General features: G+C 28.1%; 3 long non-coding RNA genes across 7 annotated transcripts; all 3 read left to right on the top strand.

The window, feature by feature from the left end:
• Positions 1-15,915: 15,915 nt before the first annotated feature.
• Positions 15,916-17,264, top strand: LOC137819723 (uncharacterized). Its single transcript, XR_011082384.1, has 4 exons — positions 15,916-15,987; positions 16,126-16,253; positions 16,375-16,612; positions 17,214-17,264. It is a non-coding gene; the product is annotated as an uncharacterized lncRNA (long non-coding RNA).
• A 1,750-nt stretch (positions 17,265-19,014) lies between these two features.
• On the top strand, positions 19,015-20,067 carry LOC137819411 (uncharacterized). The gene is made up of 3 exons (XR_011082289.1): positions 19,015-19,150; positions 19,750-19,800; positions 19,939-20,067. It is a non-coding gene; the product is annotated as an uncharacterized lncRNA (long non-coding RNA).
• Positions 20,068-37,808: 17,741 nt separating this feature from the next.
• LOC137819012 (uncharacterized) lies at positions 37,809-42,840 on the top strand. 5 transcript variants are annotated; one of them, XR_011082215.1, is made up of 4 exons: positions 37,809-37,875; positions 38,875-39,224; positions 39,484-39,597; positions 42,686-42,840. It is a non-coding gene; the product is annotated as an uncharacterized lncRNA (long non-coding RNA). The 5 variants fall into 5 exon arrangements; XR_011082216.1 differs by having other exon boundaries at positions 37,816-37,875; positions 39,111-39,224; XR_011082217.1 differs by lacking the exon at positions 39,484-39,597.
• The last annotated feature ends 29,249 nt before the right edge of the window (positions 42,841-72,089 follow it).

The raw sequence follows: 72,089 nt of genomic DNA, 5'->3' as shown, positions 1-72,089 counted from the left end.
AAAATTATTAAATATTATTAATATTATTAAATATTATTAATATTATTAAATATTATTAATATTATTAAATATTATTAAATATTATTAATATTATTAAATATTATTAATATTATTAAATATTATTAATATTATTAAATATTATTAATATTATTAAATATTATTAATATTATTAAATATTATTAGTATTATTAATCATTATTAATATTATTAAATATTATTATTATTATTCATATTATTAACTATTATTTATATTATTAAATATTATTAAGATTATTAAATATTATTAATATTATTAAATATTATTAATATTATTTAAATATGATTAATATTATAAATATTTATTAATATTATTAAATATTTATTAATATTATAAATAATGTTAATATTATTAATATTATAAAAAAATGTTAATTTTATATATATTTTTATTAACACTATTTATATTATTAATGTTATTATTACTGATATTATTAATTTTATTATATTACTAATATCATTAATATTATTATTATTAATATAATATTATTTATATTATTTAAATTATTATATTAATATTAATAATATGTATAATAGTTGGTAGGTAACAGAGATCCGTAGGTAAAAGTTGGTAGGTAATAAGATCCGTAGGTAATAGTTGGTAGGTATTGCTGAATTTACCTACGGACTCAGATCCGTGGGTAAAAATCCGTAGATAATACTGATTTTTTTTGTAGTGTTAGAATACTTCTTTTAATTTTATTATTATTATTTTTAGATACAAAGATTTAATTTTGAAGGAGAATGTTTAAGAAAATTGATGTGAAAAATTCACAGGTTATACATTATCACCTATTTCAACATGCACTTACTTAACACTGTTTTTTTAATGTCTTCTTCTGACATAACAAAATTGGCATACAAAGTACATTGCTGTCAAAGATGCATTTGCCTTCTTCTGAAAATAATTATAAGAAAATTTGTCTTACTACTTTTAAAAAAAATTGCTTTGCAAATTACTTCAATTCCAACTGTGATGCACTAAAATATTCCTCAAAACAAGAAAAAGAAAACTTATACCAGAGAAGAAGAAAAGAAATTTGTTATTTAAAATAATAAATAAAATAATTAAATTTTTCTTAGAAGAGTAGAAACTATAGTAACATTATGTAATTATTATTGTTATTGATTTATACTCTTCTAAAGAAAAATCATTTATTTTATTTAGTATTTTCAAATAATAGAAAAAATATAAAGTGATAAACTCTCACTTATATTCTTTTCTTTTTCTTTCTATTGGAAGCTTTCTTTATTCTTTCTATTGGAAGCTTTCTTTATTCTGTTTTGAGGAATTTTTAAATGCATCACAGTTAGAACTGAAATTTCCTGCAAAACAATAATTTTTTAAAACTAGAAAAAAAAACTTTTTAATTATTTTCATAGGTAGGGAAATACATCTCTGACAATAATACTTTGAAACTTTTTAATGACAAAGAAAAGACAACGTTAAATATAGTGCAGATTGAAATATTTTTTTTATCAGAAAAAAAATAAATATAATTAAGCAAGATATTTAAAGAGTGTACAAACACTTTTTACAAAGAAAACCAATTCAAAGTGGACTTCAGTGTCAAATTCTTATCTAAGAAACAAAGTGAAAGATTTCAAGATTTTCTTTAAGAAAAAAAAAACAGTAAACCTGAAATCCTAAACATGAAGAATTAAAAATTTGTTAATTTGATATCTTTGATTATTTTACTTCATTTAACATATTTTTTTTATATTTATTAATATATGTATTGTGAAACTATTATGATTCATAGGTACATATGTATAAAATAAATGTCATGATTAATTAAACTAAACATGCAATATTTTATAACCAATTGAATCTTATGTGACTAATTACTTGTAGTTTGAATTTTATAAATCATATTAATTGTAAAAGGATTAACTTTTAAGTCTCTTTATTCTTATTTTTTTTAATAAATAACCATAATAATTAGACATGCATGCAAATTTAAGATTCAAATTTATTACTGATTTTTCCACACTTTTAACTTGTCAAATTGGATATATGAGATATAAAATAAATGCATGCATATATGTATTATCTCATTGCATAAAAAATATGAGTATTTGATCTTTCACACGAAAAAGTTACATAGTATAAAAAATCTCATTAGATTAGCATCCAAAAGCTAATGCAACATAATAAACAAGTTTCTTATTATGTTTAACTTTTTAATATTTCTCACAAAAATAATGTATTTATTTTACTTCATATTTATTATGTTGCGTATAGTTTTGGGATGCTAACCTAATAACATTCCTTATACTATGTAATGTTTTTCACTGATTTTTTATGCATTGAGATGGATGAATGCATCATTCATTTATATCTTACATTTACCTATAAAACTTTAGAAAAGTTAAAGTTTAGAAAGCATAATAATGAATTTGAATCCAAACCTTGCACATGAGTGTCATTCGTTTTGAAGTTTTTTTTTTTTTATAATAGATTTTCATCCTCTCACAATAGGATATTTCAAAAACTATTGGAATCAATTAATTATAATCCTCCATGACCAAATTTAATAAATAATAAATCTAAACCATGACTTAAAATATAATAACACAATGCATGAGATTAAAATCAAGAAAAAATTATTAAATTAATTAAAATGGTTATCAAATCTTACCAAGTAGTCACGAAGGATTGGTTGAAGAACAACAAAACATAAAATAAGATAAATTACACTCACAAATTAATTATGACATGCATGTAACTTAAAAATCTCACAAAACAATTAATTCAGTTCACAATAATGAACAAAATAACTTCCCCCTATACCAGTCAATTTTAGAAAATAATTTTTGGTGAATTAATATGATGATAATGTAATGTTTTCTTCTTCACAATGGTGTTTCTCTTCTTACCTGTCTGCAAAAATGGCATGGTTTAGAAGATAGAATAATAAAGAATATCATTTGTGAATAATAGGGAACAAAACATAAATATCTTTTGACTATAACACATAAATATAAATTAAGATTTTTTTTGTGTTTCATAAATTTATTAGATTGAACACAATGATATATATAAAATTCGTTGACAAAAATATCATTTCACATAAATAAATATATAAAAAAAAACATTAGTTAGAAGAAGAAATGACAATATAATTATCTAAATTTTTTTGACAGAATTAATTTAAAAATGAAAGATGAGAAAGATGACAGAACCTGTGGTATGAGTCTCACAACAGCAACAAATATGAGAAAGTGAAAGAAATGGAAGACGAAAGGAGGCGCCGTGTGAGTTTAGCCAAATACGAGGACCCACATTGGAAATAAATCTATCATTATTTAATTTTTTTATTAAATAATAATACTAAGTTAAATTATTGGAAGGTGCACATAGATTATGACGTAATATTGTTTTAAAACATGTATAAATATACCAACAATGTCTAACATTAGAATAAATATGTATACACCTATGAACAACTTTTTAAAATTATTAATATAAAATAAATAAAAAATTTCAACAAAAGATTATCAATTTAGTCAAATATTTCTTATTAAATTGAATGATAATGTGATTTTGGAAAGAATATATTCAATTATTTAAACCATTTGATTTGATGGAGAATATTAATATACACATTTGAGTTCTCTTAATCAACGTTCTTACACAAGGTTTTAGAAAGTAAAATTTGAACAAATAGAAAATATGAGGTGAAAATCTTTTGAATGAAATTCTTACATTTGCATTCAATAAATATATAACAGTGTGAAATATGTGAGTATCGATGAAGAGTGTGAAATTTTAGGCGTTTAGTTAAAAGTACTATAATAGTGTGAGAATTGAGGGAGGTGTGGAGAATGTAAGCTTTTATGTCTTTAGGTTAAAATTGTGTAAAATTTATACAAATATTTATCCTCTTTTAAAATAAGAATAAAGCAAGCAATTTTATTCAATAAAAAATTATTTCCTTGATTAAATAAAAGTTTCATTTTAAAATCTTTATATAGTTGACTTAATTTGTTTTTTATTGAAAACTTAATAAACAAAATTATATATATGGTATAAATAGACTAATTTTTTTAATCAAAGTTTTCAATGTTTACGTTGTTCTTAATAGGTTGAGACAGTCTTGTTATCTTCTTGTCTTTTTCAGTTTTATCTTATAATGTCGTCTTAGTTCTTGGACAATAGGGTCATGTTACTTGCAAATATATTTCGACGTTCAAGTTAACTTTGATTCAAGTAGAAACTCATAGAAAAATCAAATATATGTTAATAATCGCACAAATTCTACCTCAAATATCTTCTAATTATATTTTTTTGGCACTGTTTTAGATGTATTGTTAATTGTTTTTTGGTTAATCATTTTAAGATAACGTATTTTGTATATCGGGAGTTTGATGGACCTGTTTCGAAGTTGTACACAATTTATACTACGAAAACTATAAATGCGACTCAAAACATCTTGGATATAATATGAAATATCGGTATCGAGGTCTTATATATCAACATTCGGGAGGCTTCTCGGTTCCAATGATACATTGGCACCCCATACTCGAATTTGCTTTATGGACAGTCTTGAAAGAAAAGTTGAATTTTCATTACCAAGATCCTTTCAGTACCGTGTAGTATACTTGATTATCAAAAAACAAAACAAAAGAAGTATCGTGTAATATACTGGACCCCTAGATTGGAGTATGCGTAAAGTACGAATAATCTATAAAGGTTTGTATAGTCTTTGAGAGTCACACTTGTTAGAGATTGTCAAGCTTCATGAGATCGTAGCCATTAAATGTGAAAGGATATGATGGTTGAGGGGTCGCAACTGTACACCTTTGCTTGCTAGGATCACATGTGTTAGAGATGTGAGAGGTTGTGAGAAGTTCTTATCAAGAAGGAGAGTCGGTTCTACTTCTATGACAACAATGATCTTAGGTTTTTTCTGTACTTGACTAAGGACCTCGTGTTATATCGTGTATAGTTGAGGTCTTTAATAACTAGTGAGGACTTGGAGATTTTGTCTATGTTTTGGATCAACTCCCTCCTAAAATTTCTATTTACTCCTTGGCACATATTTATCGTCTTCTCATGATATTGACAATATGTTCATTCTTTTTAAGAAATGTTTGTGATTTTCACTTAGTCAATTTTTTTTAATGATGCATATATAATAACTTTTGTCATTGTTCAAGGTAGCAAAATACATTTCAAGGAGTTTTGTCTCAATAGACAAGATGAAGTTTTTGATAAGGGAAAAGTCACCCCGATCCCCTGACGAGGGTTATTAATCGACTCTAAGATTAAATTTTCTTGTATTGAATTATAATATTAAAAGTATTTTCTTGGTAATATTTTCTCTTGTACAATGTTTGATTCATTCCTAAACAATGTGAGACTATTGGATGTATAAAAGCAAGTTCCTTAATTGAGAGTTAATGAAAGGAGTATTCATCTTAGAAATATTTTTTTTTTCATTTTCATAAACAACGTCAATATTCTAACGTCAAATTCATTGACATAATAATATCATCATATTCAAATACCACATTTGAGATATTTTGACTTTTTTTTATGAGAATAATATGGAAATTGAAAGAAATTCCACAACTAACTATTGTTCATTTTATTTCCATATACACGTGAGAATTCGATTTTTGAGCAGTCAAGTTCTCACTTATATTTTTGTTTCCGCTAAGAAAATCCTCTTGGGATTAAGTTCTCGAAATACCCTCTTGGGATTAAGTTCCCGAAATACCGAAATTTTGGTGCAATTTTGAATTTTTATTTTTTACTTTTAATTTTCCTATTTTAAAATTAATAAATTACACTGCATATATATTTTTATTTAACATTTCAACCTACATTTTTTAAAATCATATTAAAAAATTTAATTTACCGATAACAAAATAATTCACAAAAATTTAACCAAATTATATATATATATATATATTATAAAAAAAATTCATATTAAATATCACTATACAATTATACATAATTTAATAATATTTCCTTTCATAAATCATTTAAAATAAATTCTATTTATTTTTAATCAAATTTTTCACAACATCTTTTTTACCTATTTTAAAACTTAATTTAATTTTTCCCCTTTCTTCATCCCCGACTTACTACCTATAATTTAATTTTTTCCAATTTTTTATGTACAAATTTTTTAATTTTTTTAATGTTCCACTCTCATCCACTATGAGTGAAATTTTAGATGCCAAAATTAGAAAATAGATGTTGAAAATATGATCACTTATATGTTCCACATTCATACACTAACTCCCCTCCAACATCGAAAATAATATTAAAATGGTTCCTACAAGTTGCTTCCAAAATCGAATTTTGGGAGTTTGTAACCAGAAATGCAAAAGATATGTGATAATTTGGTTAAAGACCAAATTCCCATCACTCAAAAAAAACCTACATCTTTTCTGCTTTATCACCAGAAATAAAATCGAATTTGAGGAGGATTTTTGTGTTGGAAACGAAAAATTAGGTGAGAATTCAACTTTCTAATAACCAAATTCTCACCTGTAAACAGAAAATAATTTTATATTGAGAAATAAAATAGTAGTAATGCTATTAAATTCATGGATACATAGTAATAATGTGTAGGTTGGTTGTTGTTATTTATTGAATAATTACTTATACATTAAATATGTAATTAATTTTTTTATGTTTCATTTTTTCAGATAATGACTTTTCAATTTATGATGGTTTTGGTTCACTATAACGGTCATATCATCATTGACGAACTCATATCATCACAATTCATCAGTGCAGTTACTAGATATCTAAAAGAAGTAAACAATTGTATGACACTGACAACTCTAAAACAAATTATTTTAAATTTGTTCATCCCTTTCAATGGCAAGTCATACACGGTTGATTTGTTTTATCGTTGTCCAATAATGAATGGACTATAGACTTCTTACATAAATAAGATGGTGGGTCCCATATTTGTGTATATATAAGTTTAACCTAGATTGTTAGAACCTCAGACTTGGGTCGATGCCTCCTTTGCTTTCCATTTCTTTCATAATATTTTCTCTGCCGAGAGTAAGTAAACATTTTTCATATTCTCTCAAATTTAGATTATTTATACAAAAATCTTATGCAAATTGATGTCGGTCTAATATTTTCTATTCATTTATTTTTTTTTAATAAGCAACTGTTTTTTATTTGTACCAAAACCTTTGGCATATTAAATTTCAATGTTATTATTTTTAGTGTTATATAATATAGTTGTCGTATTAGTATTATTATGAGTAATAATATTATTAATTAAATATATATAAATCTCCGGAGTAGCAATATTATTAATCAACTCTATTATTTTCTTAGGTATATTTCTATTATAGTTAATAATTTGTAGTATTTATAATACAAAACAATATTATACATTATTTAAAAAAATGGGATACTAAACAAGCACAAATCCTCATTTACTTTACTTATTGCTAACTTTCATTAATTTTTGATAAGTTTGAATACTGATTTTAATGGATTCACTATTAGATTCGTTGGGAGATAATTTAGAGTCATTTGACCACAATTATATTATCATCTCTCTAACATTAGACTATTTATCACTGTATTAGACGATCTGTGCTGGAATTATTTTAATTTAATTGCTAAATGACAACTATCACGTATTCATCGTCTCTATTCTCTACTTATAGTAACGTCAACACATATATTGGCTAGAGAAAAACAAATATAGAAAAATGAATGAAGATATATCTTTATGTTACACTTAATTATAATGTCTCGTATGATTTAACACAAACTCTCTCAATTGACTCAAATATTCTAATGTATTAGTATTTACTAGTATTTTTATCTCTAAATGTGTTTAGTATAATAACATAAAACACAAACATATGAAGTACACTATATGAGAACATGAACAAAATCATACTAAAAGAAGACCCTCATAATCCATTCTCAAATAGAACAAAATATATCAAGCTCTAATTGGGTAAGCATAAAATTAATCATGATTCCTCATCTCACTCGTATACAAGAGATTCCTACTATAAAATCCTTTAGGCTAAGTTAGAATATCATAGAGATCCTCCTATATAAACTTGCATACTCCTCGAAAAATACGAATGAATGGATGAATCATGTTATTATGTTAGCATCCCAAAACTATATGCAACATAATAATATAAGAAGTAAAAGAAATATATAAACGTTGTTTTTGTAAGAAATATTAATGTAGTATTGATTGGTACAACGTTGAAGGCATCTACATATGTGAAACAATTCATGTATGGAAGTCATACTGCATCTTAAAATGTATGCAACATAATACTATAAGAAGTAAAAGAAATATATAAACATTGTTTTTGTGAGAAATATTAAAAAGTTAAACATAATAATAAATCATGTTTATTATGTTGCATTAACTTTTGGATGCTAATCTAATGAGATTTTTTATACTAAGTCACTTTTTTAGTGTGAAAGATCAAATACTCATATTTGTATACATTTGAGATAAGATACACTAATGCATGCATTTGTTTTATATCTCACCTATCCAATTTGAAATTTACATATAGAAGGTTAGAAGTGTGGAAAACACATTGATAAATTTGACTGTACATTTATGCATTTAAAATACATTTACACATTCAAAATACATTTATGCATAATTTTAAAATTATTATTTTATAATTTATTTGTTTCTTTCAAATATTGATTTACACTTATTTTTTTAATATAAATAATTAATTAACTACAATTTTTTTCAACCACATAAATCAGATGGTGGGTCCCATATTTTGTGTATATAAGTTTAACCTAATCGGCCAAAACTTCACACTCTCTTCAACGCCTCCTTTCTTTTTCTTTTTGTCTTCTTTTCTTTCACAGTCTTGTTAAGTTCGGATGCTGCAAATAAAATAATATTGTTTGAGTAAGTAAACTTTGTTCACATTCTCAACATTGTTCATTTGTTTCAAACTCTCAATATTGTGTATAAAAAGTTTAAACTATACCAAAATCTTTTGTAATTTTTTTTATTTAATTAATACATTTGTTTCAATTTTTTCTTTTTTTAATAAGCCACTACTGTAAGGTAGTGACCCCTTCAAAGACTTTTCCTATAACCACCATTCGAGGAGTGAATTTGTCCTCTACAAGTAACTCACATTGGCTTATTTGACCAATGTCATTCCTGATGTTGTAGGAGTTGCACAATAACCCTTTGTGCTCCTAATACATTGATACATTTATGCATTTAATTTTAGAAATTGAAGAGAATATCTCTACAGAAAATTTGCTTCCAAATCTATTTACGAGATATTGCAAATTTAATGCTCTAATTCTTTAACTCATATTGGTTTTCCCATTTTGATTTAGAGAAATAACTTGAACTTATGCATGATTCAGCATGGACACTTCATTAAGACCATTTAGTTAAACGTTTTTATTAAATCGGCTAGTCAGACCATTTGCTTTGAGATTTTCATGTGATTAAAAACAAAATATTAATAAAAATAACAATTACGAATAAAATAAATCTAATTAGATGAATCTTAATTAAAATAGTAAATTTCTTCATAAATATAATCCAAACATTTATTATTAAATGAAATTATGCTCATGATGGACAAAATTTTAAAGGGAGTTGATATCATAAAAGAATTACTATATTTTATATTAATATTTTCTATTTTATAAATATTTTTTAAGGATAACTAGTTGTATTTTTAACAATTATTTATTTCCTTTTATATGAAGTTGATTTTAAACATTGTAAAAATTTCTGTAGAAGTGTTAAATAAGATTTAGCTTCTTAATATAGAATTTCATTTTGTATACATTCAGAATTTGTTTTTAATGTCTAATAAATATTTTTTTTTTAAATTAGGTATCTAATAAATTATAAAATTTGGTTTAAGTTTATAAGAAATATTTATTTTATATTTGTTCTTTAGTATTATGTTAATTATTTTAATTATCTTTGAAATAATTTTGGATATTTTTCAACTTCTATTTTTTTTATCATTAATACATTTCCAAACTATGATAAGGTATTTTATTAGGTATCTAAAATGAAAATAAAAATATTTATAAAGTGTTTAAAATAAAAAACAGATAAATATAGAGAACTTAAACTTATTTAAACCTTATAGTTTTCTTTAACTTACCTATCATTCAGAATGTACTTTTACAATAGTTATCTCTTTGATTTAATCACATCTAACATTTATAAAAGAATTAAATTAATTACATTGAATGATATTTACTGTACAATTTATAATGAATTATAATGTTTTTTTCCAAGCCAACTAACTCAATTCCTTTAAATAAAACTTAGCATTTGAAACAACATTCCGGATGAATCAGTTTTTTTTTTTTATCAAAATACAAAAATAGGAAGTACAAGTACTCGTATACACATTTAGTTATTAATAAATATAATATTTTATCTCGATTTATTGTAAATAATATTGTTTTGTCTTATAAATACTACAAATTATTAACTATAATAGAAATATACCTAAGAAAGTAATAATTGATTAATAATATTTCTACTCCGGGGATTATATATATATATATAATAATAATAATAATATTATTATTATTATTACTTATAATGATACTAATACGACAACTATATTATATAATACTAAAAATAATAACTTTGAAATTTAATATGCCAAATGTTTATTGATTATTCCTAATTAAATTATTAATACTGATAATAAATAAAGATTGCAACTTATTGGACAGAGCTGATAAAAAAAACTTATTGGACAGAGAAAAGTAATGTGTGGTGGAAAAAAGAAAAGGAAACTTTCTTAAAATCATAATTTTAACAGTTACTGTGTCTCATTCTTATGTTTGATGCATATGAAAATAAATTTATTTATTTTTATTCCTTTTTAGAATTACAGTTGGATACTCTGAAAGTATACTTTTTATTTAATTTATTTATTGTTAATAAAAAAATGAAAATAAAAAATTTGTGAGTTTGATTGGTACAACATTACAAGTGGCAGACATGCATGGTTGGATTCAGATTTATGACCATACGTGGCAACTTCTTAGGTTTTGTGCATAAATGTGAAATTTGACTGTGAGATTCAAGTGTGCATCAAAAATTAATCATAATTTTTCTTATAAAATGTGTAGCATTGATAGATGAAGTTGACTTGCTTTGAGATGCTGAATCAGGTTACAAACACAAGCTATTCTGCAAAACAGTAGCAGGTGCTGTTTACTGCACCCTCAGAATTTCATTGGTTTTATATCTGTACTGCATCCCACAACATTAAAGTTCTTGTTTTCTTCCTTTGAATACTTACCAAGAAATAATTATTGTATATATAGAAGAAGACACCTTGACGATAAATCCAATGTAATTCTGATAACTGTGAAACTAAAGGTCATTTTAATTATTATGAAATTTTATTTAACTTTTGTTTTTTCCCACATCATTATTTTGAGACTTTGTTATAACTTGATAAGGGGAGGAGACATGGTAAATCTGTAATGGAAATTGATAAATAGGATTAAGAGAGAGAATATGAATGTGTAAGTTTGTAAGATAGCTGGCTCAACCAAATTTGTTCAGAAATCAGATAAATTTTCTGAAAATAAAAGAAGGAAAAGAATGAGCACTGGGTACACTTTTTATTGAAAGTTTGATGTGGTTTGCAATAATACTTCTGTGACTGATGTTTGGATTAACGTTTGATCTCACAGTGATGATGGTTGTGTCACATAATAATAAATGTTTTGGTGGCAGCAACCCTGAGCATGCAGAGTATGGCTTACATGCATGGGCTGTTTCACTGCAAATGGATCACTATCTCTAAGCATCACTGCAAATGGATGAGGCTGCACCACAAGCGCCACACATGCATGCTTACATTCAAATTTTCCACCATGCGTTGCAACTTCTTAGCTAATCTGCATAATTGAATGTGCAAGTTTGTAAGATAGCTGGCTCAACCAAATTAGTTCAGAAATGAGAGAAATTTTCTGAAAATAAAAGAAGGAAGAGAAAAATGAGTGGGCACACTTTTCATTGAAAGATGAGCATCTCTATGCGCAAATGGATGAGTTGCAGCAGTTCACCAGTTATTGCCTTGCAGCAGTCTTGGCATCTCAATAACCTGTTCAGCATCTCAATGCTATATAATGCTTCCATCTTAGTTTCTTTATTCATTGATATATCAGATCATATACTTGTTGGTATTTCTTTTATACTTGTTGGTGTTGTATCGTGTGTAATAAACACAGAAGAAAGGTGTTACATGTTGGTATTTCTTTTATAGTGATGGATTCAATAACAAAGTTATTTAGAAGCCCACAATATATGAATGAAGTTGTTAGTTATTCTTTTCTTAATTATGCTTAACACTATCATATTGTATCATACTTTTTTTTTAGAATGGTAACTTAAATACATTTTTATGTTTAATTTTTTAAAGTATTTTTTAAAAATAAAATTGTAAAGGAAACAAAAAAAATATTTAATTTTTTTCATAAATAATACGGAAATAACTGAACCACTACTATTTTATTTCTCAATATAAAATTATTTACTGTTTACATGTGAGAATTTGGTTTTTAGAAAGTTGAATTCTCACCTAATTTTTCGTTTCCAACACGAAAATCCTTTGATTTTATTTCCTGTGCTAAAGCAGAAAAGATGTAGGTTTTTTTTTAGTGATGGGAATTTGGTCTTTAGGAACCAAATTATCACATATCTTTTGCATTTCTGGCTACAAACTCCCGAAATTCGATTTTGGAAGCAACTTGTAGGAACCTTTTTTGTTTCATAGTGGATGAGAGTGGAACATTAGAAAAAATTAAAAAAAAATAGTGCATAAAAAATTGGAGAGAAGGTTTTCATTTTTTTGCATTGTAGGTAGAGTGAGTCGGGGATGAAGAAAGGGGAAAAATTAAATAGTTAGCTGGGGAATTTGTTTCAATTTCCATACTATTCACATAAAAAAAAGTCAAATATCTTAAATGTGGTATTTGAATCTAATGATATTATCTCAAGAGTTTAGAATATTGACATTATTGATGAAAATGAAAAAAATTGGTTCCAAAAATGAATACTCCTTCCATTAACTCTCTGTTAAGGAATTTGTTCTTGTACATCTAATAATCTCACATCATTTAGGAAGGAATCAAACATTGTACAAACGAAAATATTTCCAAGTGCATCCAAGAAGCAAGTTCCCAAGTCACAACTACTTTTAATATTATAATTCACGTTAGGGGTCGAGGTGGACATTTCCCTTTTCAGAAACTTCACCTTGTCTATTGAGACAAAACTCCTTGAAATATATTTTACTATCCTGAAGGATGACAAAAGTTATTATATATATATATGTATATTTATGCATCATTAAAAAGGAATTAGCTGAGTGAAAATAAAAAACACTTCTTAAAAACAATGAATATATTGTCAATATCATGAGAAGGCGATAAATATGTGTCGAGGAGTTTTCAAACTAAAATTTTAGGAGGGAGTTGACCCAAAACACAGACAAAATCTCCAAGTTCTCACTAGTTATTAAAGACCTCAACCATACACGATATCTTACGAGGTCCTTAGTCAAGTATAGAAAAAACCTAAAAGCATCGTTGTTATAGAAGTAGGACCGACTCTCCTTATTGATAAGAACTTCTCACAACCTCTCACATCTCTAACACATGTGATCTTAGCAAGCGAAGGTGTACAGTTGCGACACCTCAACCATCAGATCCTTCAAAATTCAATGGCTACGATCTCATGAAGCTTGATAATCTCTAACAAGTGTGGCTCTCAAGGACTATACAAACCTTTATAAACTATTCGTACACTTACGCATACTCCAGTGTAGGGGTCCAGTATACTACACGATACTTTTTTTTGTTTTTTTTTTATCAGGAAGTATATTACACGGTACTGAAAGGATCTTGGTAAAGAAAATTAAACTTTTCTTTAAAGACTGTCCACAAAGCAAATTTGAGTATGGGGTGCCAATGTATCATTGGAATCGAGAAGCCTTCAGAATGTCGAGAAGACTTTGATACCGATGTTTCATATTATATCCAAGATGTTTTGAGTCTCATTTATAGTTTTCGTAATATAAATTGTGTACAACCTCGAAACAGTCCATCAAACTCCCGATATACAAAATACTTATCTGAAGATGATTAACCAAAAAACAATTAGCAATACATCTAAAACAGTGCCAAAAAATATAATTAAAAGATATCTGAGCCTATCCTATTGACCAGTACAGATATAAACTCATATAGAATAATATAAATAAAAGAATACCCCCAAGATAATGATAGGTAGAATTTATGCTATTATTAACATAGGTTTGATTTTTCTCTGAATTTCTACTTGAATCAAAGTTAACTTGAGCCTTGAGCCATCAAAATATATTCACAGGTACCATAAACTAAGAAGAGACTAAGGTAAAACTAAAAAAAGACAAGAAGAGAGTAAGGTAAAACTAAAAAAAGACAAAAAGATAAGCAGAACTTCTCAACATATTAAGAACAACATAAATATTGAAAGCTTTGAAAAATATTTGATCTATTTATACCATATATATAACTTTATTAATTAATTTTTTTAATAAAAAACAAATTAAGTCAACTACATAAAATTTAAAATGAAACTTTTATTTAACAATGGAAATAATCTTTTATTGAATATAATTGTTTGTTTTATTCTTATTTTAAAGATGATAAATATTTATGCAAATTTTAAAAATATTGTTTCATAATTTATTATTGTAAGAATTTCATTCAAAAAGATTTTCACCTCATATTTTCTAGTTGTTTAAATTTTACTTTTTAAAATATTAGGACGTTGATTAAAAGAACTCAAATGTGTATATTAACCTTCTCTATTAAATGGTTTAAATAATTGAATATATTCTTTTCAAAATCGCATTATCATTCAATTTAATAAGAAATATTTATTTGACTAAATTGATAATCTTTTGTTGAAATTTTTTATTTATTTTATATTAATAATTTTAAAAAGTTGTCCGTAGATGTATACAGATTTATTCAAATGTTAGACATTGTTTGTATATTTATACATATTTTAAAACAATATTACGTCATAATCTATCTGCACCTTCCAATAATTTAACTTAGTATTATTATTTAATAAAAATAATTAAATAATGATAGATTTATTTTCAATGTGGGTCATCATATTTGGCTATATAAGTTTGACCTAAATGGCTAAACTCACTCGGCGCCTCCTTTCGTCTTCCACTTCTTTCACTTTCCAATATTTGCTTGCTGAAGGGAAACTGGTGCCGTGAGACTCATAGCACAGGTTCTCATCTTTCATGCTTAAATTAATTCTGTCAAACAAGTTTAGATAATTATATTGCCATTTCTTCTTCTAATTAATGTTTTTTTTTTATATTTATTTATGTCAAATGATATTTTCAAGCTACTTTTCATTTAATATTAAGCATTATGTTTATTTTTAACCATTTCCTTCAAGATTATATACTTACCTACATTAATACAAGACTTTATTTTTTTCATCTCCTAAAACCATGCAATTTTTGCAGAAAGGTAAAAAGAGAAGCACCATTGTGAAAGAGATAGCCACATTAGTCGCATTATCAGCATATTATTCACTAAAATTATTTTCTAACATCTACTTTTATATTACAAACTCATATAGTATTGTTCGTGTGAAAATTGTTTTTGTGTAATTAGTACTTTTAAGTTAGATTAATCTGTTTTTAATTTGAAAGTGGACTTTTTATTTATTTCACATGTCTTATTGTTTCAGTCTATTCTATGTTTTTTTTATCAGCACCTATTCTATTCTAAGTTATGGCTAAAAGTCTTGGTGGATTTGACACCCATTTTAATTAATTTAACATTTTTTCAGGACATTGATTCATGTATTGTGTTGTTAGGTATTGTGATGCAATGATGATGATAAAAGGTGGTGAGCTTGCAGGTTGTAGGTGAGTCCAGTTTGATCTTACATAATTTTGTGATTTTGATTTTCATTAAGACAACTCAAACATCTACAATATCATTTGCTAAAGTGTTTTAATATATTAATCTTTTAATGAGTAACACTATTTTCTGTCTTCTTTCAGATCTGACATAACAAAAGGCATGCAAAGTACCAAAGTATTGTTGTTCGAGATGCACCAAACAATTCCTCAAGACAAAACAAAGAAAGCTTCTATGATAGAGTAAAGAAAGAGAATATCATTTACACAAGGTTAATCATACTCTCACTTGCATCTTTGTTTCCAACTAAACAAAATGTTAGAATTTGTTATTATACTCTCATTTGAAACTTACATACTTTGTTTCCAATTGTTGGAATTTTTGGAAGGAAGGCATCTTCAAATTAGAAGAAGCAATTGGCTTCGTGCGAAGTGGTTGGAATTCTCTTAACAAGTATGTTAGGTACCTAGCCTAACATATGTGAAAATATATAGTTTTGTACCTAGCCTAATATATAAGTTTGACCTAAAAGGTTAAACTCACTCGGCGCCTCCTTTCGTCTTCCATTTCTTTCACTTTCCAATATTTGCTTGCTGAAGGGAAACTGGTGCCGTGAGACTCATAGCACAGGTTCTCATCTTTCATGCTTAAATTAATTCTGTCAAACAAGTTTAGATAATTATATTGCCATTTCTTCTTCTAATTAATGTTTTTTTTTTACATTTATTTCTGTCAAATGATATTTTAAAGGTACTTTTCATTTAATATTAAGCATTATGTTTAATTTTAACCATTTCCTTCAAGATTATATAATTACCTACATTAATACAAGACTTTATTTTTTTCATCTCCTAAAACCATGCAATTTTTGCAGACAGGTGAAAAGAGAAGCACCATTGTGGAAGAGATAGCCACATTAGTCGCATTATCAGCATATTATTCACTAAAATTATTTTCTAACATCTACTTTTATATTACAAACTCATATAGTATTGTTCGTGTGAAAATTGTTTTTGTGTAATTAGTACTTTTAAGTTAGATTAATCTGTTTTTAATTTGAAAGTGGACTTTTTATTTATTTCACATGTCTTATTGTTTCAGTCTATTCTAAGTTTTTTTTATCAGCACCTATTCTATTCTAAGTTATGGTTAAAAGTCTTGGTGGATTTGACACCCATTTTAATTAATTTAACATTGTTTCTGGACATTGATTCATGTATTGTGTTGTTAGGTATTGTGATGCAATGATGATGATAAAAGGTGGTGAGCTTGCAGGTTGTAGGTGAGTCCAATTTGATCTTACATAATTTTGGGATTTTGATTTTCATTAAGACAACTCAAATATCTACAATATCCTTTGCTAAAGTGTTTTAATATATTAATCTTTTAATGAGTAACACTATTTTCTGTCTTCTTTCAGATCTGACATAACAAAAGACATGCAAAGTACCAAAGTATTGTTGTTCGAGATGCACCAAACAATTCCTCAAGAAAAAACAAAGAAAGCTTCTATGATAGAGTAAAGAAAGAGAATATCATTTACACAAGGTTAATCATACTCTCACTTGCATCTTTGTTTCCAACTAAACAAAATGTTAGAATTTGTTATTATACTCTCATTTGAAACTTACATACTTTGTTTCCAATTGTTGGAATTTTTGGAAGGAAGGCGTCTTCAAATTAGAAGAAGCAATTGGCTTCGTGCGAAGTGGTTGGAATTCTCTTAACAAGTATGTTACGTACCTAGCCTAACATATGTGAAAATATATAGTTTTGTACCTAGCCTAATATATAAGTTTGACCTAAAAGGTTAAACTCACTCGGCGCCTCCTTTCGTCTTCCATTTCTTTCACTTTCCAATATTTGCTTGCTGAAGGGAAACTGGTGCCGTGAGACTCATAGCACAAGTTCTCATCTTTCATGCTTAAATTAATTCTGTCAAACAAGTTTAGATAATTATATTGCCATTTCTTCTTCTAATTAATGTTTTTTTTTTGTATTTATCTCTGTCAAATGATATTTTAAAGCTACTTTTCATTTAATATTAAGCATTATGTTTATTTTTAACCATTTCCTTCAAGATCATAAACTTACCTACATTAATACAAGACTTTATTTTTTTCATCTCCTAAAACCATGCAATTTTTGCAGACAGGTAAAAAGAGAAGCACCATTGTGGAAGAGATAGCCACATTAGTCGCATTATCAGCATATTATTCACTAAAATTATTTTCTAACATCTACTTTTATAGTATTGTTCGTGTGAAAATTGTTTTTGTGTAATCAGTACTTTTAAGTTAGATTAATCTGTTTTTAATTTGAAAGTGGACTTTTTATTTATTTCACATGTCTTATTGTTTCAGTCTATTCTATGTTTTTTTTATCAGCACCTATTCTATTCTAAGTTATGGCTAAAAGTCTTGGTGGATTTGACACCCATTTTAATTAATTTAACATTTTTTCTGGACATTGATTCATGTATTGTTTTGTTAGGTATTGTGATGCAATGATGATGATAAAAGGTGGTGAGCTTGCAGGTTGTAGGTGAGTCCAGTTTGATCTTACATAATTTTGTGATTTTGATTTTCATTAAGACAACTCAAACATCTACAATATCATTTGCTAAAGTGTTTTAATATATTAATCTTTTAATGAGTAACACTATTTTCTGTCTTCTTTCAGATCTGACATAACAAAAGGCATGCAAAGTACCAAAGTATTGTTGTTCGAGATGCACCAAACAATTCCTCAAGACAAAACAAAGAAAACTTCTATGATAGAGTAAAGAAAGAGAATATCATTTACACAAGGTTAATCATACTCTCACTTGCATCTTTGTTTCCAACTAAACAAAATGTTAGAATTTGTTATTATACTCTCATTTGAAACTTACATACTTTGTTTCCAATTGTTGGAATTTTTGGAAGGAAGGCATCTTCAAATTAGAAGAAGCAATTGGCTTCGTGCGAAGTGGTTGGAATTCTCTTAACAAGTATGTTAGGTACCTAGCCTAACATATGTGAAAATATATAGTTTTGTACCTAGCCTAATATATAATTTGACCTAAAAGGTTAAACTCACTCGGCGCCTCCTTTCGTCTTCCATTTCTTTCACTTTCCAATATTTGCTTGCTGAAGGGAAACTGGTGCCGTGAGACTCATAGCACAGGTTCTCATCTTTCATGCTTAAATTAATTATGTCAAACAAGTTTAGATAATTATATTGCCATTTCTTCTTCTAATTAATGTTTTTTTTATATTTATTTCTGTCAAATGATATTTTAAAGCTACTTTTCATTTAATATTAAGCATTATGTTTATTTTTAACCATTTCCTTCAAGATTATATACTTACCTACATTAATACAAGACTTTATTTTTTTCATCTCCTAAAACCATGCAATTTTTGCAGACAGGTAAAAAGAGAAGCACCATTGTGGAAGAGATAGCCACATTAGTCGCATTATCAGCATATTATTCACTAAAATTATTTTCTAACATCTACTTCTATATTACAAACTCATATAGTATTGTTCGTATGAAAATTGTTTTTGTGTAATTAGAACTTTTAAGTTAGATTAATCTATTTTTAATTTGAAAATGGACTTTTTATTTATTTCACATGTCTTATTGTTTCAGTCTATTCTATGTTTTTTTTATCAGCACCTATTCTATTCTAAGTTATGGCTAAAAGTCTTGGTGGATTTGACACCGATTTTAATTAATTGAACATTTTTTCTGGACATTGATTCATGTATTGTTTTGTTAGGTATTGTGATGCAATGATGATGATAAAAGGTGGTGAGCTTGCAGGTTGTAGGTGAGTCCAGTTTGATCTTACATAATTTTGTGATTTTGATTTTCATTAAGACAACTCAAACATCTACAATATCATTTGCTAAAGTGTTTTAATATATTAATCTTTTAATGAGTAACACTATTTTCTGTCTTCTTTCAGATCTGACATAACAAAAGGCATGCAAAGTACCAAAGTATTGTTGCTCGAGTTGCACCAAACAATTCCTCAAGGCAAAACAAAGAAAGCTTCTATGATAGAGTAAAGAAAGAGAATATCATTTACACAAGGTTAATCATACTCTCACTTGCATCTTTATTTCCAACTAAACAAAATGTTAGAATTTGTTATTATACTCTCATTTGAAACTTACGTACTTTGTTTCCAATTGTTGGAATTTTTGGAAGGAAGGCATCTTCAAATTAGAAGAAGCAATTGGCTTCGTGAGAAATGGTTGGAATTCTCCTAACAAGTATGTTAGGTACCTAGCCTAACATATGTGAAAATATATAGTTTTGTACCTAGCCTAATATATAAGTTTGACCTAAAAGGTTAAACTCACTCGGCGCCTCCTTTCGTCTTCCATTTCTTTCACTTTCCAATATTTGCTTGTTGAAGGGAAACTAGTGTCGTGACACTCACAGCACAGGTTCTCATTTTTCATGCTTAAATTAATTCTGTCAAACAAGTTTAGATAATTATATTGCAATTTCTTCTTCTAATTAATGTTTTTTTTTTATATTTATTTCTGTCAAATGATATTTTAAAGCTACTTTTCATTTAATATTAAGCATTATGTTTATTTTTAACCATTTCCTTCAAGATTATATACTTACCTACATTAATACAAGACTTTATTTTTTTCATCTCCTAAAACCATGCAATTTTTGCAGACAGGTAAAAAGAGAAGCACCATTGTGGAAGAGATAGCCACATTAGTCGCATTATCAGCATATTATTCACTAAAATTATTTTCTAACATCTACTTTTATATTACAAACTCATATAGTATTGTTCGTGTGAAAATTGTTTTTGTGTAATTAGTTCTTTTAAGTTAGATTAATCTGTTTTTAATTTGAAAGTGGACTTTTTATTTATTTCACATGTCTTATTGTTTCAGTCTATTCTAAGTTTTTTTATCAGCACCTATTCTATTCTAAGTTATGGCTAAATGTCTTGGTGGATTTGACACCCATTTTAATTAATTTAACATTTTTTCTGGACATTGATTCATGTATTGTGTTGTTAGGTATTGTGATGCAATGATGATGATAAAAGGTGGTGAGCTTGCAGGTTGTAGGTGAGTCCAGTTTGATCTTACATAATTTTGTGATTTTGATTTTCATTAAGACAACTCAAACATCTACAATATCATTTGCTAAAGTGTTTTAATATATTAATCTTTTAATGAGTAACACTATTTTCTGTCTTCTTTCAGATCTGACATAACAAAAGGCATGCAAAGTACCAAAGTATTGTTGCTCGAGATGCACCAAACAATTCCTCAAGGCAAAACAAAGAAAGCTTCTATGATAGAGTAAAGAAAGAGAATATCATTTACACAAGGTTAATCATACTCTCACTTGCATCTTTATTTCCAACTAAACAAAATGTTAGAATTTGTTATTATACTCTCATTTGAAACTTACGTACTTTGTTTCCAATTGTTGGAATTTTTGGAAGGAAGGCATCTTCAAATTAGAAGAAGCAATTGGCTTCGTGAGAAATGGTTGGAATTCTCCTAACAAGTATGTTAGGTACCTAGCCTAACATATGTGAAAATATATAGTTTTGTACCTAGCCTAATATATAAGTTTGACCTAAAAGGTTAAACTCACTCGGCGCCTCCTTTCGTCTTCCATTTCTTTCACTTTCCAATATTTGCTTGTTGAAGGGAAACTAGTGTCGTGACACTCACAGCACAGGTTCTCATTTTTCATGCTTAAATTAATTCTGTCAAACAAGTTTAGATAATTATATTGCAATTTCTTCTTCTAATTAATGTTTTTTTTTATATTTATTTCTGTCAAATGATATTTTAAAGCTACTTTTCATTTAATATTAAGCATTATGTTTATTTTTAACCATTTCCTTCAAGATTATATACTTACCTACATTAATACAAGACTTTATTTTTTTCATCTCCTAAAACCATGCAATTTTTGCAGACAGGTAAAAAGAGAAGCACCATTGTGGAAGAGATAGCCACATTAGTCGCATTATCAGCATATTATTCACTAAAATTGTTTTCTAACATCTACTTTTATAATACAAACTCATATAGTATTGTTCGTGTGAAAATTGTTTTTGTGTAATTAGTACTTTTAAGTTAGATTAATCTGTTTTTAATTTGAAAGTGGACTTTTTATTTATTTCACATGTCTTATTGTTTCAGTCTATTCTAAGTTTTTTTATCAGCACCTATTCTATTCTAAGTTATGGCTAAAAGTCTTGGTGGATTGGACACCCATTTTAATTAATTTAACATTTTTTCTGGACATTGATTCATGTATTGTGTTGTTAGGTATTGTGATGCAATGATGATGATAAAAGGTGGTGAGCTTGCAGGTTGTAGGTGAGTCCAGTTTGATCTTACATAATTTTGTGATTTTGATTTTCATTAAGACAACTCAAACATCTACAATATCATTTGCTAAAGTGTTTTAATATATTAATCTTTTAATGAGTAACACTATTTTCTATCTTCTTTCAGATCTGACATAACAAAAGGCATGCAAAGTACCAAAGTATTGTTGTTCGAGATGCACCAAACAATTCCTCAAGACAAAACAAAGAAAACTTCTATGATAGAGTAAAGAAAGAGAATATCATTTACACAAGGTTAATCATACTCTCACTTGCATCTTTGTTTCCAACTAAACAAAATGTTAGAATTTGTTATTATACTCTCATTTGAAACTTACATACTTTGTTTCCAATTGTTGGAATTTTTGGAAGGAAGGCATCTTCAAATTAGAAGAAGCAATTGGCTTCGTGCGAAGTGGTTGGAATTCTCTTAACAAGTATGTTAGGTACCTAGCCTAACATATGTGAAAATATATAGTTTTGTACCTAGCCTAATATATAAGTTTGACTGAAAAGGTTAAACTCACTCGGCGCCTCCTTTCGTCTTCCATTTCTTTCACTTTCCAATATTTGCTTGCTGAAGGGAAACTGGTGCCGTGAGACTCATAGCACAGGTTCTCATCTTTCATGCTTAAATTAATTCTGTCAAACAAGTTTAGATAATTATATTGCCATTTCTTCTTCTAATTAATGTTTTTTTTTATATTTATTTCTGTCAAATGATATTTTAAAGCTACTTTTCATTTAATATTAAGCATTATGTTTATTTTTAACCATTTCCTTCAAGATTATATACTTACCTACATTAATACAAGACTTTATTTTTTTCATCTCCTAAAACCATGCAATTTTTGCAGACAGGTAAAAAGAGAAGCACCATTGTGGAAGAGATAGCCACATTAGTCGCATTATCAGCATATTATTCACTAAAATTATTTTCTAACATCTACTTTTATATTACAAACTCATATAGTATTGTTCGTGTGAAAATTGTTTTTGTGTAATTAGTACTTTTAAGTTAGATTAATCTGTTTTTAATTTGAAAGTGGACTTTTTATTTATTTCACATGTCTTATTGTTTCAGTCTATTCTAAGTTTTTTTATCAGCACCTATTCTATTCTAAGTTATGGCTAAAAGTCTTGGTGGATTTGACACCCATTTTAATTAATTTAACATTTTTTCTGGACATTGATTCATGTATTGTGTTGTTAGGTATTGTGATGCAATGATGATGATAAAAGGTGGTGAGCTTGCAGGTTGTAGGTGAGTCCAGTTTGATCTTACATAATTTTGTGATTTTGATTTTCATTAAGACAACTCAAACATCTACAATATCATTTGCTAAAGTGTATTAATATATTAATCTTTTAATGAGTAACACTATTTTCTGTCTTCTTTCAGATCTGACATAACAAAAGGCATGCAAAGTACCAAAGTATTGTTGTTCGAGATGCACAAAACAATTCCTCAAGACAAAACAAAGAAAGCTTCTATGATAGAGTAAAGAAAGAGAATATCATTTACATAAGGTTAATCATACTCTCACTTGCATCTTTGTTTCCAACTAAACAAAATGTTAGAATTTGTTATTATACTCTCATTTGAAACTTACATACTTTGTTTCCAATTGTTGGAATTTTTGGAAGGAAGGCATCTTCAAATTAGAAGAAGCAATTGGCTTCGTGCGAAGTGGTTGGAATTCTCTTAACAAGTATGTTAGGTACCTAGCCTAACATATGTGAAAATATATAGTTTTGTACCTAGCCTAATATATAAGTTTGACTGAAAAGGTTAAACTCACTCGGCGCCTCCTTTCGTCTTCCATTTCTTTCACTTTCCAATATTTGCTTGCTGAAGGGAAACTGGTGCCGTGAGACTCATAGCACAGGTTCTCATCTTTCATGCTTAAATTAATTCTGTCAAACAAGTTTAGATAATTATATTGCCATTTCTTCTTCTAATTAATGTTTTTTTTATATTTATTTCTGTCAAATGATATTTTAAAGCTACTTTTCATTAAATATTAAGCATTATGTTTATTTTTAACCATTTCCTTCAAGATTATATACTTACCTACATTAATACAAGACTTTATTTTTTTCATCTCCTAAAACCATGCAATTTTTGCAGACAGGTAAAAAGAGAAGCACCATTGTGGAAGAGATAGCCACATTAGTCGCATTATCAGCATATTATTCACTAAAATTATTTTCTAACATCTACTTCTATATTACAAACTCATATAGTATTGTTCGTATGAAAATTGTTTTTGTGTAATTAGAACTTTTAAGTTAGATTAATCTATTTTTAATTTGAAAATGGACTTTTTATTTATTTTACATGTCTTATTGTTTCAGTCTATTCTATGTTTTTTTTATCAGCACCTATTCTATTCTAAGTTATGGCTAAAAGTCTTGGTGGATTTGACACCCATTTTAATTAATTTAACATTTTTTCTGGACATTGATTCATGTATTGTGTTGTTAGGTATTGTGATGCAATGATGATGATAAAAGGTGGTGAGCTTGCAGGTTGTAGGTGAGTCCAGTTTGATCTTACATAATTTTGTGATTTTGATTTTCATTAAGACAACTCAAACATCTACAATATCATTTGCTAAAGTGTTTTAATATATTAATCTTTTAATGAGTAACACTATTTTCTGTCTTCTTTCAGATCTGACATAACAAAAGGCATGCAAAGTACCAAAGTATTGTTGTTCGAGATGCACCAAACAATTCCTCAAGACAAAACAGAGAAAGCTTCTATGATAGAGTAAAGAAAGAGAATATCATTTACACAAGGTTAATCATACTCTCACTTGCATCTTTGTTTCCAACTAAACAAAATGTTAGGATTTGTTATTATACTCTTATTTGAAACTTACATACTTTGTTTCCAATTGTTGGAATTTTTGGAAGGAAGGCATCTTCAAATTAGAAGAAGCAATTGGCTTCGTGCGAAGTGGTTGGAATTCTCTTAACAAGTATGTTAGGTACCTAGCCTAACATATGTGAAAATATATAGTTTTGTACCTAGCCTAATATATAAGTTTGACCTAAAAGGTTAAACTCACTCGACGCCTCCTTTCGTCTTCCATTTCTTTCACTTTCTCATATTTGCTGCTGCTGTGAGACTCATAGCAAGGTTACTTTTCATTTAATATTAAGCATTTCATAAACCATTTACTTTTCATAGCAAGGTTATTTTTAACCATTTCCTTCAAGATTATATACTTACCTACATTAATACAAGACTTTATTTTTTTCATCTCCTAAACCATGCAATTTTTGCAAACAGGTAAAAAGAGAAGCACCATTGATGGAAGAGCTTTTCATCTTCAATTTCAAATTTAAATTATTGTGTAAAAAGTTTAGATAATTATATATATTTCAAATTCTTCATCTAAATGTTATCTATTTGTTATAATTTTTTGTGTTTCAGTCAAATCAGTATGTTGTAGCTGAAAAACTTCTTTAACATGAATGGATATTGTTCATATAGTTGTACTTTCTATTATGAAAAATTATTTTATATATATTATAGCTACTTAAAAGATTATTTTCATAGATAGCCACATTAGTGGCATTATCAGTTTATTATTCACCTGCAAAGTTATTTTTCTAACAGTCTTATAAGAAAAACTCATGTTGTTCATATGAAAATTGTTTTGTGTAATTAGTATTTTGATATGTTTTTAATTTAAAAGTAATTTGATTTTATTTCTTGTGCTAAAGCAGAAAAGATGTAGATTTTTTTTGAGTGATGGGAATTTGGTCTTTAGGAACCAAATTATCACATATCTTTTGCATTTCTGGCTACAAACTCCCGAAATTCGATTTTGGAAGCAACTTGTAGGAACCTTTTTTGTTTCATAGTGGATGAGAGTGGAACATTAGAAAAAATTAAAAAAAATTAGTGCATAAAAAATTGGAGAGAAGGTTTTCATTTTTTTGCATTGTAGGTAGAGTGAGTCGAGGATGAAGAAAGGGGAAAAATTAAATAGTTAGCTGGGGAATTTGTTTCAATTTCCATACTATTCACATAAAAAAAAGTCAAATATCTTAAATGTGGTATTTGAATCTAATGATATTATCTCAAGAGTTTAGAATATTGACGTTATTTATGAAAATGAAAAAAATTGGTTCCAAAAATGAATACTCCTTCCATTAACTCTCTGTTAAGGAATTTGTTCTTGTACATCTAATAATCTCACATAATTTAGGAAGGAGTCAAACATTGTACAAACGAAAATATTTCCAAGTGCATCCAAGAAGCAAGTTCCCAAGTCACAACTACTTTTAATATTATAATTCACGTTAGGGGTCGAGGTGGACATTTCCCTTTTCAGAAACTTCACCTTGTCTATTGAGACAAAACTCCTTGAAATATATTTTACTATCCTGAAGGATGACAAAAGTTATTATATATATATATATGTATATATATGTATATATATGCATCATTAAAAAGGAATTAGCTGAGTGAAAATCAAAAACACTTCTTAAAAACAATGAATATATTGTCAATATCATGAGAAGGCGATAAATATGTGTCGAGGAGTTTTCAAACTGAAATTTTAGGAGGGAGTTGACCCAAAACACAAACAAAATCTCCAAGTTCTCACTAGTCATTAAAGACCTCAACCATGCACGATATCTTACGAGGTCCTTAGTCAAGTATAGAAAAAACCTAAGAACATCGTTGTTATAGAAGTAGGACCGACTCTCCTTCTTGATAAGAACTTCTCACAACCTCTCACATCTCTAACACATGTGATCCTAACAAGCGAAGGTGTACAGTTGCGACCCCTCAACCATCATATCCTTTCACATTCAATGGCTATGATCTCATGAAGCTTGATAATCTCTAACAAGTGTGGCTCTCAAGGACTATACAAACCTTTATAGACTATTCGTACACTTATGCATACTCCAGTCTAGGGGTCCAGTATACTACACGATACTTTTTTTGTTTTGTTTTTTTTATCAGCAAGTATATGAAATAATCCATCAAACTTTCAATATACAGAATACTTATCTCAAGATGATTAACCAAAAAACAATTAGCAATACATCTAAAACAGTGCCAAAAAATATAATTAAAAGATATTTGAGTCTATCCTATTTGTCAGTATCCAGATATAAACTCACATAGAGTAATATAAATAAAAGATACCCGGAAGATAATGATAGCTAGAATTTATGTGATTATTAACATATATTTGATTTTTGTCTGAGTTTCTACTTGAATCAAAGTTAACTTGAGCGTCGAAATATATTTACAGGTACCATGACCCTGTTATCCAAGAACTAAGAAGAGAATAAGGTAAAACTAAAAAAGACAAGAAGATAACCAGACCGTCTCAACATATTAAGAACAACATAAATATTGAAAGCTTTGAAAAAAAAATTGATCTATTTATACCATATATATAACTTTATTTATTAATTTTTTTTAATAAAAATCAAATTAAGTCAACTACATAAATTTTAAAATGAAACTTTTATTTAACAACGGAGATAATCTTTTATTGAATATAATTGTTTGTTTTATTCTTATTTTAAAGATAATAAATATTTATACAAATTTTAAAAATATTATTTCCGAATTTATTATTAAAAAAATTTCATTCAAAAAATTTCACCTCATATTTTCTAGTTCTAGTTATTTAAATTTTACTTTTTAAAATATAAGGACGTTGATTAAGAGAACTCAAATGTGTATATTAACTTTCTCTTTTAAATAATTGAATATATTCTTTTGAAAATCGCATTATTATTATTACAAAGTGGACTTTAAGCCTAACTCAACCCCATAAAACTGACTCATGGGATTGGGGATTACACCCACTTATACACAATGAAATGTCCTCATCTCTAGTCGATGTGGGATCTCCATCAATTATCATTCAATTTAATATAAAACATTTATTTGACTAAATAGATAATCTTTTGTTGAAATTTTTTATTTATTTTATATTAATAATTTTAAAAAGTTCTTCATAGATGTATACATATTTTTTTTTTTATCAGCAAATAGCAATGAAATTAAATAAGACCACTTCAGGGGTGGTCCAACCCTTATACAACAAAACAGATTTTCTCAAAGAGCCTTTCCATCTACATATCAACCAAAAGACCTCCTACTCTCTTTCCCATCTCAATCAATAATAAAAGAAACCCAAGAAACAACCTTTTACATAAAAACTAAACAGAATACATACATACCAAGGGTTCAAGACACCAATCAGAGAATGAGAAATTAGCTGACGGTATCTTTGATGAGATCCATGACCAGATGTATACATATTTATTCTAATGTTTGAAATTATTTGTATATTTATACATATTTTAAAACAATATTATGTCATCATCTATGTGCACCTTCCAATAATTTAACTAAGTATTATTATTTAATAAAAATAATTAAATAATGATAAATTTTATTTCCAATGTGGGTCCTCATATTTGGCTATATAAGTTTGACCTAAAAGGCTAAACTCATAGCACAGGTTCTCATCTTTCATGCTTAAATTAATTCTGTCAAAAAAGTTTACATAATTATATTGCCATTTTTTCTTCTAATTAATGTTTTTTTTTATTATTTATTTCTGTCAAATGATATTTTTGTCACCTATTTGTTATAATTTTTTGTGTTTCAGTCAAATCAGTATCGTTGTAGCTAAAACACTTCTTTAACTTGAATGCATCTTGTTCATATAGCTGTACTTTCTATTATGAAAAATTATTTTATATATATTATAGCTACTTAAAAGATTATTTTCATAAATAGCCACATTAGTGACATTATCAGTTTATTATTCACCTCCAAAGTTATTTTTCTAACAGTCTTATAAGAAAAACTCATGTTGTTCATATGAAAATTGTTTTGTGTAATCAGTATTTTGATGTGTTTTTAATTTAAAAGTAATTTTTTTATCAGCTTTAATTTGAAAGTGTATTTTTATCTTTATTACATATATGTCTTGTTGTTGCAATCTATTCAAAGTTATGACTACTTAAGTATTGGTGGATTTGATACCCATTTTAATTAATTAACAGTTTTTCTTTGGATATTGATTAATGTATTATGTTGTTAGAAATTAAGTATGGTATATATATTCTCAGATGCAGTGGTTAAATTTTATGGTTTAAACCAGCAAAATTTGATAAATCACTACCATTAATTCAATTCATATATTATATTTTATTAAAGTAATAATACTATATAATTAATTCAATTCATACTTAATAAGGTTATTTAAGCTTAATGTTAGAATGTAAAGCTTATACTAATTTGACTTAAACAGGACATTCCTTTGAGTATAAGATCTGATGCAATGATAGTGGCAGAAGGTGGTGAGTTTGCTCGTGATTCCAGTTTCACCTTAACAAAAGGCTTGCAAAGTAGCAAAAGATTGTTGTTGGAGATGCATTTTCTGCTTCCAACTGTGATGCAACAAAAGAATTCCTCAAGACAAAACAAAGAAAATTTCTATGACAATGCACCCAAAGCCTTGATATTTATAGGTATGTTCTTGCACATAAGTTTTATAAAAGTTTATAGATGATTTCATAATTAATTGATTCCAATCATGTTACTATTGGATTGTGCTTGTCATTTTTAAAATATCCTATTGTGAGAGGATGAAAATCTATTATAAAGAAAAAAACTTCAAAATTTCATCCTTTTATATTTTGTTGAATAAAATTATGAGAAGAAGCCATTAGTCACATGTTCTGAACGAATTAATTATAAAATTTTATATGGTTAGATTTAATCTATATCTAATATATGTGATTGTGCATGTCGTCATGAATCAAAATACCTCACACAACATTTTCCATGAAGACACATCAAGAAAAATTATTGTTTCTTGTGTTTTACATGTTTCATGTCTTGTTCTGATATATAGCTTTGGAAGATGACAAAATGGCATGCAACAAATCATAAATGCATTGCTCTTCCATAGTTTTTTTTTTTCTGCAAACTGAGTCATGCAACAACTTCAATACAAATGAAACTCATGCAAGTTTCAGATTCAAAATTCATTATTATGTTTTTCACACTTCTAAAGTTTAATAGGTAAGTGTAAGATATAAATGCATGATGCATTTATCTTATCTCAATTTTCTTAAACATTCTCCTTCAAAATTAATCTTTGTATCTAAAATCTAATAATTTATTTTATAAAAAAAATAATTAAATTAGAGAAAGTACTTGAAGGATGTTTCAACTCCTATATAAAAAAAATTCTATTTGAAATAATCATAGATTTTTTATATTAGGGTTAGGATATCTTAAGTGCTTTTTTAATTTAAATAATTAAAGTGATGAATATTTGAATTAATTGAAATAGTTATTATTTTTAACAAATTTGACATGTAGAAGCATTAATATATCATAGGGAATCCAAGTAGATTACTTTACACCATTCATGTCTTCTTCTGATATACAGTTTTGGAAGATACAACAATCATAAATGCATTGTTCTTCCATAGGCCTTTTCTGCATGCTTCTTCAAATAACTCAGAAAAATGGTCCTTTTTTAGTTTTAGAAATATTTTTTTTCAAAAACGAAAGTAAAATGTTTCAAGTTTATGTAAAATGGAAATTAACTTCAGATTTTTACCAATATTATTTCTTGTTTTACACTGGCATCCATTTTTATTTATTTATTTATTTTGTTTTACTTTTTAAGTAATTTAATGAAATTATCCCAAATAACAAGAAGGAAGAGAAGCTTATCTGATAGCCCCAATCAATATTTTCTCTGAAGCAAAAATATTTGCAGATATTCATTTTCTTCACTTCATTCCTTTGAGAGGTATGCTTTTGTAAATGTTTTTCATTTTATTTTCAAAAATACTTGCTGTGCTGCTGCTTTCATGTTTGAAGATGAGGTTGGTGATTTTGTACAAGGGTTTGCAACGTCTTTAAAAAAAATTATTTTATTTTATTTTTTAATTGTTGATAAAAAAAAGCATATGTTTCTTTCATTTGATCTGATATATATGTTGGTTGCAAAATCTGTGATCGATTACAATATACATAAACTAGCTATATCAGTGGCTTCTTCTCTAAAAACCTTTCTTTTCTTTCTTTTAGATTTTTTTATCAATAAAAGAATTAAATAAATAAATTAAAAAAACACTTCAAAAATGTTACTTCGGTTCTTGTCTTCATCTAAATTACTGGATCTTACATCGATAACTTGACAAGGAAAAAACTTTCTGAATCATTGCAAATTCAATTATTTACTTCGGTTCTTAATAAGTACATTTTTTTTTGTTTGTAGCTGCTATTAAGTATTGTTTGTAATTTTATTATTAATATATGCTTTTTGTATAAAAAAAATTGTATTCGTGAGTGAAATTAGTTTTAAAGGAATCTTAGCTTGCACAATTAACAGGAATATGCATAGTAATAATGTGTAGGTTAGTCTGGTTGTTTTTCATGTCTAATTAATATATGTTTTGAACAATTACTTATGCAATAAATATGTAATTAATTTTTTTATATGTTTCATTTTCAGATAATGGCTTTTTAATCTATGATGACTTTGGTTTACTATAACGGTCAAATTATGACGGATGAACTCATGTCATCACAATTCATGAGTGAAGTTACTAGCTATGTAGAAGTAAATAACTGTATGACACTGACAACTCTAAAACAAATTATTTTAAATTTGTTCATCCCTTTCAACGGTAAATCATACACGGTTGATTTGTTTTATTGCTGTCCAATAACAATGAATGGACTATGGACTTCGTATCGTTGCTTGACCATTCAAGATGACGATGATCTACAATATGTGGTAGCGTATGCAAAAAATTACGAACCTCTCATACAGTTTGAGCTCATGGCCTTCATTCGCGAATATAAGACAACAAGTTATATCGCTTGGGAGTACTTAGAACAGCAACTAAATGATTCCCTAGATATAGAGTAACTCTGCCACTTTTATGTATATTTTTCTTAAATTTGTACTATATTTTTTGTTCAATTTCAAGATATGTTTGTTATAATAAATTAATGATATTTTATTTTTATTTTACAAATTTATTGCTTATCATAATTGACTTAAACAAACACAACTTTGATGATGACTAATATCATATGCATATAACATACTACATCGATATGAAAAAATGACAAATATTAATGTAACATAGAAACATAAAAAAAAAAAACCTTTAATTACATAATCATAATAATTAAAAAAATTGAAGTGGAAACAAAAACATCATAATTTTCTATAATTTTCTCTAACATATCTTTCAAGTGAAGCATATAATTTCATATTTTTTATCAACAAATAATAAATTAAATAAATGATCGTATCTAGGGATAATAAAACCTAAATAAAAAAATGCAGTATACTTATCACACCAAATCTATCTTCCAACTAATCATCTATGATACATACATCACATTATATTAATGAAATCAAATGTATATGATAATTTGGTATAAACCATTTAGGTAAAATTGTCCTAACATAATTCCTTTTTAACATCGTGTCTCTAACTTTCATATTCGTTACAGCAACATTCTTCCTGTAGCAGCTTACTAGACACTATTAGGTAGTTAAAACCATTTCAATTTTATTTGATGGTAGCAAAACAGTTTATTAATTCATTATAAAATATAGAATGAAACTTGCAACCCTAACTTTTATTACGTCTTCCTCATCAACAATAAAAATAATAACTGTTTGGTTACCTTGATTTGTGGTTAATACTATACACGTATAGTTGATGGTTTTTTATAAGGGTTTAGACATTTTTGGATTTTTGGAGTCTCTCTTAATTTAATCTTATTATTTTTTAATAACAAGATAACAATAATAAAATACATAAATAAAGTTTATTTCATCCCATATACAAAATATCTAATTTATGTATGAAGGAAAACTAAAAATGTGTCATAGCATACTCATCTCGCTAAAACAATAAGCTAAAGAGAGTTATACTTGAATTCACTAAAAAAAACTTACCCTCCTTTCTAATTGAATTTAAGAGAAAAAATTAACTTCCTTGCTTCAAGTTTTTCTTGAAATCCTCCTTAGAAGAATAATTGCATCTTAGAATTAATTTTGATAGTAAATACTTGATGCAAAATTAGAATAAGCTAAATTTTGAATTTTTCTTTGAATTTTATTCTCTGCATAATTTAACCAGTAAAAAGAAAAGAGAGAGAGTATGAATGTGTAAGTTTGTAAGATAGCTGGCTCAACCAAATTTGTTCAGAAATCAAAGAATGAGCACTGGGCACACTTTTCATTGAAAGTTTGATCTCACGGTATAAGGAATCCAGAGATGATGGTTGTGTCACATAATAATAAATGTTTTGGTGGCAGCAACCCTGAGCATGCAGAGTATGGCTTACATGCATGGGCTGTTTCACTGCAAATGGATCACCATCTCTATGCATCACTGCAAATGGATGAGGCTGCACCACAAGTGCCACACATGCATGCTTACATTCAAATTTTCCACCATGCGTTGCAACTTCTTAAGTTCTGTCCATAAATGTGAAATTTGACTCTCAGATTCAAGTGTGCATGAAAAATTGATGATAATTTGTCTTATAAGAAAACATTGAAATGTGTAGCATTTTGATCCAAAGAATTCAATAAGTTAGCCTTGAGACGCTGAATAACATTGAAATGCTGTTTACTGCACCCTGCTACTTTATCACTTCACAATTTCATTGCTTTTATATCTCTGCTGCACCTCCACAACATTAAAGTTCATCTTCTTTTCTTCATTTTTTATTGTATAATTTAATGAGTAAATTGAATTCCGTTGAATGAAAAGAGAGAGAGAGAATGCGTAACTTTCTAAGATAGCTGGCGCCACCAAAATTTCTTCAGAAAGCAGAGAAATTTTCTGAAAATAAAAGAAGGAAGAGAAAAAGCACTGGGCACACTTTTCATTGAAAGTTTAATGTCGTTTGCGTTGGAAATATGTGACTGTGATGTCGTTTAATGAATATGAATGCATGCCTTTGATCTGACAGTGCAAAAGGAATCCAGCGATGATGGTATTTCTGGCAACAACCCTCACCATGCAGACTATTGGCTTCCATGCATGGCTCTTCAATCTGAAACATTTTTCAAAGTTGATCATTAATTTCAATCTTACTTTTGCATCTTTTACATATGTAGACAGCTTAAAACGTTGTACCAATCAAATTTCATGCATGACTGCAAAAGAATGAGCATCTCTATGCATCACTGCAAATGGATGAGGATGCAGCAGTTCACCACTTATTGACTTGCAGCAGTGTTGGATTAATAACCTAGTTGAACATCTCAATTCTGTACGAGAATTTAATGAGAAAATTTTGATAATGTTCTACTTCTTCTACTTGCTGTTCTGTGTGGTAGTGGTGGGAGATTTTTCAAGAAACGGATTAATACTCCACTTATTGTTTTCCAACCTAGCTAGCTTATAATCTCAATGCTATTAATGCTTCCATTTTAATTTCTGTATTAATTAATATATTATTTACATGCAAATTTAAGTAAAAGTTGAAGGGCTGGTGCTGTATCGTGTCAAATAAACGTGTTGATCATTAACAAGATTACACGTCAGTATTAATTTTTTTGAAATGTTTTTTTTATGAATAAAATTGTTACAAAGTAGAAAATATTTTATATATGATGATTAACTCAACCAAATCAAGATTAGAATATTGACATTATTTTTAAAAATTTTATTATTTGTTTTAATACATCTAATAGTTAAATATTGCTTAAGAATGAGATTAAAAGTAATTTAATACATATTGTATTTTAGTTTTTTAAAACAACTTTTAAGGAAAAAAATATTTATTGTATGTGTGATTATAGTTTGTTGTTTATACAATTTTAAATCACTTGAATTGAAATGAAACTTTCATTTGAGTCAAGTAAGACTACAAGGTATTTTTCATTGGAAAAGAAAGTTCTAAAACTAAATTAAGAAAGGTAAAGTATTCTATATAGAAATCAATCCAACCACCAAAATTACTATTAATATTAAGATGATAGAAATGATTATATTACCGACAAAGGTCACATTACTAATAACAAATATTATCATCAATTTGAATTTCACAATCTAATTTGTCATTTATGTAACCACACTCTAAGGGAATTTTGGTCCAAATGGATATAGAGGTTTTTTTAACTAAATTGACCTACTTAGTCTTTTGTGTTTTTTAATAGGATTTAGATATTCTTTAAATATCCAAGTTATTTAATTCATTCTTTATCCATAAAAAAATTATTCAATCTTAGATGTTTGGAAAGTATAACCTTGCTATTTGTGGTACATGAAGACATTTTCAACATTATAAAAAAAACTTACTTTTCTTATATTTATCCACGAAATAAGTGACTAATTCACACTTTTAATATTATAATTCACTATAAGAAAACTTCAATCTTAGAGTTGGCTAATAAAAGTTTCAAATGTTAAAAAAATGACATGCTAATAAAAGTTTCAAATGTTAAAAAAATACACTAAATATGTATTTGTGTTGGGATTATATGTGCAAAAAATTGACACTATATACGTGAAAGTTTAAACAATTACGTCGGTAGGAATGATGTTAATAAAGTGGACTCAATTCTGCTAAATGGACATTTTTCTCTCACTAAATAGACACTAATAAAGTGGACTCAATCATAGCTAAAAAACGCTAATAAAGTCAGCTTAGTCATCGCTAGAAGGGATGCTAATAGCGTGGGTTGAGCCATGATGTGAACATACATGTCAATTTATTATATAGTTGTCAAGTTTGCTTTTGAATTTTTCAAGCATTTACAATTGTGTTCAGTAAAAATTGTTTAACTCACTCGTCTTTGCTTTGACCGACGCTATTTTTAGATAGCTAAATTCTATGCATTAAAAAGTTTAGCATTTTTCCATCCACACATTACTTTTCCCGGTCTTTGATAGTAATGTTTCACATTTAACAACTACGATGTCATGACGCTTTGGCAAGTGCGACTCGCAAGGATTATACAAACCCTTATAGACTCTTCGTACACTTTCGCATACTCGAGTTTAGGACTAGTATACCACATGCTACCGACAGGATCTCGGTAAAGAGAATTCATTTTTTTAAGAGAGTTCATAAAGCCAATTTAATATAGGGTCAGTGTACTATCAGAATCGAAAAGTCCCAAAAACATCGAGAAGACCAGAACACCGATATTCCATATTAAATCCAAGATGTTTCATGTCACTGAGAGAGTCTCAGTAGTAAAAATTATGTACTATCTCGAAACACGCATATCAAACTCCAAATAAAAAAAATGCATTATCTCATGATGATTAACCAAAACATAATTAGCAAGTGTTACACATCTATAATAATATAAATAAGAGGACACCCCAGGTAAGGACAAATAGAATTTATGCGATTATAAAGTATAGTTGGATTTTCTCTGAGTTCCTACTTGTACCAATACTAATTGAGTGTTAGAATATCTTCGCAGGTACCCCCGCCACCCAGACACACACCCGGTGAGAACTTTGACACGATGAGAATTTTGTATAAGGGTTAAAACACCCCCTAAAATGTCTCATTTTAATTTAATTTATTTATTCTTTACTGATAATATATATATATATATAACTTTATTTTATTAAATTTTAATGAAAAGTTTTATTTTATTAATTTTTTAATGACAAAAGTTAATTAAACTACATAAAAAATTCAAAATGAAACTTCTATTTAATTAAGGAGATAATTTTTCTATTGAATATTTTTTTGCTTTATTCTAATTTTAAAAATGCGGTAAATATTTATTTATATTTAAAAAATATTATTTTACAATTTATTATTTAATAAAAATAATTAATTAATCACACGTCATCCCATTTGTATATACAAGTTTAACCTAAAAAGCCTTCCATTCTCCACGCCTCTCTCTATTCTCACACTATTATAATCCTTTTAACCTAAACCCCTAAAATCTCTCACTCTTTGCAAATGTAATTATCATTAAAAAGGTTCTCACTGTTTTCATCCCATATTTTCATTTGTTTAAGTTTTAATTTCTGAAATATGATATTAAGAGAATTCAAATATGTTTATATTAATATTCTCTATCAAATGATTTAATCTATTACAAATAATTTGAATATATTTTTTTCACAATCACATTATCATTTAATTTAATATGGAATATATATTTGACTAAATTGATAATTTCTTATTGAATAAATTTTTATTTATTCTATACTAATATTAGAAATTGTTTGTATATTTATACATATTTTTAAAAAATACTATGCCATAATTTATTTGCACATCTAAAAAATTGACTTACTAATATCATTTAATAAAATAATTAAATAATAAAAGATATTTTAGAATGTGGGCCTTCATATTCGTGTATATATAAACGTTCACCTAAAACCTAAATCTCACTCGGCGCCCTCTTTTCTTCTTCTTTACTTTCACCACATTCTCATACTTTTCTATGCAGAGGCTGCTGAAAAGCTGTAAGTTTTTTTTGTAAAATATAGCTTCTCATCTTCCATGTATTTTGTAAAAAGTTTAGATAATTATATATATCACAAATTCTTCATCCAATCTTAATTTCTTTTAATTTCGTTTATTTCTGTTCTAGTCAAATCAGTCAAATAATATTCATATAATTGTGGAGTTGAAAAACTTGTTTAGATTGAAAGGATCTTGTTTATGTACCTGTATTGTATATTATGAAAAATTACTTTATATGTTTAAGCTTCTTTTCATTTAATATTAAGCATCATGTTTATTTTAAACCATTTTCTTCTAAGATATATACTTACCTACATTAATACAATACTTTATTTAATCCTCTCCTAAACCATACCATTTTTGCAGAGAGGTAAAAAGAGAAGCACTATTGTGCAAGAGATAGCCAATTATTGGTATTATATCAGCATATTATTTACCAAAATTATTTTCTAACATCTACTTTTTATCCTACAAACTCCTTTTGTTCATATGAAAATTGTTTTGTTTAATTAGTACTTTAAGTTAATTCATGTGTTTTTAATTTGAAAGTGTACTTTTATCTTTATTATCTTTATTTCATGCTTGTTTAGTTGTTTCAATCTATTCTAAGTTATGGCTACTATGTATTGAGGAATTTGATATTTATTTTAATTAATTTAACAGTTTTTCTGATATTAATTCATGTATTATGTTGTGAGACAATATGATTTATCATTTTGAAAATCATATGATAAAAGGATGAAATCTATTATAATAAGTTAAAGATTAATCCTTTCATAATATGATTTATAAAATTATAATTATAAGTTATTAGTCACATTTGATTATAAGTTTTAGGTTCTTTCTTGTTATCTTAAAACTAGAGCAAAAGGAACTAGATCTTTATGCTTGTTGTTTTGTAAGTTTTTTTTATAAGGATTGAAACATTCCTGAAGTATTCTCCTTTAATTCATTTGTCTATTGCTGATAAAAAAAATACCAATCTTTGACTTAAACAGGACATCTTACTTAATATAAGATGCAACGATGGTGGCAGGAGGAAGTGGTGGTTACTCCACTACCTTACATAGTTATGTATTTTAGATTTTCATTAAGAGAACTCAAACATATACAATGAGTAAAAGTATAATATTTGTAACTTTGCAACTTATACTTTTTTCATGTTTATTTTATATTATTTAAGTTATAACTTAACATTGTTTTATATCTTATTTCTAATCTCACGTAATAAAAGACATGCAAAAATTCAAAGCATGGTGGTTGGAGGTGCATTTTCAGCTTCCAACTGTGATGCATCAAAGAAATTCCTCAAGACAAAACAAAGACAAAAGTTATCCTTTCTTCACAGGTAAGTTTGACTACATACTCACTTGAAACTTACAAATTTTTGAACTACATCTTACTCAATATAAGCTATTAGTCACATCTTTTGAACGAAATAGTTATAAAATTTTATATGATTAGATTTAATCTCTATCTAATATATGTGATTGTGCATGTCGTCATGAATAAAAAATACCTTACACAACATTTTCCATGAAGACACATCAAGAAAAAATTATTGTTTCTTGTGTTTTACACGTTTCATGTCTTGTTCTGACATATAGCTTTGGAAGATGACAAAATGACATGCAACAAACAATAAATGCATTGCTCTTCCATAGACTTTTTCTGCAAACTGAGTCATGCAACAACTTCAATACAAATGGCACTCATGCAAGGTTCAGATTCAAATTCATTATTATGCTTTCCACACTTCTAAACTTTTCTAAAGTTTAATAGGTAAATGTAAGATATAAATGCATGATGCATTTATCTTATCTCAATGCATAAAAAATAAGTGAAAAACATTACATAATATAAGGAATGTTATTAGGTTAGCATCCCAAAACTATATGCAACATAATAATAACATTATTTTTGTGAGAAATATTAAAAAGTTAAACATAATAATAAACCATGTTTATTATGTTGCATTAGTTTTGGATGCTAATCTAATGAGATTTTTTATACTATGTGACTTTTTTGTGTGTGAAAGATTAAATACTCATATTTTTATGCATTTAGATAAGTTACACGAATGCATGCATTTGTTTTATATCTCACATATCCAATTTTACATTTACCTATACAACGTTAGAAGTGTGGAAAACTCACTCATAAATTTGCATGCATGTCTAAAACATAGATAGAACCTATGGTGTATTCTAATTATTATGACTATTTATTAAAAAAAATGAAGAATAAAGAGATTTAAAAGTTAATCCTTTCAATATGGTTTATAAAATTCTAACTACAACTAATTAGTCACATGGTTAGATTCAATTGGTTATAAAATATTAAATGTTTAAATTTACTTAATCATGACATTTATTTTATACATATGTACCTATGAATCATAATAGGTTCACAATACATATATTAATAAATATAAAAAAAAATGTTAAATGAAGTAAACTAATAATCAAAGATATCAAATTAAGAAATTTTTAATTGTTCATGTAGAGGGAATATTGTTATATTTCAATCTATTATGTTTCATATATCAATATTTTTAAATGATTATTTAGGATTTAAGATTTAAGATTTTGTTTTTTTAGTTTAAAGAAAATCTTGAAATCTTTTTTCTTTGTTTCTTATTTGTAAGAAGGCTTTGGACACTCTTTAAATATCTTATTTAATTATATTTATTTTCTTTATAAAAAAATATTTCAATCTGCACTATATTTAACATTGTTTTTTTTTTCTGATCTGACATAACATGCAAAGTATCAAAGTATTATTGTCAGAGATGTATTTTCTCCCTGTCTATGAAAATAATTACAAAGATTTTTTTTCTGGTTTTAAAGAATTATTGTTTTGCAGAGAATTCCAGTTCTAACTGTGATGCATTTAAAAATTCTTCAAAACAAAACAAAGAAAGCTTCCAATAGAAAAGAAAAGAATATAGGTGAGAGTTAATCACTTTATATTTTTTATGTTATTTGAAAATACTAAATAAAATAAATAATTTTTCTTTCGAAGAGTATAAATCAATAACAATAATAATTACAGATTGTTACTATAGTTTTCTACTCTTCTAAGAAAAAATTAATTATTTTATTTATTATTTTAAAAAAGTTTAAATAACAGATTTCTTTTCTTCTTGTATAAGTTTTATTTGTTTTGTCTTGAGGAATATTTGAGTGCATCACAGTTGGAATTGAAATAATTTGCAAAACAATTTTTTTTAAAGTAGTAGGACTGAAGAAGGCAGAAAATTATTTTTCACAGCAATGTACTTTCTATGCAAATTTTGTTATGTCAGAAGAAGACATTAAAAAAAGTGTTAAGGAAGTGCATGTTGAAATAGGTGATGGAATGTAAATTTTTCACATCAATTTTCTTAAACATTCTCCTTCAAAATTAATCTTTGTACCTAAAATCTAATAATTTATTTTATAAAAAAATAATTAAATTAGAGAAAGTATTTAGAAGGATGTTTCAACTCTTATATATAAACAAAATCTATTTGAAATAATCTTTATAGTAGAGAATATTTAGATTTTTTATATTAGGATTAGGATATCTTAAGTGCTTTTTTAATTTAAATGATTAAAGTGATGAATATTTGAATTAATTGAAATAGTTATTATTTTTAACAAATTTGACATGTAGAAGCATTAATATATCATAGGAAATCCAAGTAGATTAATTTACACGATTCATGTCTTCTTCTGAGTGTTGGAAAATGACAAAATCATAAATGCATTGTTTTTCCATAGACGTTTTCTGCATGCTTCTTCAAATAATTCAGAAAAATGGTCCTTTTTTAGTTTTAGCAATTTTTTTTTTCAAAAACGAAAGTAAAATGTTTCAAGTTTAGTAAAATGGAAATTAACTTCAGATTTTTACCAATATTATTTCTTGTTTTACACTGTCATCCATTTTCTTTATTTATTTTGTTTTACTATTTAACTATTTTAATGTAATTATCCCAAATAACAAGAAGGAAGAGAACCTTATCTGATAGCCCCAATGAAACCTTGCTGCATTATAAATAGATGGAACCTTTACTTAGCAAAATCAATATTTTCTCAGAAGCAAAAATATTTGCAGATATTCATTTTCTTCACTTCATTCCTTTGAGAGGTATGCTTCTCTAATGCTTCTGTAAATGCTCTTCCTTTTATTTTCAAAAATACTTGTTGTGCTTCTGCTTGCATGTTTGAAGGTGAGGTTTGTGAATTTGTATAAGGGTTCCAACATCTTTACAAAAAAATTATTTTTTTGTTATTTTTTTTTATTGTTTATAAAAAAATATGTTTGTTTCATTTGATCTGATATATGTTGGTTGCAAAATCTGTGATCGATTACAATATACATAAACTAGCTATATTGATGATGACGGTGGCTTCTTCTCTAAAAAGTTTTCTTTTCTTTGTTTTGGACTTTTTTACCAATAAAAGAATTAAAAAAAAAACTTCAAAAATGTTTCACCTTTATATCTAAAGTATCACAGCTATGAGAGTTCTTGTCTTCATCTAAATCACTGGATAAATATAAAATTATCATCTTACATTGATAAGGAAAAAACTTTCAGAATCATTGCAAATTGAATCGCTGATAAAAAATAATAATAATAATAATAATAAAAAATTGCAAATTGAATCATTTACTTCGGTTCCTAATAAGTACATTTTTTTTGTTTGTAACTGCTATTAAGTATTGTTTGTAATTTTATTATTAATAAATGTTTTTGTATAAAAAAAATTGTATACGTGAGTGAAATTAGTTTTGTAATTAATTTTTTATATATTTCATTTTCAGATAATGGCTTTTCAATCTATGATGACTTTGGTTCACTACAACGGTCAAATTATGACTGACGAACTCATGTCATCACAATTCATGAGTGAAGTTACTAGATATCTAGAAGTAAACAACTGTATGACACTGACAACTCTAAACCAAATTATTTTAAATTTGTTCATCCCTTTCAACGGCAAATCATATACGATTGATTTATTTTATCGCTGTCCAATAATAATGAACGGACTATGGACTTCGTATCGTTGCTTGACCATTCAAGATGACAATGATCTACAATATGTGGTAGCGTATGCAAAAAAGTATGAACCTCTCATACAGTTTGAGCTCATGGCCTTTATTCGCGAATACAAGACAACAAGTGATATCCCTTGGGAATACTTAGAAAAACAACTAAATGATTCCTTAGATATAGAGTAACTATGCCACTTTTATGTATTTTTTTCTTAAATTTATACTATGTTTGTTATAATAAGTTAATGATATTTTATTTTTATTTTACAAATTTATTGCTTATAATGGTTGAGTTAAACAAACACAACTTTGAAGATGACTAATATCATATGCATATAACATAGAAACATAATTGCATAGAAACATAATCACAAACATAAAACAAAAGTAACCTTTAATTACGTAACCATCATAATTAAAAAGGTTATTATTCCTAACCTATAACAAAACTATTTTAATCCATTCTATTAGCATGTTGAGGTGGACACAGAAACATCATAATTTCTTTTATCATATCAACAAATAATAAATTAAATAAATGAGCGTATCTAAGACAAAATCCAACCCTTATAAAAATTTAACATATCTTTTAAGTGAATTATACAATTTTATATTTTTTATCAATAAATAATAAATTGAATAAATGACGTAAATTGCAGTCATCTTGTGGAAGTGTTCGTTCTTAACATTGTGTCTCTAACTTTCATATTCGTTACAGCAACATTCTTCCTGTAGCAGCTTGCAAGACACTATTAGGTAGTTAAAACCATTTCAATTTTATTTCAATTTCAACCCATGCAACGTCCACACATTTTTAAAGTAGCGTGAGTTTAGCTAACGAAAATGCCACACAATCTTTAAACAAGCGTGGGCTAAGCCCTCTGTTGGCCACAAATAAGCGTAGGCTAAGCCTTCATGTTGGCCACAAATTAGCGTGGGCTTAGCCTTCATGTTGGCCACAAATTAACGTGGGCTTACCCTACAAGAGTTGAGGGAACTCAGGGAGAAATGTAATTCAATCACTACAAGGAGTGGAGTAGTTGTAGGAAACAGGATTGGTTATAATCTGCAAAGTAAGGAAAAAGACATAGAGAGTGAGGAAGAGAGAAAAGGTGAGGAAAGAAAAATTGATAGGGAAGAAAAAAAAGAAGAGGACAAAAAAACAAGAGTGAAGAGGGAGAAGAGAAAGAAAAAAATAAGAGGGTACATGAATAAAAGAAAAAAAAAGGAAAAAGAAAATTAAAAAAGAAGTGTTCCAATTGTAGATTTACCTTATCCACATGCTCTCTCCAAAAAGAATATAGAAGGACGGTTTGTCAGATTCTGTGAAATTTTGAAACAACTAGAGATAAGTATTATGTTCACTGAAGCTTTGGAACAGACGCCTACATATGCCAGATTTATGAAGGATTTTTTGACCAATAAGAGAAGGTTAAAAGAACAAGAAATTGTGGAGCTAGAAGTAGGATGTAGTGCCATTATTCAATAATCACTGCCACAAAAATCTAAAGATTCTGGGAATTTTACTTTGCCAGTCACAATAGGAAATTTTTCAGTGGCCAAAGCATTACTAGATCTTGGGGCAAGCATAGATCTGACGCCACTTTCTATGTTGAAGAAAATTGAGGAAGTTGAAATTTTGCCTACAAGGATGACATTGCAATTAGCTGACAGATCAATAAAACATCCACATGGGATAGTAGAAGATCTTTTGATGAAGGTAGACGAATTTTACTTCCCAGTTGATTTTGTGATCATGGACATAGAGGAAGACGTTGAAGTACCTCTCATTCTTGGACACCCATTTATGAAGATTGCAAAAAGTATGATTGATATGGATGAAGGAAAGTTAAAGGTTCGAGTGCATGATGAAGAAGTTAGCTTCGGTGTATTTGAAGCAATGAAACATCTGATTGATCAAAATGATTGTTTTAGGATGGATGCACTGAATGACCTGTATTTGGAAAATCACAGAGAAATATTTATAGATGATTCATTGATGAAAGTCGTCCTAAATGATAATGAAAATTGCGAGGACTGGGAGGATAAGGAAGTCAAGGAATGTTTGCTAGAGTTGGGAAAGGCAAAAGAAGTTCAACAAGGGATTTTTGATGAATTAGAACTGAACAAAGCCAACACCCCTTAAAAAATAGAGCTGAAACAGTTGCCAGATCATTTGAAATATGTTTTTCTTAAAGAAAATGGGGAGAAGCTAGTTATCATAAGCAACCATTTATCCAAAGCGGAAGAACAAAAGGTGATAAAAGTGCTGAAGGCAAATAAAGAAGCTATAGGATGGACATTTGCTTACGTGAGAGGTATAATCCCATCATATTGCATGCATAAAACTCACATGGAGCAACATTTCAAACCTGTGGCTCAACACCCAAGGCACTTAAATCCTTCCATGAAGGAGGTTGTTAGAAAGGAGGTACAAAAGCTCTTAGAAACTGGAATGATTTATCCCATTTCAAACAGTGTGTGGGTTAGTCCAGTACAAGTGGTAACTAAGAAAGGAGGTATGACAGTTATTCATAACGAAAAAATTGAATTGATTCCTACAAAAACTGTTACAGGAGGGAGGATGTGCATTGACTATAGGAAAATGAACCAAGCTACGCGGAAATATAATTGTCCATTACCTTTTATGGATAATACGTTGGAAATATTGGCAGGTAAAGCATAATATTGTTTTTTGGATGGTTATAAAGGATTTAATCAAATTGTGGTTAATCCAGAAGATCAAGAGAACACATCATTTACTTGCCCATTTGGCGTTTTTGTTTATCAAAAAAAGCCATTTGGGTTATGTAATGCTCCAACAACTTTCCAAAGGTGTATGTTTGCTATTTTCGTAGATATGATTGAGAAATGCATTGAAGTTTTTATGGATGATTTTTCTGTGTTTGGATCTTCTTTTTATTATTGTTTAACTAATCTTGATCTCGTACTGCGTGGAGACAAATCTTGTGCTAAATTTGGAGAAATGTCATTTCATGGTCACTGAAGGAATTGTCTTAGGCCATAAAATTTCTCATAAAGAGTTGGAGGTAGATAAAACAAAAGTTGAAGTCATTCAGAAGTTACCTCCACCAGTCAACATCAAAGGAATCAAAAGTTTTTTAGGGCATTTTGGATTTTACAAAAGATTTATTAAAGATTTCTCCAAGATTTCAAAGCCCCTATGCAACCTTCTCAATAAGGATACTCCTTTTAAATTTGATGATAATTGTTTAGCTGCTTTTAATATCTTGAAAGAAAAACTCATTTTTGCACCTATCATAACTGCTCCTGATTGGAAACTTAATTTTGAGATAATGTGTGATGCTTGTGATTATGCAGTAGGAGCAATTTTAGGACAAAGGAAAGAAATTTTTTTTCAAGTAATACACTATGCGAGTAAAGTTTTGAATGAAACACAAAGTAACTACACCACAATAGAAAAAGAATTACTAGCTATAGTGTATGCACATGAGAAATTTTGATCCTATTTGATAAGTTCTAAAGTTATTGTTTTTACTGATCATGCTGCAATTAAATATTTATTGAATAAAGCAGATTCTAAGCCAAGGCTTATACGATGGATACTTTTGTTGCAGGAATTTGATTTGGAGATCAAAGATAAGAAAGGATGTGAGAACAATGTAGCGGATCATTTATCAAGACTAGCAAATGATGAGGTAACCACATTGGAGCCTGAAGTTCTTGCCGAATTTCCTGATGAAAAGCTACTGTTAATCAAAGAGAGGTCATGGTTTGCAGACATGGACAATATTAAAGCTACTGGAACAATCCCGGAGAATTTGGACTAGCATTAAAAAGAAATTTTTTTAAGGATGCCAATCATTATGTGTGGGATGATCATCATTTGTTTAAAATTGGTGCAGATAATTTGCTGAGAAGATGTTTTTCTTCAGATGAAGCCCAAAAAATTATATATCAATGCCATAATTCAGCATATGGAGGACATTTTAATGGGGAAAAGACAACTGCAAAAATTCTTCAATCAGGTTTTTTCTAGCCCTCATTGTTTAAAGATACACATGCATTAGTACAAAGATGTGACAGGTGCTAAAGGACAAGAAGCATTTCTAGAAGACATGAGATGCCATTACAAAATATTCAAGAAATTGAAGTCTTTGATTGTTGGGGCATTGATTACTGGGAGGCAACCCAGTCCACATTTTAGTTTTATGTTGTTTTATTACCTTTGCTGATTTTATTTAAAAAAAATTAAATAATTAAATAATATAAAAAAATCATATATGTCTCCTAATCATTTTGCATGTTATTTTGACCAGGGGACATGTTCTATTATTCAGGGGGCAAATCCAGCAAATGAAGTAAGATTGTATATAAAGATTTTAACAAAAAGGCTGGATAACTTCTTAAGAAGAGAGAATTGAGCAAAAATATGGTTTTATCTTTCTAATTCAATTATTTGAATTTTTCTGATTTGAATTGTGAAAAAAGGAATTTGTACTTAAATATTAAATAGTGAGATGAATTAGACACAAATTAGAAAAAAAAAAACTTTGATTGAATCCCTATTCAAACGTAGTTGAAATTATTATACATGAAAATTTAACAGGAAGAATGATTAGGACAGAGAATGACAAGACAAAGGAATGAGGCCAATTAAACCAAGTGAGTATGTGAACCTTAAACAATTTTGAGAGTTTTGCTGATGAATTGACAATTGTGGTTGCTTAATTTTTATTTTTGTTACATCATAAAAGAACATGAAGATGATTTAGGCATTTGTTTGTGTTAATTAGGAACCCAGGGCCAGATAGTCAACCTTTATCTTATTAGAATTCCATTTTTTTATGTATCCCCTTTGGGCCAAGTTTTTTGTTATTATTGCACCTTAACCTTTGCTGATATATTTTTCTACCCTTTAGCATGTTTAAGGAAGGAGAACATAGATGCAATACATATAGAAAAGGGAATGGTTGGTTCTGATTGTGAAAGCTAAACAAAAAAGAGTTGGAAATAGGTAGAATCTTTTCCTATTAATGAAAAAAAAATGATAAAAAAAGAAATAGAAAAGAAAAAATTCATCATGAAAATCATGAAAAATTAGAAGAAAATGAGGAAAAAGGTGACATCAAAAGAAAATGGTGATTAGATAACATATAGGTTCTCTATAATTGAATTGTAGGTATGTTCTTCTTCTTTAAGATGTGCATTTTGTTATCTAAGAAAAACCAATATTTTTTGGAAGCCCAACCTCATTACAACCCTGGAAAAGACCTCAAGATTCATGTTTCTAATATGTTTGTTATTTGAGATGAAATGAAAAGACACTATGATTTATTATGATTCAGTGAAAATAGAGAGAAACAGTTACCTGTGAGCATATGAGAAGAAATTCCTTGATGAATTGTCATTTATTTGTTTTCTATATTTGAATTTGGAAGCATCATAACTTTTTAATTTGATATGTTGTTTAGTGAATTAAGTTGTTTGATATTTAAATTCAAATATATTTATTTACTTTGCTTGAGGACAAACAAGATTCTAAGAGTTGAGAAAAGTGATAAGTGTCTAATTTCAGTAATATTTGATATTAAAAAATAGGCACTTATGGGGATTTATTGCTAATTTACATATAAAATAATCCCTAATTTATGAATTTATACTTTTTTACATTTTTTATGACCTTTATTTGAATAAGAGCATTTTATTCCCAAATTTGATATTAATTACAGATTTTTGGGGAGGATTGAAGATTTGGAGTAAAGGAGAATAATTTGAGCTAAAGAGAGAAATCTGGAAGATCCCAGAATGGAAAAAGATGCAAAGAAAGATTGATTTTATTTTTTTTTATGTTTTATCACTTAGCTCATTAGCGCGACACAGGAAGCAACTTAACCTTAGAAAACTAGGATAAATAGGGGGCTAGAGGCTCAACCATAGTGTGCCAGATTGAGAGGAAAACATCATAGAGTGCATTGTAACCCAAGGGAGAATGGAAGGTGCTAGAAGTATGCGTGACTAATTTTACCCATTGGGATTGGGAGTAATCTGCTCAAACTCTTATGTATTGAGGGTGATATCTTATATATTAATATTCAATTCTTGATTGATTATTGGTATTGTTGTTTTACTTTTAGGGTTCAATTGTAACCATCAATACTTAACATATTTGAGTGCTAGGAATGTTAATAACTATTAAACGTCTGAGCAATTTGTTCTTATAATTATGCGAGGGATCAATAGTTAGGGGACATTCTTAAGGATTTTATATGCGAGGAATCGATATAAATGATTTTTATACGGACATACTTAATCCCCAATTTTCCAACTTGAAACAACCAATTCTTTGTCTGTGTTTCTTATTGATCATCGCCAACGCAACCACTTTCAACACACCTTTAATTGTGTTATACTTAATAATAATTCATTGTTTCTTGTGGGATCGATATCCGTCCTTATGGATAATTATTACTTCTAACAAAGCGGTGCATTTGCAGTAAAAAGTCATAAGTTTTTGGCGCGAAACAGGTTTGATTTGTTGAGTATAGTTTCCTAAATATTGTGAATATTTTAATTATTTAAATTTATTTTAATTTTGTGTTTTTATTTTAAACATATTTGTTTTTATTTTATTTGATTTTATTTTAATTTGCTGATTTGCTATTATTATTTTAATTCTTATTTTGATTTTATTTGTTTCTATTTATTTTCAGATTTATTTCGATTTTTCTTTTGATTTTGTTTTTATTTTATTATATTTTATTTTACTTCTTTTAAGTTTAGTTACGTAGTTTTATTTAGGTTTAGGAAGTTTTTATTTATTTGTTTTAATTATTTATCATTACTAGTTTTAGTTTTTATTTTTACGTTAGGTAGTATATTTTATGTAAGTTCGTTAGTCTTTTAGAATTATAATTATAATATTCTGTTTTATTTTGTTTTAGTTTATTTGGTTTTTATTTTATTTTTAGTATTTATTTGTTATTTTTAAGTACGTTATTTTTTATTGATTCATTTTCTTTTATCTTGTTTTTAGTTTTTATTTTATGTAAGTTTTTATTTTGTTTATATTTTTTTTCTGCATATTTTTGTTATTTTTCTCTTAGTGTCATTTTATATTAATTTTACAATATTGCTGTTTTTAAGTAAGTTTTTTTCGCCAAATTTAAGTAATTTATTTTTTTAAGATAAAATAAACTAAACTTTAAATAACAATTAATTATTTACATGAAATTAGTGAAGTATAAAATAAAATCACAGTTTGATTAAAATGTTAAAATTTTAAAATAAAATCAAAATAAAGTTCTGTTATATATATGATAAAAATAATTAATTTCTTTTAAAAGATAAAATAAATTGAACTTTAAATAATAGGTAGTTTTTTATACAAGAAAAAATTAAATAAAAAATAAAATGCTGTTTGGTTCATATATTAAATTTTTTAAAAAAGTGGTAAATTGTATTTCTGTTTCTAATTTTTTTCCTTATTTCATTAAATTTTTAAAGATTTACATATGTATGAAAAAGATTTCATTAGAATCTTTAAATTAAATAATTTATTATATTAACAACTTTTTCTATTATCTCTAATATATTTATCATCACCAACAAATAATATAATATTAGTTAGTATAATATAATCATAAACTTAAAATAAAAATAAGATTAAAAAATCTATATAATAAGTCCATGTATACCAATGAGACTCACTTGACTTTGAATTCGATTAAAGAATCATTTCCTTACCAGAGTTTCAGAGACGAGATATTCGATTAAAGAATCATTTCCTTACAAGAGTTTCAAAGACGAGATATTCGATTAAAGAGACGAGATATTCGATCAAAGAATCATTTCCAGAGACGAGATATTCGATTAAAGAATCATTTCCTTTCAAGAGTTTCAGAGACGAGATATTCGATCAAAGAATCATTTCCAGAGACGAGATATTCGATTAAAGAATCATTTCCTTACAAGAGTTTCAGAGACGAGATATTCGATCAAAGAATCATTTCCAGAGACGAGATATTCGATTAAAGAATCATTTCCTTATAAAAGTTCCAGAGACAAGATGGAGGTAGAAACTATGATCTTTCAAAAATCATCACCAACTACATGCCAGTATTGGATAAACGGTAATTGTCCAAGGGGTGATGAATGTCCAAATTTACATTGGTGGGTTAACACCAACAACAACTCTAATAATGTCAAGGTAGGTTACTCTTAATTTTTTTTATATCCTTTTGTATTAACACGCTAATACATATTGATTATATAAAAAATTGTTTAAAAAACATTAGCCAAACATTATTTTATTTAATTCTAACAAAGTAAACATATTCCTTCTTAGATTAAGAAAAGAGATAATAACATATTGTTGTTTAAAAGAAATTACATCATGTCTCATTTCTTTATATTCTCTTGTCATGTCTGATTTATATACATTCTTTTGTCATTGTTCTTCAATATAAAAGTTCTTTTATATTATTTTCATATTATAATTATTGACATTTAATGAGATATTAGAAGATTATCGTGCAATCCAATTTTTATATTTTTATTTCTTATAATTTATTCATATACTAATAAACAAAGTTTTTGTAGGACAATCCAAATCCCGTAAGATTAGTTTGTTGGATACCACCTCCCAAAGGATTTATTAAGATTAACTGTGATGGAGCTTTCACCCTTGATGGAAGAAAGGCTAGTGGAGGAGGTGTTTTTAGAGATTGTAATGGTGAATTTCTTTTTGGCTTCTCTACTACCTTAAGAGTTGGTTCAGCAGTAGAGGCTGAATTATTTGCAATCAAAATTGGAATGGAACTAGCCATATCAATGGGATATAAAAATTTGATTGTTGAGAGTGATTCTCAAACAGCTATCCAACTTATCAATTGGGGACTCATCGAACAGACTCATCCTTTCTATAATGTTGTGTCTTCCATAATTCATATGGGTGGCAAAGTTGATTACATCTCTTGGAACCATGTGTTTAGAGAGACTAACTCGGTAGCAGATGGCCTTGCAAAATATGGATTATCCTTATCTTTGAACTCACCTGTTATATTTTTTGAGTTTGCTCCCAATTTTCTCATTTTTAGTTTATGTGTTGATCAAAGTGGAAAGATGTACTCTCGTTAAATTATTAATGAAAAAAAGAAACATCTTGAAATTATTTATCCTTCTTTATTCATATTCTAGGATACAAGAATTAGTTATTTAAATTGTTACATTTTTATTATATCACATTTTATTTATTTTAGTAGAAAAATTTAGTTAAAAAATATATATTTTACATTGATTAGTTTAATAAGCATGTTTTACATTAGTTATCTAAAAATTTAATGTAAAGTGTAATAGTTTTTTTATAAAAAAATATCTATTATTAAATCCTAAAATACACAATTTAATATAATTTTTTAATTATATATTTCAGAATGTTTCCAAATAAATTAAACATACTTTATATTTATTACAAATTGTGTATTTTTACAATTTTAATTATATATTTCAGAATTAATATGAAATTGTGGGGATGTTTTCCTATTATAGACAAATTTTTTGTTCCATTAAATGAGGGCAAGTCATTACCAAAAGAAGTGTAAGACACAGAGAAGTTTTAATAATAGGAAAACATAACAAGGGGTATCATTGTAAGTAAAGTTACTTTTTTTATTATATTAATTTTACAATATTGTTGTTTTTAAGTAAGTTTTTCTCGCCAAATTGAAGTAACATATTTTTTTTAAGATAAAATAAACTAAACTTTAAATAACAATTAATTATTTTCATAAAATTAGTGAAGTATAAAATAAAATCAGTTTGATTAAAATATTAAACTTTTAAAATAAAATAAAATCAAAATAAAGTGGTGTTATATATATAATAAAAATAATTCATTTCTTTTAAAAGATAAAATAAATTGAACTTTAAATAATAGTTACATTTTTTATACAGAAAAAATAAAATAAAAAATTAAATGTTGTTTGATTCATACATTAAATTAAAAAAAAAATAAAAAAAGTGGTAAATTATTTAAACTAATTTTTAATATATAAAAATATATAAGAGACAATTAGGTTAGTAATTCCTTTCTTTTTCAATCAAACATAGAGATGCAAAATATATATATATATATATATATGTATCAACTACAATATTTTAATTTTATTCCAATACCAATATATAACAACCATATAGACCACATGGTTTTATACATCAAGGATATTCAATTAGTGAATTATCAACTAACGTCTTCTAAAAGACTTGCATTAAGTAACTCATACTAGATACTAACATCGGATCCAATACCCAAGACTTAGATTTACAGGCGAACCTAAGAAAAAATATAAGGGTAAGTTCAAGACATCCAACACCATGTATCTACACATGATCAGAGTGTGTAATGTACTCCCTTATCAACTTCTCACCACCTAATGCCTTATACTATGTGCATAAACCATTAGTGAAGTTAGAGGATCTTTATTACAACATAGGACTCAATACTTAATACACAAATCAAACAACAATTTATATATTATCTTAAACGTATAACCTCAATTTAATACCAATTTCAACCTTCTCAGACAATACACATCATTTACAAAATTCACAAATCAATTGAACATACAAATTAATACACTACAAGAAAATTTACTATTATCTATTCATAATTCCCAATGAATTTTGATCCCTAGATAAATTAAGACTTAACTGATAAAATAACTATAATATAACCCCTAATTTATGAATTTAAATCTCTTTACATATTTTGTGATTATAATTTGTATAAGAACAATTTATTCCCAAATTTGTATTAAGTTCAAGATTTTAGGAAATAATGAAGATGAAAGAACAAAAAGATTATATAGAAAGATAAAAAGGGAAGCCGAAAAGAACTAGCATTCACTCCAGCACTAGCTCATGCCAGTAGGTCCCAATGAAGTTCGCCCAAGCGAGTCCAATCTCGTTCAGGCGAGATTACTTCAGTAATGTTGGACCTGTTTTCGTGCCATGGTCGAGATAAGACCAAATGTAAGAAAACCGTTAAGGAGTGTTTGGATGGCGTGAGTGACTAAGATCATTGTTTGTTGTTTGGTATAGTAAATTTATGGTGAACAAAGTTTTATGTTTAACCACTTATTAAAGTAAAACCCTTTTTCTACTGTAATGAATTAAATCACCACTTTTTTTTTAATTTAGATTATCCACTACAAAAAAAAATGTTTATTAGAATGGGCTAAAACGGACCCTAACTATGAAAAACCTACGCAAAATGGTTTCTATCGTGGGCATAGCGTTAATATGAATTTCGAAGCTAATGTAGTCGACGTAAAGATATTGGCGGGTTCGGGCGACACATGGCGGGTGTTTTTTGCGTAGGTCAAGCGTGGGCTTAGCCTACAAGGAGTTGACAAATTTATTTCAAATCGTGGGTTTGACTTACGTTTCGCCCACGCAACGTCCACACATTTTTAAAGTAGCGTGAGTTTAGCCAACGAAAATGCCACACAATCTTTAAATAAGCGTGGGCTAATTTTTCATGTTGGCCAAAAATTTGCTTAGGCTTAACCTTCATGTTGGCCACAAATTAACGTGGGATTAGCCTACAAGAGTTGAGGGAACTCAGAGAGAAATCTAATTCAATCACTACAAGAAGTGGAGTAGTTGTACGAAAGGGGATTGGTTATAATCTGCAAAGTAAGGAAAGAGACATAGAGAGTGAGGAAGAGAGAAAAGGTGAGGAAAGAAAAATTGATAGGGAAGGAAAAAAAGAAGAGGACGAAAAAAACAAGAGTGTAGAGAGAGAAGAGAAAAAAAAAATGAGAGGGTACAGGAAGAAAAGAAAAAAAAGGAAAAAGAGAATGAAAAAAGAAGTGTTCCAATTGTAGATTTACCTTATCCACATGCTCTCTCCAAAAAGAATATAGAAGGACGGTTTGTCAGATATGTGTAATTCTTAAACAACTAGAGATAAGTATTCCGTTCACTGAAGCTTTGGAATAGATGCGTACATATGCCAGATTTATGAAGGATTTTTTGACCAAGAAGAGAAGATTAAAAGAACAATAAATTGTGGAGCTAGAAGTAGGATGTAGTGCCATTATTCAAAAATCACTGCCACAAAAATATAAAGATCCTGGGAATTTTACTTTACCAGTCATAATAGGAAATTTTTCAGTGGCCAAAACATTACTAGATCTTGGGGCAAGCATAAATCTGACACCACTATCTATGTTGAAGAAAATTGGGGATGTTGAAATTTTGGCTACAAGGACGACATTGCAATTAGCTGACAGATCAATAAAACATCCACATGGGATAGTAGAAGATCTTTTGGTGAAAGTAGACAAATTTTACTTCCCAGTTGATTTTGTGATCATGGACATAGAGGAAGATGTTGAAGTACCTCTCATTCTTGGACGCCCATTTATGAAGACTGCAAAAATTATGATTGATATGGATGAAGGAAAGTTAAAGGTTCGAGTGCGGGATGAAGAAGTTAGCTTTGGTGTATTTGAAGCAATGAAACATCCGATTGATCAGAATAATTGTTTTAGGATGGATGCACTGAATGACCTGTATTTGGAAAATCACAGAGAAATATTTATAGATGATTCATTGATGAAAGTCGTCCTAAATGATAATGAAAATTGCGAGGACTGGGAAGATAAGGAAGTCAAGGAATGTTTGCTAGAGTTGGGAAAGGCAAAAGAAGTTCAACAATGGATTTTTGATGAATTAGAACTGAACAAAGCCCACACCCCTCAGAAAATAGAGTTGAAACAATTGCCAGATCATTTGAAATATTTTTTTCTTGAAGAAAATGGGGAGAAGCCAGTATCATAAGCAACCATTTATCCAAAGAGGAAGAACAAAAGGTGATAAAAGTGCTGAAGGCAGATAAAGAAGCTATAGAATGGACATTTGCTTACTTGAAAGGTATAAGCCCATCATATTGCATGCTTAAAATTCACATGCAGCAACATTTCAAACCTGTGGCTCGACCACCAAGGCGCTTAAATCCTTCCATGAAATATATTGTTAGAAAGGAGGTACAAAAGCTCTTCGAAGCAGGAATGATTTATCCTATATAAAACAGTGTGTGGTTAGTCCAGTACAAGTGGTTCCTAAGAAAGGAGGTATGACAGTTATGTATAACGAAAAAATTGAATTGATTCCTACAAAAACTGTTACAGGATGGAGAATGTGCATTGACTATAGGAAACTGAACCAAGCTACACGGAAAGATCATTATCCATTACCTTTAATGGATCAAATGTTGAAAAGATTGGTAGGTAAAGCATATTATTGTTTTTTGGATGGTTATTCAGGATATAATCAAATTGTGGTTAATCCAGAAGATCAAGAGAAGACATCATTTACTTGCCCATTTGGCCTTTTTGCTTATCGAAAAATGCCATTTGGGTTATGTAATGCTCCAACAACTTTCCAAAGGTGTATGTTTGCTATTTTCGCAGATATGATTGAGAAATGCATTGAAGTTTTTATGGATGATTTTTCTGTGTTTGGATTTTCTTTTGATGATTGTTTAACTAATCTTGATCTCGTACTAAAGCGACGCGTGGAGACAAATCTTGTGCTAAATTTGGAGAAATGTCATTTCATGGTCACTGAAGGAATTGTGTTAGGCCATAAAATTTCTCATAAAGAGTTGGAGGTAGATAAAACAAAAGTTGAAGTCATTGAGAAGTTACCTCCACCAGTCAACATCAATGGAATCAAAAGTTTTTTAGGGCATTTTGGATTTTACAAAAGATTTATTAAAGATTTCTCCAAGATTTCAAAGCCCCTATGCAACCTTCTCAATAAGGATACTCCTTTTAAATTTGATGATAATTGTTTAGATGCTTTTAATATCTTGAAAGAAAAACTCATTTTTGCACCTATCATAACAGCTCCTGATTGGAAACTTAATTTTGAGATAATGTGCGATGCTAGTGATTATGCAGTAGGAGCAATTTTAGGACAAAGGAAAGAAATTTTTTTTCAAGTAATACACTATGCGAGTAAAGTTTTGAATGAAACACAAAGTAACTACACCACAATAGAAAAAGAATTACTAGCTATAGTGTATGCACATGAGAAATTTTGATCCTATTTGATAAGTTCTAAAGTTATTGTTTTTACTGATCATGCTGCAATTAAATATTTATTGAATAAAGCAAATTCTAAGCCAAGGCTTATACGATGGATACTTTTGTTGCAGGAATTTGATTTGGAGATCAAAGATAAGAAAGGATGTGAGAACAATGTAGCGGATCATTTATAAAGACTAGCAAATGATGAGGTAACCACATTGGAGCCTGAAGTTCTTGCCGAATTTCCTGATGAAAAGCTACTGTTAATCAAAGAGAGGTCATGGTTTGCAGACATGGACAATTTTAAAGCTACTGGAACAATCCCGGAGAATTTGGACTAGCATTAAAAAGAATTTTTTTTAAGGATGCCAATCATTATGTGTGGGATGATCATCATTTGTTTAAAATTGGTACAGATAATTTGCTGTGAAGATGTGTTTCTTCAGATGAAGCCAAGAAAATTATATATCAATGCCATAATTCAGCATATGGAGGACATTTTAATGGGGAAAAGACAACTGCAAAAATTCTTCAATCAGGTTTTTTCTAGCCCTCATTGTTTAAAGATACACATGCATTAGTACAAAGATGTGGCAGGTGCTAAAGGACAAGAAGCATTTCTAGAAGACATGAGATGCCATTACAAAATATTCAAGAAATTGAAGTCTTTGATTGTTGGGGCATTGATTACTGGGAGACAACCTAGTCCACATTTTAGTTTTATGTTGTTTTATTACCTTTGCTAATTTTATTTAAAAAAAAATAAAAAATAATATAATATAAAAAAATCCTATATGTCTCCTAATCATTTTGCATGTTATTTTGACCTGGGGACATGTTCTATTATTCAGGGGGCAAATCCAGCAAATGAAGTAAGATTGTATATAAAGATTTTAACAAAAAGGCTGGATAACTTCTTAAGAAGTGAGAATTGAGCAAATATATGGTTTTATCTTTCTAATTCAATTATTTGAATTGTGAAAAAAGGAATTTGTACTTAAATATTAAATAGTGAGATGAATTAGACCAAATTAGAAAAAAAAAAAACTTTGATTGAATCCCTATTCAAACGTAGTTGAAAATTTTATACATGAAAATTTAACAGGAAGAATGATTAGGACAGAGAATGACAAGACAAGGGAATGAGGCCAATTAAACCAAGTGAGTGTGTGAACCTTAAACAATTTTGAGAGTTTTGCTGATGAATTGACAATTGTGGTTGCTTAATTTTTATTTTTGTTACATCATAAAAGAACATGAAGATGATTTAGGCATTTGTTTGTGTTAATTAGGAACCCAGGGCCAAATAGTCAACCTTTATCTTATTAGAATTCCATTTTTTTATGTATCCCCTTTGGGCCAAGATTTTTGTTATTATTGCACCTTAACTTTTGCTGATATATTTTTCTACCCTTTAGCATGTTTAAGGAAGGAGAACACATATGCAATACATATAGAAAAGGGAATGGTTGGTTCTGATTGTGAAAGCTAAACAAAAAAGAGTTGGAAATAGGTAGAATCTTTTCCTATTAATGAAAAAAAAATGATAAAAAAAGAAATAGAAAAGAAAAAATTCATCATGAAAATCATGAAAAATTAGAAGAAAATGAGGAAAAAGGTGACATCAAAAGAAAATGGTGATTAGATAACATATAGGTTCTCTATAATTGAATTGTAGGCATGTTCTTCTTTAAGATGTGCATTTTGTTATCTAAGAAAAACCAATATTTTTTTGGAAGCCCAACCTCATTACAACCTTGGAAAAGACCTCAAGATTCATGTTTCTAATATGTTTGTTATTTGAGATGAAATGAAAAGACACTATGATTTATTATGATTCAGTGAAAATAGAGAGAAACAGTTACATGTGAGCATATGAGAAGAAATTCCTTGATGAATTGTCATTTATTTGTTTTCTATATTTGAATTTGGAAGCATCATAACTTTTTAATTTGATATGTGGTTTGGTGAATTAAGTTGTTTGATATTTAAATTCAAATATATTTATTTACTTTGCTTGAGGACAAACAAGATTCTAAGAGTTGGGAAAAGTTATAAGTGTCTAATTTCAGTAATATTTGATATTAGAAAATAGGCACTTATGGGGATTTATTGCTAATTTACATATAAAATAATCCCTAATTTATGAATTTATACCTTTTTACATTTTTTATGACCTTTATTTGAATAAGAGCATTTTATTCCCAAATTTGATATTAATTACAGATTTTTGGGGAGGATTGAAGATTTGGAGTAAAGGAGAATAATTTGAGCTAAAGAGAGAAAGCTGGAAGATCCCAGAATGGAAAAAAATGCAAAGAAAGATTGATTTTTTTTTTATGTTTTATCACTTAGCTCATTAGCGCGGCACAGGAAGCAACTTAACCTTAGAAAACTAGGATAAATAAGGGGCTAGAGGCTCAACCATAGTGTGCCAGATTGAGAGGAAAACACCATAGAGTGCATTGTAACCCAAGGGAGAATGGAAGGTGCTAGAAGTATGCGTGACTAATTTTACCCTTTGGGATTGGGAGTAATCTGCTCAAACTCTTATGTATTGAGGGTGATATCTTATATATTAATATTCAATTCTTGATTGATTATTGGTATTGTTGTTTTACTTTTAGGGTTCAATTGTAACCATCAATACTTAACATATTTGAGTGCTAGGAATGTTAATTGCTATTAAACGTCTGAGCAATTTGTTCTTATAATTATGCGAGGAATTAATAGTTAGGGGACATTCTTAAGGATTTTATATGCGAGGAATCGATATAAATGATTTTTATACGGACATCAATTTCAATCAAAGAACTTAATATTGACATGCTAATCAAAATACATGAGAGTTAGAGATGTAACTTAATCCCCATTTTTCCAACTTGAAACAACCAATTCTTTGTCTGTGTTTCTTATTGATCATCGCCAACGCAACCACTTTCAACACACTTTTAATTGTGTTGTTCTATATTTAGCAATTATTGTACTTAATAATAATTCTCTGTTTCTTGTGGGATCGATATTCATCCTTATGGATAATTATTACTTCTAACAAAGCGGTGACATCAATTTCAATCAAAGAACTTAATATTGACATGCTAATCAAAATACATGAGAGTTAGAGATGTAACTTAATCCCCATTTTTCCAACTTGAAACAACCAATTCTTTGTCTGTGTTTCTTATTGATCATCGCCAACGCAACCACTTTCAACACACTTTTAATTGTGTTGTTCTATATTTAGCAATTATTGTACTTAATAATAATTCTCTGTTTCTTGTGGGATCGATATTCATCCTTATGGATAATTATTACTTCTAACAAAGCGGTGCACTTGCCGTAAAAAGTCATAAGTTTTTGGCGCGAAACATGTTTGATTTGTTGAGTATAGTTTCCTAAATATTGTGAATATTTTAATTATTTAAATTTATTTTAATTTTGTGTTTTTATTTTAAACATATTTGTTTTTATTTTATTTGATTTTATTTTAATTTGCTGATTTGCTATTATTATTTTAATTCTTATTTTGATTTTATTTGTTTCTATTTATTTTCAGATTTATTTCGATTTTTCTTTTGATTTTGTTTTTATTTTATTATATTTTATTTTACTTCTTTTTAAGTTTAGTTACGTAGTTTTATTTAGGTTTAGGAAGTTTTTATTTATTTGTTTTAATTATTTATCATTACTAGTTTTAGTTTTTATTTTTACGTTAGGTAGTATATTTTATGTAAGTTCGTTAGTTTTTTAGAATTATAATTATAATATTCTGTTTTATTTTGTTTTAGTTTATTTCATTTTTATTTTATTTTTAGTATTTATTTTTTATTTTTAAGTACGTTATTTTTTATTGATTCATTTTCTTTTATCTTGTTTTTAGTTTTTATTTTGTTTATATTTTTTTTCTGCATATTTTTGTTATTTTTCTCTTAGTGTCATTTTATATTAATTTTACAATATTGCTGTTTTTAAGTAAGTTTTTCTCGCCAAATTTAAGTAATTTATTTTTTAAAGATAAAATAAACTAAACTTTAAATAACAATTAATTATTTACATGAAATTAGTGAAGTATAAAATAAAATCACAGTTTGATTAAAATGTTAAAATTTTAAAATAAAATCAAAATAAAGTGGTGTTATATTTATAATAAAAATAAATAATTTCTTTTAAAAGATAAAATAAATTGAACTTTAAATAATAGGTAATTTTTTATACAAGAAAAAATTAAATAAAAAATAAAATGTTGTTTGGTTCATATATTAAATTTTAAAAAAAATTGGTAAATTGTATTTCTGTTTCTAATTTTTTTCCTTATTTCATTAAATTTTTAAAGATTTACATATCTATTAAAAAGATTTCATTAGAATCTTTAAATTAAATAATTTATTATATTAACAACTTTTTCTATTATCTCTAATTTATTTATCATCACCAACAAATAATATAATGTTAGTTACTATAATATAATCATAAACTTAAAATAAAAATAAGATTACAAAAATCTATATAATAAGTCCATGTATACCAATGAGACTCACTTGACTTTGAATTCGATTAAAGAATCATTTCCTTACCAGAGTTTTAGAGACGAGATATTCGATTAAAGAATCATTTCCTTACAAGAGTTTCAAAGACGAGATATTCGATTAAAGAATCATTTCCTTACAAGAGTTTCAGAGACGAGATATTCGATCAAAGAATCATTTCCAAAGACGAGATATTCGATTAAAGAATCATTTTCTTACAAGAGTTTCAGAGACGAGATATTCGATCAAAGAATCATTTCCAGAGACGAGATATTCGATTAAAGAATCATTTCCTTACAAGAGTTTCAGAGACGAGATATTCGATCAAAGAATCATTTCCAGAGACGAGATATTCGATTAAAGAATCATTTCCTTATAAAAGTTCCAGAGACGAGATGGAGGTAGAAACTATGATCTTTCAAAAATCATCACCAACTACATGCCAGTATTGGATAAACGGTAATTGTCCAAGGGGTGATGAATGTCCAAATTTACATTGGTGGGTTAACACCAACAACAACTCTAATAATGTCAAGGTAGGTTACTCTTAATTTTTTGTATCCTTTTGTATTAACACGCTAATACATATTGATTATATAAAAAATTGTTTAAAAAACATTAGCCAAACATTATTTTATTTAATTCTAACAAAGTAAACATATTCCTTCTTAGATTAAGAAAAGAGATAATAACATATTGTTGTTTAAAAGAAATTACATCATGTCTCATTTCTTTATATTCTCTTGTCATGTCTGATTTATATACATTCTTTTGTCATTGTTCTTCAATATAAAAGTTCTTTTATATTATTTTCATATTATAATTATTGACATTTAATGAGATATTAGAAGATTATCGTGCAATCCAATTTTTATATTTTTATTTCTTATAATTTATTCATATACTAATAAACAAATTTTTTGTAGGACAATCCAAATCCCGTAAGATTAGTTTGTTGGATACCACCTCCCAAAGGATTTATTAAGATTAACTGTGATGGAGCTTTCACCCTTGATGGAAGAAAGGCTAGTGGAGGAGGTGTTTTTAGAGATTGTAATGGTGAATTTCTTTTTGGCTTTTCTACTACCTTAAGAGTTGGTTCAGCAGCAGAGGCTGAATTATTTGCAATCAAAATTGGAATGGAACTAGCCATATCAATGGGATATAAAAATTTGATTGTTGAGAGTGATTCTCAAACAGCTATCCAACTTATCAATTGGGGACTCATCGAACAGACTCATCCTTTCTATAATGTTGTGTCTTCCATAATTCATATGGGTGGCAAAGTTGATTACATCTCTTGGAACCATGTGTTTAGAGAGACTAACTCGGTAGCAGATGGCCTTGCAAAATATGGATTATCCTTATCTTTGAACTCACCTGTTATATTTTTTGAGTTTGCTCCCAATTTTCTCATTTTTAGTTTATGTGTTGATCAAAGTGGAAAGATGTACTCTCGTTAAATTATTAATGAAAAAAAGAAACATCTTGAAATTATTTATCCTTCTTTATTCATATTGTTGGATACAAGAATTAGTTATTTAAATTGTTACATTTTTATTATGTCACATTTTATTTATTTTAGTAGAAAAATTTAGTTAAAAAATATATATTTTACATTGATTAGTTTAATAAGCATGTTTTACATTAGTTATCTAAAAATTTAATGTAAAGTGTAATAGTTTTTTTATAAAAAAATATCTATTATTAAATCCTAAAATACACAATTTAATATAATTTTTTAATTATATATTTCAGAATGTTTCCAAATAAATTAAGCATACTTTATATTTATTACAAATTGTGTATTTTTACAATTTTAATTATATATTTCAGAATTAATATGAAATTGTGGGGATGTTTTCCTATTATAGACAAATTTTTTGTTCCATTAAATGAGGGCAAGTCATTACCAAAATAAGTGTAAGACACAGAGAAGTTTTAATAATAGGAAAACATAACAAGGGGTGTCATTGTAAGTAAAGTGAATTTTTTTATTATATTAATTTTACAATATTGCTGTTTTTAAGTAAGTTTTTCTCGCCAAATTTAAGTAACTTATTTTTTTTAAGATAAAATAAACTAAACTCTAAATAACAATTAATTATTTTCATAAAATTAGTGAAGTATAAAATAAAATCAGTTTGATTAAAATATTAAACTTTTAAAATAAAATCAAAATAAAGTGGTGTTATATATATAATAAAAATAATTCATTTCTTTTAAAAGATAAAATAAATTGAACTTTAAATAATAGTTACATATTTTATACAGAAAAAATAAAATAAAAAATTAAATGTTGTTTGATTCATATATTAAATTAAAAAAATAAAAAAAGTGGTAAATTATTTAAATTAATTTTTAATATATAAAAATATATAAGAGACAATTAGGTTAGTAATTCATAAATAAACTAGTTTCTTTTTCAATCAAACATAGAGATGCAAAATATATATATGTATCAACTACAATATTTTAATTTTATTCCAATACCAATATATAACAACCATATAGATCACATGGATTTATACATCAAGGATATTCAATTAGTGAATTATCAACTAACGTCTTCTAAAAGACTTGCATTAAGTAACTCATACTAGATACTAACATCTGATCCAATACCCAAGACTTAGATTTACAGGCAAACCTAAGAAAAAATATAAGGGTAAGTTCAAGACATCCAACACCATGTATCTACACATGATCAGAGTGTGTAATGTACTCCCTTATCAACTTCTCACCACCTAATGCCTTATACTATATGCATAAACCATTAGTGAAGTTAGAGGATCTTTATTACAACATAGGACTCAATACTTAATACACAAATCAAACAACAATTTATATATTATCTTAAACGTATAACCTCAATTTAATACCAATTTCAACCTTCTCAGACAATACACATCATTTACAAAATTCACAAATCAATTGAACATACAAATTAATACACTACAAGAAAATTTACTATTATCTATTCATAATTCCCAATGAATTTTGATCCCTAGATAAATTAAGACTTAACTGATAAAATAACTATAATATAACCCCTAATTTATGAATTTAAATCTCTTTACATATTTTGTGATTATAATTTGTATAAGAACAATTTATTCCCAAATTTGTATGAATTTCAAGATTTTAGGAAATAATGAAGATGAAAGAACAAAAAGATTATATACAAAGATAATGCTAGAAGGTCCCAAAGAAGTTCGCCCAAGCGAGTCCAATCTCGCTCAGGCGAGATTACTTCAGTAATGTTGGACCTGTTTTCGTGCCATGGTCGAGATAAGGCCAAATGTAAGAAAACCGTTAAGGAGTGTTTGGATGGCGTGAGTGACTAAGATCATTGTTTGTTGTTTGGTATAGTAAATTTATGGTGAACAAAGTTTTATGTTTAACCACTTATTAAAGTGAAACCGTTTTTCTACTGTAATGAATTAAATCACAACTTTTTTAATATGAATTTCGAAGCTAATGTAGTCGACGTAAAGATATTGGAGGGTTCGGGCGACACATGGCGGGTGTATTTTCCGTAGGTCAAGCGTGGGCTTAGCCTACAAGGAGTTGACAAATTTATTTAAAATCGTGGATTTGACTTACGTTTCGCCCACGCAACGTCCACACATTTTTAAAGTAGCGTGAGTTTAGCCAACGAAAATGCCACACAATCTTTAAATAAGCGTGGGCTAAGCCTTTTGTTGGCCACAAATAAGTGTAGGCTAAGTTTTCATGTTGGCCACAAATTATCTTGGGCTTAACCTTCATGTTGGCCACAAATTAATGTGGGATTAGCCTACAAGAGTTGAGGGAACTCAGAGAGAAATCTAATTCAATCACTACAAGAAGTGGAGTAGTTGTACGAAAGGGGATTGGTTATAATCTGCAAAGTAAGGAAAGAGACATAGAGAGTGAGGAAGAGAGAAAAGGTGAGGAAAGAAAAATTGATAGGGAAGGAAAAAAAGAAGAGGACGAAAAAAATAAGAGTGAAGAGAGAGAAGAGAAAAAAAAATGAGAGGGTACAAGAAGAAAAGAAAAAAAAGGAAAAAGAGAATGAAAAAAGAAGTGTTCCAATTGTAGATTTACCTTATCCACATGCTCTCTCCATAATGAATATAGAAGGACGGTTTGTCAGGTATGTGTAATTCTTAAACAACTAGAGATAAGTATTCCGTTCACTGAAGCTTTGGAACAGATGCGTACATATGCCAGATTTATGAAGGATTTTTTGACCATGAAGAGAAGATTAAAAGAACAATAAATTGTGGAGCTAGAAGTAGGATGTAGTGCCATTATTCAAAAATCACTGCCACAAAAATCTAAAGATCCTGGGAATTTTACTTTACTAGATCTTGGGGCAAGCATAGATCTGACACCACTATCTATGTTGAAGAAAATTGGGGATGTTGAAATTTTGGCTACAAGGATGACATTGCAATTAGCTGACAGATCAATAAAACATCCACATGGGATAATAGAAGATCTTTTGGTGAAAGTAGACAAATTTTACTTCCCAGTTGATTTTGTGATCATGGACATAGAGGAAGATGTTGAAGTACCTCTCATTCTTGGACGCCCATTTATGAAGACTGCAAAAATTATGATTGATATGGATGAAGGAAAGTTAAAGGTTTGAGTGCGGGATGAAGAAGTTAGCTTTGGTGTATTTGAAGCAATGAAACATCCGATTGATCAGAATAATTGTTTTAGGATGGAGGCACTGAATGACCTGTATTTGGAAAATCACAGAGAAATATTTATAGATGATTCATTGATGAAAGTCGTCCTAAATGATAATGAAAGTTGCGAGGACTGGGAAGATAAGGAAGTCAAGGAATGTTTGCTAGAGTTGGGAAAGGCAAAAGAAGTTCAACAATGGATTTTTGATGAATTAGAACTGAACAAAGCCCACACCCCTCAGAAAATAGAGTTGAAACAGTTGCCAGATCATTTGAAATATTTTTTTCTTGAAGAAAATGGGGAGAAGCCAGTTATCATAAACAACCATTTATCCAAAGAGGAAGAACAAAAGGTGATAAAAGTGCTGAAGGCAAATAAAGAAGCTATAGAATGGACATTTGCTTACTTGAAAAGTATAAGCCCATCATATTGCATGCTTAAAATTCACACGCAGCAACATTTCAAACCTGTGGCTCGACCACCAAGGCGCTTAAATCCTTCCATGAAATATGTTGTTAGAAAGGAGGTACAAAAGCTCTTAGAAGCAGGAATGATTTATCCCATTTCAAACAGTTCATGGTTAGTCCAGTACAAGTGGTTCCTAAGAAAGGAGGTATGACAGTTATGTATAACGAAAAAATTGAATTGATTCCTACAAAAACTGTTACAGGATGGAGAATGTGCATTGACTATAGGAAACTGAACCAAGCTACGCGGAAAGATCATTATCCATTACCCTTTATGGATCAAATGTTGAAAAGATTGGTAGGTAAAGCATATTATTGTTTTTTGGATGGTTATTCAGAATATAATCAAATTGTGGTTAATCCAGAAGATCAAGAGAAGACATCATTTACTTGCCCATTTGGCCTTTTTGCTTATCGAAAAATGCCATTTGGGTTATGTAATGCTCCAACAACTTTCCAAAGGTGTATGTTTGCTATTTTCGCAGATATGATTGAGAAATGCATTGAAGTTTTTATAGATGATTTTTCTGTGTTTGGATCTTCTTTTGATGATTGTTTAACTAATCTTGATCTCGTACTGAAGCGATGCGTGGAGACAAATCTTGTGCTAAATTTGGAGAAATGTCATTTCATGGTGACAGAAGGAATTGTCTTAGGCCATAAAATTTCTCATAAAGAGTTGGAGGTAGATAAAGCAAAAGTTGAAGTCATTGAGAAGTTACCTCCACCAGTCAACATCAAAGGAATCAAAAGTTTCTTAGGGCATGCTGGATTTTACAAAAGATTTATTAAAGATTTCTCCAAGATTTCAAAGCCCCCATGCAACCTTCTCAATAAGGATACTACTTTTAAATTTGATGATAATTGTTTAGCTGCTTTTAATATCTTGAAAGAAAAACTCATTTTTGCACCTATCATAACTGCTCCTGATTGGAAACTTAATTTTGAGATAATGTGTGATGTTAGGGATTATGCAGTAGGACAAATTTTAGGGCAAAGGAAAGAAAGAATTTTTCAAGTAATACACCATGCGAGTAAAGTTTTGAATGAAACACAAAGTAACTACACCACAACAGAAAAAGAATTACTAGCTATAGTATATGCACTTGAGAAATTTCGATCTTATTTGATAGGTTGTAAAGTTATTGTTTTCACTGATCATGCTGCAATTAAATATTTATTGAATAAAGCATATTCTAAGTCAAGGCTTATACGATGGATACTGTTAATCAAAGAGAGGTCATGGTTTGCAGACATGGCCAATTTTAAAGCTAGTGGAACAATCCCGGAGAATTTGGACTGGCATCAAAAGGAATTTTTTTTAAGGATGTCAATCATTATGTGTGGGATGATCATCATTTGTTTAAAATTGGTGCAGATAATTTGCTGAGACGATGTGTTTCTTCAGATGAAGCCAAGAAAATTATATATCAATGCCATAATTCAATATATGGAGGACATTTTAATGGGGAAAAGACAGCTGCAAAAATTCTGGAATCAGGTTTTTTCTGGCCCTCATTGTTTAAAAATACACATGCAATAGTACAAAGATGTGACAGGTGCTAAAGGACAGGAAGCATTTCTAGAAGACATTAGATGCCATTACAAAATATTCAAGAAATTGAAGTCTTTGATTGTTGGGGCATTGATTTTATTGGGCCTTTGTTGTCTTCTTTTTCAAATGAATATATACTAGGGGCAGTTGAGTATGTTTCTAGATGGGTGGAAGCAGTTCCAGCACAACATGCAGATTCCAATACAGTCATCAAATTTCTTAAAAGGAATATTTTTTGCAGATTTGGCACTGCAAGAGTATTGATAAATGATGGTGGGTTTCATTTTTGGAATACCCAATTGAAGAAAGTGTTAGAGCATTATGGGGTTAGTCATAAAGTAGCACCAGCCTACCACCCATAGACAAATGGGCAAGGAGAAGTTTCTAACAGATAAATTAAGAAAATATTAGAGAAAACAGTGGTTGCATCAAGGAAAGATTGGTCAATCAAACTTGATGAAACTCTGTGGGCGTATAGAACGACATTTAAAACTCCTACTGGCCTTTCCCCATTTCAGTTGATTTATGGGAAAGCCTGTCATCTTCCGGTGGAATTAGAGCATATTGGGCATTAAAGACACTAAATTTAGATGCTAAAGCAGTTGGGGAAAAGAGAAAACTGCAAATCCATGAACTTTAAGAGATGAGGTTAAACGCATATAGTTCCTCAAAGCTTTATAAGGAACGCACAAAGAAATATCATGACAAGAAGATTGTGGAAAGAAATTTTTACCCTGGGCAATCTGTGCTTTTATTCAACTCTAGATTGAAACTTTTTTCCTGGAAAGTTAAAATCTAAATGGTCAGGTGCTTATGTTGTGAAAGAGGTAAAGCCTTATGGAGTAATAGAGTTAGAAGAACCAAAATCACGCGGAAGTTGGGTTGTAAATAGTCAGAGGGTAAAGCCTTATTTGGGTAATGAACAGGAAAAACTTACTACGGTAATCCTTTTAGATGACCCATAAAGAGATAAGCGTCAAACTATATAACGTTAAAAGAGCGCTTACTGAGAGGCAACCCAGTTCACATTTTAGTTTTATGTTGTTTTATTACCTTTGCTGATTTTTATTTAAAAATAAATAAATAATTAAATGATATAAAAAAAATCCTATATGTCTCCTAATCATTTTGCAGGTTATGTATTTTGACCTAGGGATAGGTTCTATTATTTAGGGGGGCAAATCCAACAAATGAAGCAAGACTGTAGATAAACATTTTAACAAAAAGGCTGGATAACTTCTCTTGGATTGAGCAAAAATATGGTTTTATCTTTCTAATTCTCTTTTCTATTCAGTTATTTGATTTTTTTTCTTATTTTATTTTTCTGTTATTTTTTTTCTGTTTATTTGTTTAGTTTGTTTCAATTGCTTATTTTGTATTTTGAATAACTTTTCTGCTTTGTTAGTTTGTTAGTTTCAGGTCTTGAATTATCTTTTTTTTGAATAAATTTCAGTTTTAATTTAATTTGTTTTCTAGTTTTATTTTTCTCAAATAAAAAAAAAACTACAATATTAAATTTGAATTATGAAAAAAGGAATTTGTATTTAAATATTAAATAGTGAGATGGATTAGACAGAAATTAGAAAAAAAACTTTGATTGAATCCCTATTCAAACTTAGTTGAAATTATGATACATGAAAATTTAACAGGATGATTGATTAGGACAGAGAATGACAAGACAATGGAATGAGACCAATTAAACCAAGTGAGTTTGTGAACCTTAAACTGTTTTTGAGAGTTTTGCTGGTGAATTGACAGTTGTGATTGCTTAATTTTTATTTTTGTTATATCATAAAAGAACATGAAGATGATTGAGGCATTTGTTTGTGTTAATTAGGAACCCAGGACCAAACAGTCAACCTTTATCTTATTAGAATTCCATTTTTTTATGTATCCCCTTTGGGCTAAGATTTTTGTTATTATTGCACCTTAACCTTTGATGATATATTTTTCTACCCTTTAGCATGTCTAAGGAAGGAGAACATAGATGCAATACATATTTTTTTTTATCAGCAAAGAATAAATAAAATAAAATGAGACACTTCATGGGTGTCCCAACCCTTATACAAAACCCCAAAACCAAGTTTCCGAGCACCCTAGCAACTAATGATCCAATAAACATTGCACTACAGATCAAGATAAAATCCCAGTACAAGATATAGAAACCCAACAAACACAGTTACATCAACCCTCAGTAAAGAGGTCACACCCTCAAACAAGGACATACATCCATTCAACTAAACAAGGTCTTTGCCACCAGGCTGAAGTACCATAACCAAGTGCCAAACTCGACAAACCAATACAAGACACAACATCCAACAACTAAGCCATATCTTTGTAGCATACTGAAATGTACCAAAAACCAAGTGCTACAATCAACAACCGATCCTACGAAAAGGGTACGTAAACCAGAGATGACTTGCAAAAAGAACGTAACAGCTTCCCAATCTGGACACAACAACAACCAAAAACGCCACATATTTGTTTGCCACAGTTCAAACACCATAAAAAATCCAACACCAAACCAATAAGCATACATCAAACACACTTCCTTACCGCAGTCCAGAACATAAACCTCAGTCCAACCCTGCCAGATAGAGATGACCAAGACAACCTGCAAAGACACACAATACCTTCCAAACCTGATAAGAATACACAAGAAACACCAATTATTAATTTATCAAATACTTCATACAACATTGAGGTTCCAAGCACCAGTCTGAGTAGGAAAAATTAACCACACTTTCCTTTGTCGTGACCCAAGACCAAGTCTTCCTTTGTGTCAAAGAGAAACCCTCCACTAGGTTTACGCGCCCGTTCTAAAAAACAACCCTATTCTTATTGTTCCAAATTTCACTTACTATGCCTACCCAAATACCCCCCCCCCCAACACCTAACACTAGCATGTTTCACACCTATAGGGAATGGTTGATTCTGATTGTGAAAGCTAAAAAAGAGAGTTGGAAATAAGAAGAATCTTTTCCTATTAATGAAAAAAAAAGTGAAACAAAAAAAGAAAAAGAAATAGAAAAGAAAAAATTCATCATGAAAATCATGAAAAATTAGAAGAAAAATGAGGAAAAAGGTGATATCAAAAGAAAATGGTGATTAGATAACATATATGTTCTCTATAATTGAATTGTAGGTATGTTCTTCTTCTTTAAGATGTGCATTTTGTTATCTTAGAAAAACCAATATTTTTTGGAAGCCCAGCCTTATTACAACCCTGGAAAAGACCTCAAGATTCATGTTTATAATATGTTTGTTATTTGAAGATGAAATGAAAATCAATTGTGATTTGTTATGATTCAGTGAAAATAGAGAGATATTTTCTTCTTTTTGTTTCTATTTATTTTCAGATTTATTTTGATTTTTCTTTTGATTTTGTTTTTATTTTATTATATTTTATTTAGTTCTTTTTATATTTAGTTACGTAGTTTTATTTAGGTTTAGGTAGTTTTTATTTATTTTTTTTAATTATTTATCATTACTAGTTTTATTTTTTATTTTTAGGTTAGGTAGTATCTTTTAAGTAAGTTGGTTAGTGTTTTATAATTATAATTATAATTTTCTGTTTTATTTTGTTTTAGTTTATTTAGTTTTTATTTTATTTTTAGTATTTATTTGTTATTTTTAAGTACGTTATTTTTTATTTATTCATTTTCTTTTGTCTTGTTTTTAGTTTTTAATTTATGTAAGTTTTTATTTTGTTTATATTTTTTTCTGCATATTTTTTTTTATATTCTCTTAGTGTCATTTTATATTAATTTTACAATATTGCTGGTTTTAAGTAAGTTTTTCTCGCCAAATTTAAGTAACTTATTTTTTTTTAAGATAAAATAAACTAAACTTTAAATC

Source organism: Phaseolus vulgaris, chromosome 10 (genome assembly GCF_000499845.2).
Source record: "Phaseolus vulgaris cultivar G19833 chromosome 10, P. vulgaris v2.0, whole genome shotgun sequence".
Lineage (NCBI taxonomy): Eukaryota > Viridiplantae > Streptophyta > Magnoliopsida > Fabales > Fabaceae > Phaseolus > Phaseolus vulgaris.
Note: the sequence above shows the minus strand (reverse complement) of the source record. Positions and strands in the feature narration are given on the sequence as shown.